This window comes from Rousettus aegyptiacus, unplaced genomic scaffold (assembly GCF_014176215.1).
Source record: "Rousettus aegyptiacus isolate mRouAeg1 unplaced genomic scaffold, mRouAeg1.p scaffold_m13_p_7, whole genome shotgun sequence".
In the NCBI taxonomy this organism is placed as follows: domain Eukaryota; kingdom Metazoa; phylum Chordata; class Mammalia; order Chiroptera; family Pteropodidae; genus Rousettus; species Rousettus aegyptiacus.
The window spans coordinates 45,376,604-45,448,692 of record NW_023416310.1 but is presented as its reverse complement, the minus strand read 5'-3'; the positions used below and the strand labels follow the sequence as shown (position 1 = coordinate 45,448,692).

General features: G+C 40.0%; 3 protein-coding genes across 3 annotated transcripts; 2 read left to right on the top strand and 1 right to left on the bottom strand.

The window, feature by feature from the left end:
• The first annotated feature begins 40,021 nt into the window (after positions 1 to 40,021).
• On the top strand, positions 40,022 to 44,702 carry FAM136A (family with sequence similarity 136 member A). Its single transcript, XM_016161384.2, has 3 exons — positions 40,022 to 40,172; positions 41,102 to 41,242; positions 43,218 to 44,702. The coding sequence occupies exons 1-3, from the start codon at positions 40,086 to 40,088 to the stop codon at positions 43,404 to 43,406; spliced, it is 417 nt and encodes a 138-aa protein (XP_016016870.2). The 5' UTR covers positions 40,022 to 40,085; the 3' UTR covers positions 43,407 to 44,702.
• A 1,118-nt stretch (positions 44,703 to 45,820) lies between these two features.
• On the top strand, positions 45,821 to 54,274 carry SNRPG (small nuclear ribonucleoprotein polypeptide G). Its single transcript, XM_016161386.2, has 4 exons — positions 45,821 to 45,959; positions 48,568 to 48,590; positions 49,253 to 49,377; positions 54,079 to 54,274. The coding sequence occupies exons 1-4, from the start codon at positions 45,928 to 45,930 to the stop codon at positions 54,127 to 54,129; spliced, it is 231 nt and encodes a 76-aa protein (XP_016016872.1). The 5' UTR covers positions 45,821 to 45,927; the 3' UTR covers positions 54,130 to 54,274.
• A 310-nt stretch (positions 54,275 to 54,584) lies between these two features.
• Positions 54,585 to 69,684, bottom strand: PCYOX1 (prenylcysteine oxidase 1). Its single transcript, XM_016161383.2, has 6 exons — positions 69,515 to 69,684; positions 68,266 to 68,472; positions 67,061 to 67,235; positions 58,540 to 58,751; positions 58,059 to 58,211; positions 54,585 to 57,644 (listed from the first exon to the last, which is right to left on the bottom strand). The coding sequence occupies exons 1-6, from the start codon at positions 69,624 to 69,626 to the stop codon at positions 56,989 to 56,991; spliced, it is 1,515 nt and encodes a 504-aa protein (XP_016016869.1). The 5' UTR covers positions 69,627 to 69,684; the 3' UTR covers positions 54,585 to 56,988.
• Positions 69,685 to 72,089: the final 2,405 nt, after the last annotated feature.

The window sequence follows — 72,089 nt, the reverse complement described above, 5'->3', positions numbered from 1 at the left end:
TAAATCATTAATGAAAGAGGGAATCGGTAAGATGCTGCGATTGGTTCAAAGAGGAATTTCCCTTTTGCCCCATGAATACTCTCACCTGCAGTGCTTGCAGCCGTAGCATTTACCCCAAGATAACTCACAAATTACAGTCCTAACCTTACCCACAAAGATTGCCATGAAATAGCTCGCTTTTATTATTATTTTTGCATCGTTTTAGTATAGCAATAGTCTTTGGAAACAAACGACATCATTCTATTTATAGCATTCTGGTTTCAGTAGTGGTGTTTCCGTTTACAAAATATAGTGATTCTCAATCGTCTAAAATGTCAAATTCTAGAAAACGTAAGATTTCTATGCAAGATGTTAAATTAATACTGGCAGTGAGCAGGACTTTTTTTTCTAAATTGGAAAAGGGTTAAAGAACTACACATATATAGGCAATAAAGAACGCTAAAATACATTTACAAAGAGATACTAACTGGACTATCCAGAGGGCAATAATCAATTGCATTACACTAGACACAATTTCTTTGTATTTTTATGGATACAAGGAATTTGCATTTTTATCAGTTTCTGCAACTTACTCAAAGATAATGAAAGGCACTTACAATCTAGTAATCTTTTTTAGCTATTTGAAAATCTTTTACAATTCTTCCTGGCAAGATGTAATATGATTTTACTTAGCTATTAGGACTGTGTGTGTAGTGTGTGCACATGAACATGTATGTCACAGGAGGACTGGCTTTCTTTCTGTCTGAAAAAGACGCAAGTTGCTGAACTTCCAAGGGTTCACAGGTCCTTATCTATAGAGTGAGGATAGCTGGGATGGTTTCTCTAAGTCTTTCCCAAAGCTCCAATGAGCACAACCTCCCTAATTACCTTGAGGCAAAGCTCCACATGGAACACATGACTGTCTATCTCTCATTTCTTTTAGCAAGATCATATAGGTAGGGATTTGATTCTAACTCCTCTAGAATTAAGATCAAATTTCATTGATTCCAAGATTAAAAAAAATATTTATCGACTCTGATTTGTTTCAATTCCTGATGATTCTGCTCCTAGAAAGGTCAGGGTGTAGCCTACCTAGCTGGTACAGAAGGGTTAAGAACTAAGAGAAAGCCTATGGAATTACCTAAACATTTGCTAAACTTGTTCGATCGATTGATTACTAACAATGCTTGTCTGAGATTTTTCCTTCAGGCCCAGAAAGCAAAGATAAGAAAATTGTTTAAAACCAACCAACCAACCAACCAACCACCCACCCCAGACCAGTTGAAACTGAGCAAAGGACACTTCCATGGCCTCCGCAAACTTTTCTCATTATGCCCTCATTAAAACACTAAACTCTCTGCTGTTTTCTATACATGCGACACATGTATAGCCATGTTTGCTTACTGCGCATGCTCACCCCAAACATACCTCACCATGCTGTGCTGTAAGCACCTAGCCCTATAATACCATGTGGTCTCTTGTTCTCAAGGAGGCACTGCTCAGGGAATGATCCCCAAGGTACTCCTTAATTACTGGCTTGCAAAAAACGTCCTAAGGAAATCAATTTGGAGTGTTGTTCTGGCTAACACTTGCCAAGTGGCAGTTAGGGTTAATACAAGGACAGCCCTGTGAGCCTCCATTGGCAGGCTTGGAAGATGGGAAGCCCAAGAGCAGAAGAGAGGGCAGTCAAAGGCAGTCGGTGGCCAGCAAAGATTTAGAGAATTCTTACACATCCATTCTCCCTGTGCCCCTGCACATGCACGGGCCCACCCATACCCAACCCACACCCTTCTCACGTACACAGCATCTTCCATTCAGCCCATCTCAAAGAAACTAGCAGTGCCCAGTTGCACTTTCCCTGGGATGTGTAAACTGAGTTTGCATTTCAAGAGAAAGTTAAGTTGTATTCCATGATTTACTTTACATTACCTCTTCCCCTGGCTGGCGCCAAACTGCTGGAGCCCTCTCCACAAGACTCTTTTCTTTAAAGCAGGAAGTACCATTTGGCCCAGTCTAAAAGGAGTGATCCTTCTAGCCCCTGGAGGAGCGCCACCTAGATTGGCTCTGGCGCCTCCCTCTGCCCCCTCTGAGCTGAAGGGACCCTAGGGTGGGATGGGGCCGTCCTGCAGGAAGCAGAGGATGGGGACCCAGGAATAACCCTTACTTAAAGATTGTCTGTACTAGAACTGGCAAAACTGGGTCACGTTTGCTAGGGAAAGACCAATGTCTGGTATTATCACTTTTAGTCTAAAATAGATTAAATGCCCTCTGTGAAGCTGACTGGATAAGTGGCCGTGGGTTCATTGTGACTACAGTTGGCAAGAGAAGAGTAAGGTTTAAGGGGGAGGGGCAAGAAGAATAGCTCTCTCCTTTGCCTTAGTGACACTGGGAATGTTCAGGTCCATATCAGCAGCAGCTTGTTCAGATCTTCACCCACCACTTCCCTCATCACCCAGTCACTACCCAATTGCCAAAATTATAGCCCTGATTAAAGAAAGTTCTGCCCACTTGCTCTTCCAGGTGGTGTGAGGGCAAACCAAGGGCACTTGGTGAAATTCCAGGCTTGTCTTTGACCCTCAGGTCCCCAGTCCTACTCTCCTTTCCTCTAACTCCACAAGACCTGAATTCCCTGATCGAAGATGAAAAATTCAGACACCCCCTAACAATGGTGGACTTTCTGGTGGGAGAAGAGACAATATTGAGCGGCAGGAGGGCCTCCCCTCCTTCCTTCTAGGCCCACCATAATAGAAGCTGCCTACTGCTGTGGAAACACACCTTGTCTATGAAGCCTGAATTGCTCTGGGTTCTAAGCACAGCTCAGTATGGGAAGGGCCCCTTGAGGCTGGACCACAGTGAGGTTAAGCCTGCCACCCTGAGGACAGGCAGGCAGGAAGCACCACAGGGCTTAGGGAAAACACTAGTCCTCTCATTCTGGTCTTCTCTTTCCCACCTTCTCACCTTTTCACCAGAGGCAAAGCTGAGGCAGGAAATTTGGATTTCAAGCAGGCAGTCTGAGATCACTATCAGGTTCAAGTCCCTAAGATTTAACAGCGGTTCCATCCTCAGCCCAGAGACTCCATTTTCTGACCACAGGGCTCACACAAACCTGCTCAGATCTCTATGGTAAATCTTTACACTAAAGGCCCATGCCCTCTTTGCAATGTGATGTTACCATTTCTCCCATCAGGAGGTGGAGTCTATGGCTCCATCCCCTTGCATTTCAGCAATCCTATAATAAGCCTTGATCAATAGAAAGTTGATGAAGTGACACTATGTGAGTTCCAGAGCCTAAGCTTTAAGTGACCTTGCAGCTTCCACCTTTGCTCTCATAGAATGATGTCCTCTAGTCTAGTTTACCCTTGGGTGGGAGGCTACATGGAAAACCAAGACACCCAACAGCCAGAACCCTCTACCAGATGTTTGAATGAGACTAGCTTGGTCATTCCAGCTGTTCCAGCTGTCCTCTGACTATTCACAGCATTAGTTAGCCCTGGCACAATCACAGAAGAACTGCCTTGCAACTCACAAAATCGTCAGAAATAATCAACTGTTGTTGTTTTAAGATACTCAGTCTTGGGATGGTTTATTATGCCACAATAAATAATTGAAATGATCACTTTTGCTGTCAACTAGAGCTCAGATGCTAAGCCCAAATGCCCATCCCCACGCTCCTACCTTACCCCAGTGTGCCCCACTCACCAGGCCTGGCCTGCTTTTCCCAAGACCCTGTTTTGGTCTGGCAAACCTCTCCCCAGAGCCTGATTCCAAACCAACTTACCCATCCCTCGACAAACCCACTACCAATCATTAATCACCAAGAATGTCAAGACTGCCTATGCCAGACTCCTTGCTGTGGGCTCTGCCTGCTTCCCTCCCTGGGGAAATCAACCTGGTGGCCAACTTCTGCCTGAACTGCCTTGGAGTCCACCACCCACCTGCTGGCTATATTTAAAGGTCTCCAGTGTCTGCCCATCCTAGTAGGCCCTTTTCATGCCACATCTGCAATTTTTCTCAGTGTTATTCCTACCTGTCTAGACAGCTATTGACTAGAGCCTGAATATAAGATAATTATAATGTAATTATACATTATCTGTTTCCCAAACTATGAATTTTTCAAGGGCAGGAAACAAGTCTTATTTATCATTGAATCTCCAAGATCTTCTTAGTGCCTGGGAAGATGAATGTATGAAGGGAGACAGGTAGGAAGGGAGGGAGGGAGGAAGGTAGGGAGTGAAAGAGAAAAAAGGAAGGAAAGAAGGAAAGATTCAGTAGGACAATGACCTCCCATTACTGTACTTCCCCTTGATCTATGGGGGATACATTCCAAGACCCTTAGTGGATACCTGAAATCGTGGATAGTACTGAACCCTATATATACTATGATATTTCCCATATATACATACCTTTTCAGGTTCTTTTTGGCATATCTCAATTGCCAGCATCACTACTCTTGTACTTTGGAGCCATTATTAAGTAAAATAAGGGTGACTTGAACACAAACACTACTATACTGAGACTGTCACTCTGATAACCACGATGGCTACTAAATAACTAACAGTGCTGGGAGTGTCTACAGCACTGCACACAAAGGGATGATTCACGTCCCAGGTAGACAGAGCAGGATGGCACGAGATTTCATCACACCACCCAGAACGGCACATGATTTAAAACTTATGAATTGTTTATATCTGGAATTTTCCATTTAATATTTTCAGACCTCAGTTGACCATGGTAGCTGAAACCACGGAAAGCGAAACCATGGATAAGGGAGCACTATTATATCTTCACCTCCATCTACTTCTCTCAATAATTTTATGTTACAATAGATGAAGGGTTAGGCATCCCTCTCTCCAATCCTGGTTTCACAATGACTCGGGACATACATGCAAAGTTGGGTACAAAGTAACTTGGCTAAAGCACAGACTATTTGTATCATTTCTCCAGGGGTGCCCAAGGTGAGTGTGGCACAGAACTGAAACAGAGAAATTGGGAGGGAGACCTCAAAGCTACCAGTCTCTACCCACAGTTTGCTCCCAGGAATCAGTCTGACAAGAAAAGATCCATCAAAAGATCATTTCACAGAAAAAGTCTAATTACATTTTCAATGACCTTTCTATGCCATGTTCAAGCAGCCCAATTTGACATCTCTCTGGAGTGTTGCCTACAGCATAAAATAGTAGTTTTAAGTAACTGTCTTTGAAGTCACACAGACCTTAGGTTCAAGTCCTGGCTTCCCCTGAATTAGTCATGTGACCCCAAGCTATTTAGTTTCTATGAGCTTTAATTTTTTCATCTGTAAAACGACCCCACAGGTGGTAGTGAGCATCAGAGACAATGCATGTAAAGTTTCCAGGAGAGCACCTGGACTAGAGTAACTGCTCAAAATCAGCTACTGTTAATAATAAAAATATAATAAATATTAGCCATCACTAATCACAGCTTATCGCATACAAGAAAGTTAAACTCTCTTGAGGAAGATAAGATGTCTAATTCTTTCTCCCAGACAAGCCAGGGACTGGGTTGCTAAACAGAGTTGTAGCTTTGACTCCCCTCAAGGAATGCACTGCCAGACAGCCTCTCTGAAAGACTCAGCAACCCAGAGGCATTGGGCAGAGAAAGGGGGACTCTGAGTTTGTGGCAGCTGGAGGAATACCATGGGAACCAGATGAACTCAAAAAGCTCCAAGTGTAAAGGGGAATAAGGAGATTAAGGAAATTCGAGAATCCAAAAGGAAAGCTGAAGCTTTGTTTTATTGGGTTCTGGAGGCCTCATGTAACCTGTGGCTGGGAATCTGTAAAGGGCATCACCAAACCCTGGGTCCATTCCTCACCTTTCTGCAACCCAGCATTGTGGTCGTAAATGTTTAACAACCAGCTTGGGCAGAATGGCCTATTTGCACATACAGTTTGCTGATATAAAGGATGTGTGATACACACTTTACAAATAATAAAATATCCACAAAGTTAACCCATCCAAAACCTTGGCTTCATGATCATCAACCTCAGGCAAGTACTTAACTTTGCCATAGACAATTATTTTCTCTGGCCAACTCTCTACTGTGACTATTTCAACTACTCTTCCTTTTCCTCAGACTTTTGATCCTCCCACCTTCTCCCTAGGGTTCAACAGAGGACCCTGCCTCCTACTCAGTAAGACATTGTTAGCGATAAATTGTGTCTGTGTGTGTGTGTTAGTTAGTGTGTGTTTTCACCTGAACTCATGCGCAATTTTGCCTACTTTGCTTAGGTTTTCATTTTTTTAATTCAGATTTAATTCAATAAAAGTAAGCTACCTTTAAGCAAACCTTTACTTACTTAAAAAAAAAATTATGCAGTAATCTTTCTTTACGTTCATTGTCCAAAATAAGTTAGGGCTTTGATATTCAAATTATGTTTTACAATTTAAGATCTCAATCATGACTTTTTTTATTTCAAAAAAGAAAACCTTATGAGATTTTCTTTTTTTTTAGTGGTGACATTGGTTAATGAAATCCAATAAGTTTCAGCTGTACACTTTAACAGTAAGGTATATATATATTGACACTGCATGTTCACCTCCCATAGTTAGATTTCTTTGTCACCACATATTTGACCCCCTTTACTCTGTCTACCTCTCCCTTCCCCCTCCTCCCTACCCTATTGTCCATGTCCATGGGTCTCTGTTTGTTTGTCCTGTTCATTTGGTGCTTTTAGGTTTATAGTCCACATATAAGTGATATTATGTGATCTTCAGCTTTTTCTGCGTGCCTTATTTCGCTTAGCATGATTATCTCGAGGTCCATCCATGTTGTCACAAATGACAGTATTTCCTCTCTTCTTATGGCTGAGTAATATTGCATTTTATATATGTACCACAGCTTCTTTATCCAATCATCTATCATAGGACACTTTGGATGCTTCCATGTGAGATTTTCTTTAGAATTGTGTAGAAACCAGTATTTTGGCCAATATTCCCTTTTCATATACTTATAGGCCATTTGGACATGTGCATTTGTGAAGTGCCTATTCAAGTATTTTGCCCATTTGTGGTTGTCTATCTTTTTCTTACTGGTTTGTATGAAATCTGCATAGATTCTAGATACGACTCCTTTATCAGATTATATGTATATATATTCAACCTGTGTGTGTATTATGTATATATATATGTGTGTGTATATATATATATACACACACACATAGTATATGCATATTTATGTATATATATGTGCGTGTGATTATATGTATGATTCTAATATATATGTATCATATATATCTCATATATATGTATAATAAATATGTATATGATCACAAATATCTTCTCTCACTCTCGGACTTTCTTTTCATTTATAATGAATGAACAGAAGTTCTTCATTTTAGTGTAGTTTTGCTTTAATGGCACCCTCACCAACTATGCACTACTAAAATGCCTCTGAGCCCCAGGCATATTAGCAGCCGCCTAGTGGACCCTTCACTTACATTTCTTACAACCTTTAATTTCAATTTAATTTATCTATAAACGAATTCATTATTTCCTGGTTCCTCTCTGGAGTTTCCCATCTTAGCAAGTGGCACCATCATCCTCTCCACGTAGTAGTCACATTAGAGGCTCATTCTTGACAACTCCTTACTATAAAAAGTCCTACTTATAACCAACAAAGGCATACACAATCTGGCCCCCGGTCCCCTCTCTGACCTTATCTGCAAAAACTCTCACTCTTCCTCACTCTTCTCCAACCACACTGGCCTTCTTGCTGACCCTCAAACGAAAAGTATGCTCCAACCCCAGAATCACTGTATTTGTTTCTTCACTCGGAATGTTCTTTCTTCAAATATCCCAGAGATAGAGCATGAGTGCTCTAGATACAGGCCTTCCAAACTCCAATTTTCGTTGAGGTTTCCTTCATTAATTTTCACAAAATCCCTGGTCATTTTATCCTAGTAAAGGACATCTGTCAGACCAACTGCTTCCAGGGGTGCTGGCCATGGCTTTGTCATGCCCTCATTGTAATTTGGCTTCTTTCTCTGCCCAATCCTGCTTTCTCTCATCCCATCCACAGGAAGGAATACCCTGCCCACCAAACTCCATCCCAGTGTCTGCCCCCGGGAACCCAAATTCCAACAACAATAAACTATTATCTCTTACCTGCTTGGTTTAGTAGTTGTCTAGCCAATCATCCCAATATCATTCTTCCCCCTCTAACTCATGCCCCTACTAGGACAAAATAGATCTTTTCAAAACTAAACTCAATCTCATGCCTAAAACCTTCAGTAGTTTACAGCTGCTCTTAATACAAAACCCAAAACTTTTAACATAAACTAGTTCTTGCACTGAATCAGCCTCTGACTACTTCACCTGCCTCAAGTCCTGCCACTGTCCTTTTAATTTTAAAAGAAGAATGTTCCCATCATCCGAAAACTGAGTCTAGTGGGTTTTAAACATTACTGAGAAGAACCACCAATCACATGGCCTAGAGCTCAAGAGGCCCAAGCTATCTTCTTTCAAATAAAGTTCCTTACGTTTTTTCCTTTACGAAAGCAATGTGTGTTTATTTCATTAAAAAATACAGAAAAATAGAAAAGAAAGAGAAGCACCCATTACAAAACAGACTGCCACATTTATATATATTATATATTTTTTAGAGAGCTGTTTTTATTTATATAACTGTGATCATACTATATGTACAGATATAGTCTATTTTTATACTTACTATTATTGTATCTTATAATATGCATTTTTGTGAACATAACTTTAATTACACACAATATGCCATAGAATGAACATATTTTATTTAGCCATCCTTTGAGTACAAGACATTTTGTTCATTTCAATTTATCAATATTATATAGAGAATATATAGAACCTCTTTGTGCATAAAACTTAACTTAGATTTCCAGAATTAGGTTTTGGGGGTCAAAAGAGGAGGAAGGGAGAATGGAACATTTTTGAGGAGCTCATATCATTCTTACTCATGCTGACATACTTTAGAACACAGCAAGATTCCTCAGATATTAGAAGATCACACCTTTGTAGGAGGCACATATTACTGTCTGACCTGTCCCTGGATTTTCTGGATGAACTGCCACACCCACAGACACCAGAAGAGGCAGGTCCGTCTTCTACCTCAGGCAGACAAGTTGATCGGATTAAGTTCGAACATGTGACCCGAAATCAGACAGTCCATTCATTGGCCAGAAAGCAATCATGTTCTTATCTTCTTAACAACTGAACTAGGGGACCCAGAGATCATAGAAAATAGATGGTGGGTACTTACAGAGAAAATACCTTAAGTTAAGATGGCCATTCTAGGCCACACACAAGATATGTGAGCAGAAGCAGCTGGTGAGGAGGAAAAAGGAAAAAGGGAGAGATATGTCTAGAAAAGGAAAGAGAGAGAGAGAGACCTTTGTTTCTGCCAACGTCCTAGTTCCTACCCCATCCCTGCTCTGTTTCCTGCCCTGTGTTCTGGGAGAGATACCCTCTGCCTTCCCCCACCCCCAAATAAATCCCATTTATCATTTGATCTAGCTCCAGTAGATTCTTTTCAACCAAAAGCTCATTGATTAATACTTATGATAGTCACAGAATATCAGAACTGGGGTCACTGCATAATAAGCAAACACCTTCTCTACTCAGCAGCAGCCATGAGGACTATGGGACTGACCTTGTCCCCTGTCCAGAAGTGGTCTGCAAGCCAGTCAGAGGAATCTCAGTCACCTCTCCACAGTGATAGGTTCTTCTATCTCCTAACAGTGACAGGTTCAGGAATGGCCTGAACCTTGACCTAAGATGGTTCCATCAGAGCAAATAATCCTCACCTACGTGCTTGTGTCTGTTTTAACAACAACAACGAGGAGGAGGAGGAGAAAACTCCTTTTAATGTTATGAAAATAGCACACGTTTCCTGAGGAAAAATTTAAATACAGGAAAGGATGAAGAAATAAATGAAAATAGCCTCACTGGTAACTAGGGAAATGCCAAAGAAAACCAATTAGACATCACTTTTCATTCATCAGACTGGCAATTTTTTTTTCCTTATGATCAAGTGTTGACGAAAGTTGTGAGAAATGGATACTTTACGACTGCAATGGGAATACCTATGATTACAGCCCCTCTGGAGGGCAAATTGCCAGTATCAATTGAAATTTAGCATCTTAGGACCCAGCGTTCCTCTATATCTGCCTTGAAGAAACTCCTGTACCTATGCCCAAGAAGTTGTGTTCAAGAATGTTGACTGAAGCATCGTTTGCAATGATGAAAAATTAGAAGCAACCTAAATGTCTGTAAAAAGGGAATAGATAAATCAGCATGATAAAGCCATGCTATGAACTAGCATGTTGTAGTTAGGAGTGAAGCAGATTAACATGTCATAACACCCAACGAGACATGCTATTGAGTGAAAAATGCAAGTTGCAGAAAAAAACGTACAGTCCAATGTCATTTAATTTTTTTATAAAAGCCGCTCATACAAAACGATCTTATTTTCCTCTGTGTGTTTCTATATATGTGTTGAAAAAAAAAAAAAAAAAGAGAGCCCCAAATGGAGCAATTGCTGAAGGGGACTTATTTTACTGTTACCAGAAAATAGTAATTTTGCTCAAGAAGAATGCAATAACACATTGTGTAATTTTACTTTCATAAAATTAAGATATGTCAAAGTAAGAAATGTCCATACCTGTGGAGAATTTTTATAAGAGTTTATTTTAGCCAAACCAAAGACATAAGCCAGGAAGCAAGATCTCAAAGGCTCCAGAGAATAAGAGTTTTGCAGCTTCTTTTATGTGTTTGAAATGAAGGAGGGAACATAAGAAAGATTACATGGAGGTGAGAAAAAGCAAGGCAAAGATTGGATTACAGGAGAGTTAACGAGATTGTGTGATCTCTTGAGGGTGGTTAGGGTTTATTTCAAAGATGTGTTAACCTAGATGCATGGAAACAAAGGAGAGGGCTTATTTAAAGCAGCTATATGCCTGGGGCGTGACTACCCACCATGACCTGCCTAGTTAGGAATTTATGATCAGATCGTTCTGTAGGGTTACTTTTCATAGAACTCCTTTTTTCATCTACCAGTCCTAAAAATGTATATACATATACATACACATACACACAAAAGAAATTTTGGGAAATACACGAAGAACAAAGCAGTAAATAAAATAATCTCTAATCCCACTTCAAATGCTGACCATCTGATCTTTAGAAAAGGGTCAGGGGTCAGCTCAGGGAAACTCAAAGCACGCCCATCAGGCTATCAGCTGCCCTTCTACCCACAAGAGAGTTTAGCTCCATTCGTCCCAGTAGACTTCCTAATCCAAATGGCACCGTAGGCTGCAAAGGTCATGGTGCCCATCTACCATTTGTGATTCAAAATACTCAACACTAAACAAAGTTCTGAATTTTCCCATGACTACGTCAGTGCCTTTTTCAAGCAGAGAATATCAAAATCTTTTTAAACCAATGTTCTCTCTCCCTCTCTTTGTTTGGGTGTTTATTTTGTTTTGCTTTATTCTGTTGGGGGTTTTTGTGCCCCTGCTTCTTGGTGCCTTAAACTCACACACAATCTGTCTGTTGACGAATCCTGCTCCTTTCCCCACCCCCAAGAAGGCGGGGCCTGCAAAGGCACGCCCAGGTGGCCTGCCTCCACTCGGCTCCACGTCTATCCCTCCTGTTTCAGCCTTGCCATTGTGTCCCAGGCAAGCTGCAGAACAATGAATTCTTAGCAAATGATGGTGTTGCCCCGTCTCCACGTTCTGAGCCAAGCCCAGTTATGCCTGGCATCCGGGAGTCAGCATTTCACAGACTTCTGTGACATTTGAGAGTTCACGTCCCACTTCTTCCAGCATTTGGAGAAGAGAAGGAAGGACACAGGGCTGCTCTTCTTACTACCAATGAGCTCATCCTTTTCAGAGAGGCAATAAGAAAACTAAATTTCAATCCATGAATCAGGAGGCCTGAACTCATGAAAAAGCACACATTCCTCAGCTGCCTAACCCGGCTAGCTGACCTTTCTGGAAAAAGAACTAGACTGAGGCTTCCTCCCTAGAATAAAATAACTGATTAAACAAAGAAATACATTTTTTAGTGAAACAAATCTTTCAGGCCATCCACCTGAATACTTTGATTTCTGTATAGCTTCCAATGTCATGACATTTCTTTTCCAGACCTCTTGCGGCCTAAGTCACACATTTCTGAGAGCCCTTCCCAACTTCAACACTTGGGGCAGTATAACCATGAGCAAGTCACTTAACTGCTCTGGGTTTCTGTTTTTCAATCTGCAAACTGGGAACACTAATTACTATGTTTTCGCATTCTTAAAAAAGATTCGCTTTGTGATTCTAGGGCAAAATGCATTACTAAGCATTACTCACTATCTCAAAATAGCGCCTGCCCAACAAACTGTAAGATAAATGGTTCTATAGGATTTGGTCGACCCCTCATCAATATTCATTCCGGATCCACGCCATTGATTTGTCATCCCATCTTACAGAACAGTGGCCTGGTTCTCCTACCACAGGATCCTCAAAATGCGGAAGGCTCAGTGTTGTGAGCCACCTCGTCCTTCAAACACAACTGATCATAAGCCTGCCGGCCCGTTTTCCTCTAGATTCTTTAACTATGGGCCGGCCTGTCCCAGTTCTCTTTCTAAATTATTGTTTTACATTTATTGTCAAGCATAGCTCTGATTTTCTTTTTACTTGTCTCAGTGGGAATTTTGAAGACTTTGGCATCAGAGACTACAGGGTCTTCTTTCTCCCTTGGCCAGCAGCCATGGTCCTCCACTCTTTGCAAGGCATCTGATTTATCTTTCTACTCTCCAGTCTTTTGTGAGTTTGCCATAAAGATTATGCACTGATTCAAGATCCGAACTTAGTCCAGACTTGGAGTTTGGACCTCTAAGGGAAATCTCCTCTTTATAGCTTTGTAATAAATGGTATCCATTGCTGTAAAGCCTAGCATTGGCACACATTAGTTCTAAATTATCCTTTGGTCTTTCTATGGGCTGGTGATCATTATTCTAGACCTCATCTTTTATGGCACTAAAGTCACTAATGTTTAATAATTTTAGAATAGTTGGGAGTCACAGAAAATAGAAAGAAAGCTGTTGGGTCCTTTCTCTGTGACTGCCTCATCTGTTGATCCAAAACTTCTGGAAGGAAAGGCAGAACTATAGAGATAATAAAAAGATTAGTGGTTGCCCAGAGTGGAAGAGCAAGAATAGATAAATAGGTGAAACACAGAGGATTTTTAGGACAGCAAAAATACCCTATATGATAATATAATGATGGCTATATTGTTATACATTTATCCAAAACCATAGAGTGTGCATCACCAAACATGAACCCTCAGGTAAATTATGGACTTTGGGTAATAATGATGTGTATCAATGCAGGTTCATCCTTGGTAAAAAAAAAAGTACCATTCTGGTGAGTTGGTGAGTGACATTGATAACGAGGGAGGATATGGTCAAGTGAGGGCAGAGAGTATATGGGAAATGTCTACATTCTTCTCTATTTTATTGTAAACCTAAAACTTCTTTTAAAAAAATCTGGAAGGATTATCTGTTGTCTTTTTTGCTTAGCTAAAGAGCTTTCAGGAGGCTACTCAGAGGTAGAAATTCTAGACTTCTAGGAGCCTAAGCCCAAAGACATTCTACTTCATTCACCATAAGGTCCTCATCTCACTTCCTTTTATCCTCCTTTACTCTTTCTTTCCCCCATCTCCTGTTTCCTTCATCAGGGACATACTTTTCTCCATTTCTCTTTTTCCATTTTCTGTCCTTGTTTGTCATGGTCTTTTTTGTCCTCAAGGAGGCTTAAATTGTGTCCTGACTTACATACTAGATTAGGGTGGACCCTAAACCCAATGACTAGTGTCATTATAAAGAGGAGAGGACACACAGAGGCACAAAGAGGAGAAAGACATGTGGAGATGGAGGCAGGGTTTGGAGTGACGCGGCCACAAGCCAAGTAATGCTAAAGACTGTCAGAAGCTACCAGAAGCCAGGAGAGAGGTACGGAAACAGATTCCTCCTCAGGGCTTCCAGAAAGCACCAGCCCCATCAGCACTTTGATTTCTGAATTCTAACCTCCCTGTAAGAGAATAAATTTCTGTTGTTTTAAGCTTAAAAATAAAATAAAGTCAACGGTGATCGATTATGGTGATGGTTGCACAATTCTGTGACTGTACTAAAAAAAAAAAAAAACATTAAATTGTTTACTTCAGGTGGGTGATTTACATGGTACATGAATTATATCTCAATAAAGTTGTTACTTTAAAAACTATGTCCTGACCCACAGTGGCCTCGTTTGCTCCCACTTTCAGGACCAGCTTCAGAGACCTCAGTACACATTCCTCATAGAGCTGTTTCCTTTAATCAAACTTCATAGGCTTCTTGCCTACATGGATCCCAGTCCTGGAGCCTGTCCACCGGGCACATCACCACACCAGATCCATGCGGAAAGGGCAAGAGAGAAGGTGTGGGAGACAGAGACAGACAGAGTGACAGAGAGACAGAGAGATAGAGACAGACAGACAGACAGACAGACAAAGACAGAGAGACAGAGACAGAGATTTTAAGGATTTAGTTCACACAGTTGTGGGGGCTGGCAGCCCAAAATCTGTGGGACATGCTAGCAGGCTGGAAATTCCAGAAGAAGTCTAATGTTGCATTCTTGAGTCCAAAAGCAGCCTGGAAACAGAATCCTTTCTTCTCCTGAGGACCTCAGTCTTTTCTCTTAAGGCCTTCAACCGATTAGATGAGGCCCACCCATATTATGGAGCGTTATCTGCTTTACTCAAAGTCTACTGATCTAAATGTTAATTTCATCTAAAAATACCTTCCCAGCAGCATCTAGACTGCTGTTTAACCAAACAACTGGGTACTATAGTCTAGCCAAGATGACACATAAAATCAACCATTACACTTTGCATGTTTTTAGGTCTTTAACGCTCTTTATAAAAGTGTTGCATATCTGCTTGTTAGCCTTATTTATGGACTTATAGTTTTTGTTACTGTTGGAAATAGCATAGATTATTTTTAACTTTATATCGAAGTACAGCATTCATATGATAAAATGCACAGATCATAAACGTACAACTTGATAAATTTTCACAAACTTAATCCATTCATAAAACTAGCAAACACAAAACACAGAACCTTATCAGCAACCTAGAAGTCCCCTTGTGCCCTCTTCCAAGAGCCATCCAAGAGTAACTACTTCCCAAGAATAACTACTGTCCCAATTCTAAGACCATAAGTAATTTTATCTGATGCAAAACTTTACATAAATCATATCAAGTGTGCTTTTTTGTAACTGATATCTTTCTTAACAATATGTTTATTCTGATTATTGTTCTAAATGGGATCTCAAAATAGACTGGAAAACCTATCTTTACTTTTTTATTCTAGAGTAGATTCCTGGGCTTCTTGAAGCAGACTGTCTAATGGCAGGGTTTTAGAGTCCCTGGTGGAAAATGGGGCGGGGGGGGTGCTACATAATTGCTTATAAAACCTTATTCTTCCACCCTCATGTCCTCCAGGACCCCCAGGAAAGGACTCTGGGGAAGGAATTCTTAGAGAACCCAGCAATACCTGAGGGGCCCTCTAGGACTCCTAAAACTGGACATAACTTTTATAAAACTAGGACTAGGACACAAAGGATTCCAAGGAAGAGTCTCAAGTGAAAAGAGAAGGCCTACCCAGCAACACAATTGAGGAGAGGGGCATAACGAGACCAGTTACAACAATGTGGATGGGATTAAGGGAAAGCAACAGTCCTATGCTATCTCTAGACCTGGTAGGGAACAGGAGGGAGGGAGTGAAACCCAGAAAGACCCACCACTATGAGAGAGAACCGTTAATGAGAGTGTGACCTTCTGTAGAGAGAGGCAGCCATTGCACACACATGGCCCAGTCAGTCCCATGAAGCATTTAGTGTTCTGCTTCTTAGCAGAGGCCCATTGATTGGGGTAAGCGAAGTAGAAATTTCTAAGTGGCCCTCTACCTCTTGTCCCATTCCTTGGCCCTAGCACCAGTTGGGTACCTATTACAGCCAGGGGAATCTGCGGCTTGTGTTTATTGGCCCACATAGTTGTTTCAGATGATGGATGTTCCTGGATCAGATGATGGAGGTCACCAAAATCTCCCACAGCACGTGCACGCACGCATGCACACACACACACACACTCATACACATATTAAGAGCTATAGTATACTCAACAATTGTTAGTAAGTATCAAGGATGCTTTTGGCACAATAAATTGGTATTCAAAATATAGAGAGATAATTTTGATGTTTCTGAAAGCAATCTGGAATGTAAAGCATGAGGAGAAAAGAAAATGAGGGAAATCAAAGAAAGAAGAAATTGTAAAACGGCTTATGACTAGGTAGGACCATTGTGAATAAAGAAACCAACAAGAAATCTCCAGTGGTTGAGCGACAAAAGGATTTTAAGAATAATGTTCAATTTAAGGTTACCTTTGTTACTATGATATAAACTCCTCCTCTGTCCCCTGCCCCAAGTACTTGGTAAAATCTACTACACACACAAACTTCCTTGTTCGGTGGGAGTGTGGACCATGTGGAAATTAAGATCGAGATTGCACTGCACACGTGGAACAAGGCAGAGTCTAGGAGATGATTCTTAAACTGGAGCAGGCGTTCAGAGTCAGTGGAGACTGCAAGCTTCTCTTCCTCTGTTCTTCCATCGCCACTCTGACCCACAGCCCCAAAAATCCACAGAAATTTTAGGGAGACCTCTGGACTTCTCAGATATGAGAAGATGGTTCAAATGAATCTTATCTCATTCTTAAAGAATTAGGTGACTTTGGCTGACACTTGGGCAACACTTTCTCTTCTCACTTTATACACTCTGCCTGGAAAACCTCATCCACTAACACACCTTCAATGTTCTTTCAAATCATCATTTCTAGTCTCTGAGCACTGGAGGCATGGAGCCAGCCATTGGGAATTGCGGGTTCTATGAGGGCATTAGGGGTGGCGCTATCTTACCTAACGCTTAGGTTTCTACCTAGTAACACACAGGCACTTTATGCTTAGCTGTCAAAGTGGATCCATGTGCAAAGCCTGCTTGGGGAGGTGGGAGAGATGTACATAGACTTAAAGCCCTACAAGCTGGTCACCAGCCTTCCTCCTCCTAGTGTCCAACTGTGGGGCAAAGTGTACTGGTCACTGTAATGAGAAGGTATCTTTGAACTGAAGGACAAAGCAGGCGACTCCACAGAATATAACAGAATTTATTATATGGTAATATACTTATGGGAAGATTGGGCTAGAGCAGACAGGCAGTTCTGCAGTTTTACGTAAATTACTCTCCACTAACAGACCCCTATTACAGCACTTTTTTATAGTATAACTCAGGTACTAATGATTGAGAAGACAAAGAGACAAAGAATACAGTAGCACCAGGGTCCAAACCTCCTGGTGGTCTTGTGATAGATGATTGTTTATAACCAATACTATTACCAGTTTGACATTTATCTTGGTTGTCATTCCATTCCAATTATTACTAACAAAAATCTTTATGGCTACATTTTAAGGAACACAGATAATCATCAACTAGAAAGCTTTGATATTGTTGCTAAAAGGAGTGAGGCTCATCAAAGGTCACAGCAGGAACCTTAAAAAATGAAATATGGGACACAGAGATGGAGTCAGCTTTGTTCACATCTATATCTGTACACCTAGAATATCCGCATAACCACACACACCCATCTCTTCCGTCACATGTTTTGTGCAACAGAAAGAAAAATTCAAAAAGAATGAGCTTCTACACCTTTCCCATCACCCAAATCCTCTTTTCCCTCTTTCCAACATCCTACCCGTCACTCCACCCCATCCCCAAAGTGAAATGAATCCAATGTCATGTAATAACAGTGCCCTCTAGAGGAGTATTTTTCAAATTGCAGTGGTGACCTCTAAGGGTGTGGCAGATTGCATTTTCCAGAGATAGCGACAGCAGTATCTCTCATTCCACCTTCTCTTCTTACAATGTGACTTTGTCACTCCTTCCATAAGAGATGGAGTTTATGTTCTCTCTTCTTTGGTTGGGACAAGTTTGTGATTATGGAGGAAGTGCCAAAGCTAGGCTACCTTCTTTCTGATTGTCAGCTTTGCAGCCCTGAGCCCCCAGTAATCATGGCAGCCACCTGAGGAAGCCCAAACTAGCTCACGCAGAGATCTCACATGGACAGCTGATTCAGCCCCACACTATTCTAGGCCCAGCCGCTAGCTGACTATAACCACTTAGAGGCCTAAGTCAGAATAGACTGCTGAGCTCTTCCCAAATTCCTTCACCACAGAAAACAAGGGAGATAATAAAATGATTGCTGCTGTTTTAAGACACTAATTTTGGGGGTGATTTGTTATGCAGCAATAGAGAACTAGAACGATGGGTCATTAATTCAATCTAGCATACCATGACTGATGTTTTTAAAAACGAGAACACAACAGAATAGAATGGAGGATGTAATAACAAAGATATACATATTATTGAGAAACTTTTTTGATAAATGTGTGTTTGTATATGTTGTACTGGATCAAAGAGTAAAATGCATTTTTCCTGTGACTCATATACAAATTTTAAAGTTTTAACAGGCTATTATTGCAATCCTAGAAGTTATAAAAACCAAAGCTCATGGAGGCCAATATCATTCATCACAGTGAGTCAAAAAGGCTGGGAATTCTAGTACTTTGCGAGTACATTGTAGGTGAGCCCGTTTAGCTTTAACATCTAGACTAGAGCGAGAGGCAGAAATGCCTTCTGCTTGTGAGAGCAAGAAAGAAGATGATTCCTAGAGAAGGGATGTTCTAGGTGGTTCAGGTATATTTTTACTATAATGAAATATTCTGTTTCATTAATGGAATTTCTGAGAGAGTTCAATGTTGGGTTTCTCCATGAAACTTCTGCATCAGAATCACGGGGGGCTTATGAAATACAGATTTCTGGGCTGCTCCTTGAACCTACAGTATCAAAGGCATGGGGCCCAATACCCCGCTCCCCAGTCATCGGCACACTAAAGTTTGAGATCTACTGAATCACAAGGAGGACTGTTCGCAGTATATTTAAAAGTTAAATTCCCCTAGAAGATGAAGATTAACTCTATCATACAAAGGCCTGTAAGCTGGTCAGAAAACTGAGCAGTCTCACTGAGTCATGGAAATAACTGGAAACAGCACTAACTGTCAAGAAACTTCATCCAGGACTATTTTAAAGGGCCACAGCTGGAACTCTTCCATTCAAAAAAAAAAAAAGATTGTATTTCTGTGTCTGTGTATCTCTCTCTCTGTGTGTCTGAATGTGTTCTGTAATATATCTATTATACTACATAAAGATATATGTAGCTGTAGTGTATATTATATATATAGTAATATATAGTACTATATCAGACATGCTCAGGTATATTATTATAATAAACATATTATTTTCAGTATATTATGATGTTCAACATCTTAAAAAAAAACTTTTCTGGCCAAATAGAGAGTGCCCCTCCTCGGCAATTCTTAGAGTTAGCAAAGAGCCCAGCCAGGAGCATGCCTGTGATATGCAAACTAAGCAAGCCAGAGCCAGGCCATATAGCCTCTCTCTGGCCCAGAAGCAACATTTCTGTGCCAGAAGCAATAATCCAGGGCCAAGTACAAAAAAAAAATTCCTAACTGGGCCTTGTGAGTTTTATCAGACTGTCCAGCCTGATCAAACTGGAGACTACACCTATAGCTTAGAGCCCATTGAAATTATTCAAACTAGCCAATCCTAAATTGTTCACTCTGCCCTGCCATGCTCTTCCCATAGAAACCCAAAAAAGGCCATGGGCTAAGTGCTCCCCTCACTCCTGCATCCTAGCCACCCTGGTGTCTTTTCTATGCGACGCTGACCCATGCTTCCTGCCTCTAGGACCTGTGAGTAAAATAAACTTTGTTGTCCTGAGCCTCTCATCTGTCTCCTCTTGTGGCTGCACCTGACTGATCTACTCATAAAAGAATACAAAACAGTGTCTATGTGTCTCTCTGTACTTGTCTATGTCTGAGTGTGTCTATGTTTGTGTGCGTCTGTCTGAGAGTGTCCGCGTGTGTCCAGGTGTGTGTGTGGGCATGGAAGGAGTCCTGGGAAAGTCCTTTAGATAAGGTGTTTCCTGAGAAGCTCAAGGAGCAGTTCATATATATTATCACTTTAAACTTGAGTGGTTTTTTTTACACACACACGCTGCACACCACCTGCAGACACACTTATACACACTTTGTCTTGATTGGTAGATCCCTAAGTTCCTACTGGATGGGGCCTCCTACCTTTGTTTTTTCTTTCATTTCCAAAATTCCATTTGTATTAATATAGATTCACTGGCCTAAAAGGACATTTAGAGATCCTGCAATCCAGTGCTTTCTCAAGAAGTCTGACAATAAAAAAATTTTTTAAATCATCATCCATTGACACAATGCGAATAGGGACATTTGGATTTAACTAAACAGCCGGGGAGCTAAATGCTACACAAAAGGATCCATAGTTTATTCATCTTATTTTTTCTCTTACTGGAGTGAAAATATTAGATAAATCGGTCTTATTGTATGAAGAACGAAAAGCACCAACTACGACAAAGTGTATCATAAATACAAGAGGCCTGATACAGTGCAGTGATCATCAAGTAGGTGACAGGCCTCGACCGCACGGTGGCTGGTGATCACTGCCTACCACACAGCACTCCCTGTACCTCGTGTGCCTGGGGCTAGGTCACCACCCCTTAAAGATAGCTTCTAGCATAATAACCACAATAGATGTGTGTTTCTATTTTAGTATATGTTTTTAAATACATTAAGAAAAAATATTCTCTCCTTCATTTTGAGAGTTTGTTTCAGCTGATTTTAGCATTTGTAGGATTACTTCACAGAAGAGAAATTGAGAAACATTGATTTAACCTCATTTTCAGATGGGAAAACTGAGTCCAAGAAGAGGAAAGACCTGCCCAAGATGGGAGGTTCTTCTTTGTTTCATGCTTTTCGAGAGGAAAAACTATTTGCAGAAGATTCTCAGGCGTGCTAAGTTTCTCCTGATCGCAAATCCAAGGGGACTCCGGAGCCTCAGAGGGGACTAATGGGACGCCGGGCGTCGTGGGGCTGTCAGAACTGGAGCTGTTGCTGGAATTTTCAAAATGTTAAATATTCAAAACAGATCTGGTTCTTGGGCCTTATTTAGAGATTTTATTATTTTCTTAATATGCATAACCATCTAGAGAGTTTATAAATCACTTACATAATTAGGTGGGTCTAATTGGTCCGTCCTTAGTCCTAGCGAGACTCGGGGAGCCGGCACACTCCCACTCGCTGGGACAGTGCTGGCCGAAGCCACAATGACGTCAGACGCATTCAGCTCTGCGGTGCACATTGGCATAGTTATACAGACCTCATGGAATAAACAACTGGCTCCAAGGTAACCCGATTTTCCTTGAGTTCACTCCCCGGAAGCTGGTGAAAAGCCGCCACCTGGTTATAACCTTTCGTGCAGCGACCCCTGCTGCCAGGACCTGGAGACTCACATGAAAACTCCGGTGCTGAGCTTGGAAGGCACTCTGGCCCTTCTGTTCTCCCTCTACCCAAAGGTCTCGCCCAAGACCTGCCACGGCAAAGCTCACAGATTGGAGTCAGGTGTTTATGTGGATTCCAGATGTGGATTAGGAGGTGACGCTGCAGAGAAAGTTGGGAAGCGAGGGATGGCCAGAGAGGCACGGCCAGAGAGGCACAGAGGTGGGCACAGGCATTCAAAGTGAGACCTGTGGCAGAGGGAGTGGTCTCAGACGGTGCGATCCACAGCAGTTATGTTCAAACTTGAAAGGCGTGTAGACATCTTTTGAGGAAAAGAAAGTTTTAGGATGAGAACTCTTTTTGCAGACTGGTCTGCTGGCCTATCCAAGACTGGGGGTAGAGAAAACGTTTAAATTTATAAGTTTAAAAAATCACTTTGGGGCATTACTTAGTGCCAATGCGATGCTTAACAGAGATGCAAATGCAAGCCCTGAAACCACACAGGAGACTCTATTTACAGTTTGGTCACCTGGATAATTGGCCATCTGGATAGTCTATGACAAGCTTTTTTTCATAAATCAACAAAATTACAACATAATATTAAAAATTTATATAGAATGCACAATCTCTAAGAATACACTGAGACCTCCAGTGGTTCATAAATTCCAGTTAGAGGAACATTGGGTGGACTGGATTTGAACCTGGATGGATGGTTGTGATCTGAGAATCAAGATGGGCTTGTCAGGTTAAGAGAGCAGTTTGACTGTGGTTTGAAAAAAAAATTGTCCCCACTCAAGTAAGAGCAAGTTTGGGTTGCTAAATCATGTAAGAGTTACTGGGCCTCACCTTTGGACATCTTGTGATTTTTACAAGACTTCCCTCTCTGCTCCCACTAAGCCTGACCCCAAAATAGCTACCTCTCCGTGGCCCCAGAAGTACCTAAAGAGTTCATCCTACTCTAGAATCGGGCCTGTCGAATGACATCAAGCTTAAGCCATTATATTCCAGAGACACTTCTGGGTTGCCTGAAGGAGCAGGCAGCAACTTTATGCTGGTGCCTGGACATCAAGGTGAAGAAGAGAGAGGGCCCCGCTCTGAGCCTCATAAACTGAATACTGGAAGCCTAGGCAGAGTCTGTCCCCAAGACTACAGCCTCCTGGAAAACAGATGCCTTACTTGAGATGTTCTCTAGTTGTGTAGCTCACCACTCACACCTTCTTAGGCACTTATGAATACTCATAGACAGAGGTCTATTATCTTGGATAAGGCAAAGTACAATCAATTTGTTATTCACATAGTTATGCTCTGTAAATTTGCCATTAACACCGTATTAGTGAATACCAAACTGCTATTCCTAGGGGGAAATACAGGATTAGGTTCCTGTGAGGCTCTAGTCACAACATTTTTGTCAAGTGATCAACACATAACCTTTGGTGGATAAATGAATTATTTATTGGCCACCAAAAATGTTCCCAGTTCCAATCACATGGTTACTTCATTTACTCCTCACAACAACCCAGAAAGGCACTGTATTTGAAGAAATGAAACAAGTAACCCAATGTCTTTGAACATACTCATGGGGAACCAACGTGGTTATTAGGGTGCCTGGCACATACCAGGTGCTCCGTAAATGTCACTTCTCTCCCCAGTATGTCAATAGTCTCTAAGGAACAAAGAATATAATGCAGGACCTGCCTCCATCGAGAGGCTTAAGCTCAGGTCACAAATCTCTCAAGAGAAAAAGCTATTCCAGTATCTGTCCTTGATCTTTTTCCGTTTCCATTTCATTGATGTGCTCAGAAGAATCAAAGTGAAAAGTCTACCAAAAGCATCCCTGATAATAAAATAACTAACAATTGTAGAGCGCTTTATACTTCTTAACATATTGGCACACATGTGTGCGTTTGATATATATATATATAATAATTCATATATATATATATATATATATATATATATATATATATAGAGAGAGAGAGAGAGAGAGAGAGAGAGAGAGAGAGAGAGAGAGGTTAAACAAGTTACTAGGGTGTCTCTTCAATCAGAAGTACTTTGCATCCTCTGGCAATCCCATCAGAACAGAAGCCAAAGTTCCAATGTGCCCGAATCTGCCCTCGACACTCCAGCTCAGCTCACCTGCTTCCCCAAAGTTACAGAAGAAAGATAATTGTGTTAAATCTTAGAGTGATTTACATGGGCAGGACAGCAGAAGTGAGTAGGAGGGTGTTTTCTTCAAGCTGAAGGAGGCAAGAAGAAAAAATTCCCGTTGTACCAATCAGATTGTCGGTCCCAAGGATAGTGACTCAGGTCCATGGCAAGCAGGCACTGAGCTAGGATGGGCCCACACCCTGGAGAATCAGAATAGCATTCTGTGACCCAAGTGGGAAGGAATGTATCTGCTCAGGAAGCCAGGTGCAGTGAGGCTGTCATTAAGGCAATCTGCCAGAGTTGTGATTACAGATGGATCAGTCTGTCAGGATGAGAACTGAAATCTGCACAGCCGGCTCCCTGACATGTGGCTGAGTTTTCCCATGCTGCCCATGCTACTCCAACTAGGATATCTGGGCAGTGACATTGCCTTAAAGGCTTTGTGGGGAAAGCACTTGATAGTATAAATAATAATAATTTTAAAGTGTTGTTGAGTGAGCTGCAGTATTACATGAGCTGATCCATCCTCACTCTCTTGTTCATCAATTATGTGATAGAGTGTTCTGACTTGAGAGAATTTTTACACAACCAAGGGAGACATAATTATTGGAGAAAACTTAGAAACTTCATGTAAACTTTCAGAAGAAAATTATTATCATTTATAATCCCATCACCCATATGTAACAAACCTTAACATTTTATTGTGTAACTCTTCAAACTTTCTTCTAAGGATATATACGTTGTTTCTTATTAAAAAAAAATTAAATCAGATGTACAGAACTCTTCCATTATTTGATTTCTTCACTCACTCCAAAGTAATATACATCTTTCCATGTTAATAAAAAAAAATCCTACAGCATCATTCTTTATGTCTACAGGGTACTTCATTGTTTTGTACTTTTATTAGTTATTTAACCAGTTTCTTGTTGTTATACATTTAGTTGCTTATAAACATGGACACTTATAAATGCTGAAATAAACATCCTTGTTCACGTACCTTGCAAAACATGTCTGATTATTCCCCTAGGTTCCTCCTTTAAAAGGAATTGTTGGGCTAAGGAGTTTTTATGTATTTATGGTTTTTGGTATATATTGCCAAATGGTCTTGCCCTACGAATAAGTCATATCATTTACATCTCCACCACCATTGTAAAATGTTCCTTTCTCTTCTCATTTTCACCTGTGATTGGTTTTATCTTGCTATTTAACGAGTTGAACAGTGATACAAAGGATAATGATGATTTTACTTTTGGTTTCTTTAATTTTTAATGAAGCCGAATATTATTTCACATGTGTATTAGTTTCCTAGGGCTACTGTAACAAAGCATGACAACCTGGGTGGCTTAAAACAACAGCAATGGATTGTCTCACAGTTCTAGAGGCTGGAAGTCCAAAGTCAAGGTTTCAGTAGGGCAATGGGCCATGCTCCCTCTGAAGGTTCTAGGAAATGTATAAACTCCTCTAGCCGTCTATCTTCTCTGGTACTTTCATCTACCACCCAAGGATTTTAAAACCTGACTTGGCTTCTTTCTGTTCCCCTTTCCCAAATTTTTCCACTGTACCCACCAGAACTCATTCCGTGCATAATAAATCCCCCAACACTGTCAGTCTTTACACTAAATGTTTCTTTCATCTCTTTACCTTAACTGAAATCTAGACTTCTCCCCTTCGGTCTCCTCTTCTAAAATATTTTTCAATTCTACAATTCCTATCTCATTTCAAAGTAGTTTTTCCTCTTTTCTCCTGCTTTCCTTTTTATTGATGTACTCAATTATGTGAGTACAGCTTTATTTTTATTTGTCTATGATCCCATTATCTCACCTTTTTTTCAATTTCCTCGAAGCCACTTTTTCTTGCATTTACCTAAAGAACGAAGCAGAAGTTATCTGAAATCTTTTGTTTCCTGCCATAAATCTTTTTCAAAGGTATTTTTTTCTCCACTTATTCTATGTTCTAGTCTCTTTCTTGCAGAGCACTGAATTTTTTATAGATCTTCTGGGTTATTTTTTTTTCCATCAGTTTACTCATTTCTAAAATGTTAGGGTTTTATTTGAGTCTGGCATTTCTCCTAGAAACTGGGTGGGTTCTTTCTAGTTTCCTTCGCTCTTTATTTGTAGGCAAAATCTCTTGCCCCTCAGGTTGAAGGATGCAGCCGGTTCAGTGATCTGGGTGTCCAACGGGAACGAAGGCCATGGGAATCACAAAAGAGGAATTCTTTGCAAGCGTCTTCTACATTTTTAGTGAGGTTGCTGTACTATGTGACACCTGGTAGCTACTTAACATCTACAACAAATCTTTCAAATTCCAGTGTGGCTTCTGCCACAGCCAGATAATAGGCAGGCCCCTGGCAGCCCACCAGGTCTGCCTTTCCCTCTTCCTCTTACATCCAGCCCAATTTTACCAGGCCAACACCTCTTGTATCCACAAAGGACTTTGTTGTTACACTAAATGGCTTGCTCCTCAAAAACCACTAAAGGCTTGCTGCCTTGATACAGCCTCCTGAGTCTCAGTGCCCAACTGCCACCACTGCCTTGAACCCCACTAATCCACAGGGACCACACAAATCCCTCTCAAGAAGCATGAAGTTGTGGTAGTTAAGGGTGTAGCCTCCAGAGCCAGATAGCTTGGATGTGAATCCTAGCTTTGCTGCTTGCAAACATGTGAACTTGCACAAGTACTTAACTTCCCTGTTTCCTCATCTGTAAAATGGAATAAAAATATTTACCCTATAGGATTAGAATGCAGGTTAAATGAATAGATATTTGCAAAGTGCCTAGAATAATGTCTGGCATATAGTAAGCTAGGTGTTTGTGAATAAATAAACTTTGCCCATCACCAGACCTATTTCCTCTGTGCCCCAGGCTGATCATGGGGCCCATAGTCTTCTCCATTTATTTTCTTTTTACTTTTTTTATTTGAACTATTTCAAGCACACAGGGAAGGGGTGGAGAAAAGAGGAAACAAACTTCATGGCAGGTGGGATGTTGTACTTCTCCATGAAACAGAGTGGCTGAAGACTTACAAACCACACACTATCCTATGTTCAAGTTTAAGTTGTTTGTTGCAATGTGATGCAACATAACTTCTCTTGCGGCTTCAAACTTTTGGTCAACAACTGCCACCCACACACGCTCCACTGTGTCCATGGTACTGAGAGGGATTGTAGGAACCAGGGTGGATTCTCATGCAGTATAACAGGGATCAGAAATGAGACAGCCCACATAGAGGAGGACAGAACGCCACAGAGCAAGGAATTCCAACCAGGATTAAATAAAAGAAATGTAAGCCTTTTGAAATCCCCATAGAAACTGGGAGGATACTTAGCTTCCCAGCATCTGTGAATGAGGGTTCAAGATAATTTTATTTAAATTTTAAAGAACAGGTGACCCCAGCAGGGAGAAAGACCTTGCAGACATTCAGCGGCCAATAATGACATTGTACACATTTACATGCCTATGCCAAAGTGGTAACAAATCATAGCATCAGCCCCAATACAGAGTCCCTCATCAGAAAATGAAAGATACCTTCATGTGTCTTCCTAAACCTCTTCTGAATGAATCATCTTAGTTCAAGCAACAGAGTCTGGTAACTGTCAGTGCAATGCATTTATTATGCTCTGAATTCTTCATACACTAACTGAACCATCTTTTTCTTACAGGACTACTACTGCCTCATGCAGTTGGCAAGCCTACTATGTGCAGGACATTCCTGGGTTCTACAGGAATTTAGAGCAAAAGTAAGATGTAATTTCTGTAGTGTGGATTCACAGTCAGGTGACCATGTAAACTGAGTGGGATGAAGAGCTGGGAAAAATCATTCCCACGAATGTTACAGAAATTCAAAGGAGTGAGATAGGTCATCGTGAGTGGGAATATTCCAGGAAGGCCTCTCTCTGGAGAGGTGGGACTGAACCTAGGACTCAGGGCACAGGTAGGTTTGAGCAGGAGGGAAGATGTTTCATGTTGAATTGCGCCACTGCCTCCTTGGCACAGTCACTCATTAGCTCAGAATCTCACTTCCAGGAGCAAGAGTTTGGAATTCTCATTTGAAGTCACCAAGTGTTCATCAGAACAAGAAAGTCCTTACCACTTTCAGGTCTGAAGACCTTCAAAGAATGGATAAAATTCCTTCTCCTTTAAAAAGTTTGAAAAGGGCTTATTTTGCCATGCTAATTTCTTTCAAGCAACCTTCTCAGTCTCCTTCCTCACACCATACAAGCTGAGAAAAGGAGAATATTGCCACAGGCCCCCAAAAAATCAATCACTCTGTTCTCCAGAGGGAAAAACTGACCAGGGGAAGGAGGCCAGCCCTGCGGCTTCCTTCTATGCCCTATCAAAGTTCTGAGAGACTGAACATGCACACAGACAATGGCCAGACCATATGTAAAAACAGAACTCTGGCCCACAACCTGCAGCAAACTGTCCGAGAAACCCAGTCCCTTATCTATAATAAATCCAGGAAGCTAACCTGCTATAAGTCAGACTGGCAGTGAGCTGGACTGCTATCTCTAATGACAATTCAAGAACCTAAACAATAACTCCTATAACAATTAGCCCAAAATGGCCAAGATTTGACCAATAACTGACAGCTTCCCTAATTTTTGTCCCTGCTTCAATCTTGGGACCAACCGGAGAAAGACAAATATGCACCCCTAATCAATCACATAGGGTGTCCCGCTTCTAGTTAGCCCATTTACAGCTTCCCCATGCCAGTAGCCTCCAATCAGGGCAGATCTAAGCCTTCCCTTTTTTCCATTACAAAGCTTTCCCACTCCTCCCCCCACCCCGCCCTCCTCTGAGTCTCTGTCCAATGCAAATGATGGTGGCGACTCCCTTACTATATCAAGTTCAGAATAGCCTTTGCTTTTCTTATTCAGTTTGTCTTCATTTATCTTTATAGTCCCAAGGGATGACAATTCCATATAATGTCCAGGTTACAGGGACCCCAAGGTGCCACCAGGATATGGCAGCTCCAAGGGAGTGGTAATGGGGTAAGGGATGGGATGGAGAATGTACGAGAAATCTGGTATTAAAATACACTCGAGGCTCACATACATACAACATGGCTATACTCCAGCCAACTCTTCAAATGCCTACTGTCTAGTTTCTTCCTTTTTCCGTACCCACCACACACCACCCATACACAGCCCACTCTTTTGTGGTTGTCCAAATGTAATACCTTAATCCTTCATGCCTGCCCATCAAATACATTTTAGCTTTATTATTTCTGTGTACAAATGATGGAGAAAACCAGCCTTGGCCACTCCCCGTATCTTACTCCTGTGAGGTTATGCACAGTTCTACTCTGGGTAGCTTGAGATCCTCTCAGGCTAACACAAGTGAGCCAACTGTGCCAGCATTTACTTTCCATCTCTTGCCCCTTCATTAAGAATGTGCTCATGTGGCCCCTGCTAAACAACTCTCCATGCTTCTATTGAGGAGGAAAGAAAGTTGTGCTGATTATCTTTCTTATTAGCACCAACGCAGCCTCAAGTCAGAAGAAGAAATGCATCCCATCCTCTCTGGTGTTCAGATGAAGCCACCTGGAAAGTCTACAAAGAGTTGAAACCTAATGGTCCTGCCTCCTGACCTTAAGGTTTTGACCAGGAGCCACAGTCTGCAGCTGGAGTCCCCAAAGTCCAGTGGGGCTGCTGGCAGGATGACAGCCCCTCATTCCCTTCCTTCGGCACCTCTCACTTACCTCAGCACTGACCTTCTGAATGGCAACTCCCCCTTCCCAGCCTGCAGTCACTCCCCCTATTCCCCCCTAACTTACATTAATTTCATTACACACGTAAGCATACAGATCTTGTTTTTAAAAGTTGAAGGTAACCTTTTCATTTCTCTAGGATTAAACAACTCACAGTGATGAGGGTCAGATGAGAAATGAGCTGCTTGTGCTTGCCCTGTTAGATCTGAGATGTCTAGACTTTATGTGACTGATATTCTAATATCACCAAGAGTAACCACATCGAGCCTACTAGCATCACTCTTCTTGTTGAACTCAGGTATATTTTTATTATTTGCACTGCATGATGTTTAAAATGCATAATGTATTCAGTGTTTACCATCGGTCTTTGGTAACTCCCCATATTCCCTCTTAGAACTTCTCTCTGAATCCCTGGTTTTCTCAGGAGCCCAGGATCCTCATTCTGCCCTCTAACCACCCACTACTTTCATCATTTATCTTCTAAACCCTCACCCAGTCTAGACAAAACCTCAGAATGGATCTCTCCTCCACTCTTACCCTTCAAAATTTGGTGGTCTGTTTTCCAATTACCAAGAGACTCTAGGTCTCTTTGGTAAAGGGTGTCATAGGGAGTAAAGTTGATGAGAACCATAGAGATGGTCTACTATAATCTCACTCAGTTTACGGATAAAGAAATTGAGTCCTAGAGAAAGGAAGGCCTAAAAGGAGCACAGATCCAAAGACTTCAACCAAAGTTCCCCAAATGGGCCTTCACTATATGAGAAACAGAGCCCTCTGGGTTAAGAACACATGTGACAGGCCTCAGGTCCCCTCCTCTAGGCTGAATTGAACATTACCCTACAAAAAACCTTCTTAATGGGGTATCCTCAACACTACTCCCAAAGCCTGGCCCACAGCAGGCTCTGCAAATTATTATTATTGTCATTATCATTGTTGTTTTCACTATGACAACCAAAGTAACAAGAGTAGAAGAGAGAAATACAGGATTCCCAACAACAATAATTATTCACCTAGTATCTCAGAGATGCTAACTCATGGCCTGCCACCACACCCTTGAGAGTTAATAACATAGTCCACCATTTATACAAGGAAGAAGGAAGAGGAAGGGGGAGCTGCTCTGTCAGTGATTTAGCCAAAAGATAGATTGTCAGTGGCAGGATGAGAGCAAGAAGAGTTTGATGCTCAGCCCATGTTTGAATCTGTAAACCTGTGTTTAACAAAACCTAGACCTGTGACTTACACAATAATTCAGCACAGGGCTTTCCGAACTCTTTCGACCATTACCAACAGTAAGAAATATGATTTTACATATATTCATACATAGAGAATAGAATAAAGCTTTTACAAAACAGTCCTTAACACTTACCATGTTCCATGCATTCCAATATTTTCTCTTTCACTCTAATCTATTCTGTTTTGTTCTTTAAAGTGTCAGTTGCAATCCCCTAAAAGTATTTCGCTGCACACTGAGCTATGACCCACAGTTGGAAAAATATATCTTTAGAGGGAAGAAGAAAGAGCTATCCCAAAGGAGAGGGGCTGCATTGGATTCTTCTTCAAGAAAGCAGGAAGAAATCCAGTTACAGATGAAAAGAGAAGAAAATTTGTGAAATTAAGATATAATAGCAGAAGTACACCTGCAATAGCATCTCACCTATATAGAACTTTTGCCCAAAATATTTAACCTGAATCTAAGCAAGCAGGCATAATCAGACAAATCCTGATTGTGAAACATTCTACAAAACAAGAAGCCTGGAAGTCTTCAAAATCTCATTGTCATAAAAGACATGAAAAGATGAGAGATTGCCCTAGATTAAGGGATACCAGAGAGACATGACAACTAAATATAATATGTGATCTTTAATTGGATTCTGGCTGGAGAAAGGGGAAAAAGCCCAACTACAAAGTACATTCAAAGGACAATGAGGGAAATTTGAATTTGATCTCATATTAGATGATATTATTGAATCGTGTTAAGTATTTTGGATGTGATAATGATATTGTGTTATGTAAGACAAGGCCCTTGTTCTTGGAGGTACGTACTGAAGTATTTGCGAAAGAAGACTCATAATGTCTGAAACTTACTTCAAATGGTTCAGAAAAGAGAATATGTGTATAGAAAGAGGAAGCAAATGTAGTGGAATATTAACAAAAAGTAAATCTAGGAGAAAGTTATATAGGTGGTGTTCATTGTTCTATTCTTTCAACTTATTTGTCAGTTTGAAACCTTTCAAAATAAAATGAAAGGGGTGAGTGGAAAGAAATATAGATTTTAATAAAAGGATTTACTCTCTTTAAACTCTGATGTTGCAATGAACATTAAAATGGTGTTTTGTAAACATTTCTTAAAAGACGTAATAGCAGTGACTCCACCCACTTACCTGCATCCCCTCACCACAGACCTACAATCCCCCAGAAAAATGGGACGATTCAATTCAATAAGTATTTACCAGGTACACCTAACCAGTGCTATGAGAAATATTCCATTGACCAAAGCCATTTGTATCATTTCAGACTAGTGAACAGGGTAGAACACATGGGTTTTGGAGTCTATCAGGTCTCAGTTGAGTCCCATTTCCACTGTTTTAACTGCGTCACCTCAGACAATTTCTTTCACCTCTAAAACTGCTTCCTGGACTATGTAAAATTTAACCAGAGCCCAGCAATCCTGGAAAACAATGAAGATTAAAAATCCCCCCACTCTTAATATTTCAGAAAGCGTATAGCAAGGAACCACCCTTCCCCATGAGACTTTTATAAGAGTCACAGATGTCTTCCTTGTTTACTTATGACAAGGGAGAAACAGAGCCTCCAAATTCTCATTCTTTACCTTAGAAATGATTAGCTGAACGGCTTATCCCTGTCAATCAATCAATCAGAACAAGATGCCCTTTAATCGAACTTTTTGTTAAGCTTTTCTTGTTTCTCCAGAACCCCAAACTTTGGTCTGCCCTCAGCCTGAGTCAGCACACAGCATCCTTAAAGGGTTCCTCTCAGAAAATCGGCCGGCCTCTCAGGGTAAAACGATTTTTGATCTACTCTCTGATCTCACCATCCTTTAATCCCACTTCCCTACACTGGTTCTTTATATTGGAGTTTCCCCTGGTTGTTAAGTTTGAAAAAAAAAAAATTCTTCTAAATATTTTGTAAATGTAAAATGATCTCTAGGAGTGCTTTAAATTCTAGGATTCTTAATCAAAGACAGATGATTATTAATCTGGAGAAGAGAATCTTCCCATGAGACTTCACTCTTTAAATATCAATCAGTCTATTACAAGAAGGACTCCACTTATTCTGTGTGGCCTCAATGGACACAGCCATCACTCAAGGGTAAAAGTCACAGAACCATGCTACGAGGTAGGCACTTTAATAAAGAAACTTCACAGATAGAGATTATTAAATAACTTGTCTAAGGTGACATCACTGGTAAGAGGCAAAGCAGAACTTAAATTCAGATCTTCCCCGAGTTCCAAACCATTATGCTGAATTTCTACCATTCTAGCATCTGCAGGTGCATTGTATAACAGAGAAAATATATGAGGGGAACTTTCAAAAGCTACGTGCTTGCTGGTTTGCATGATCTTCCTGGAACTGGGCTCCAAGCCTCTCTAAAGAAGATGTGTTCTCTGACCCACCAGGGTTGCTGGCAAGTGAGAATTAGGAAAAGAGCTGCTTCCGGTGAAAATCTTCAATCTCTCGGCTTGTCATAAGTGAGTCATAAAATTTCCCATGTCTCACCTGGATGTTCTCTCCGGTGAGCAGTGGCTCATATGTTCAATGATTTGACTCATAATTATAATTCTTTGTATTGAAAAGACTTTCCTTTGAGACCTAACAGTACTCTTTTCTACTTACTTTCCTGAAGCCAGCTAATGGCCATAAACTGCCTCTCTTCTTTTTTTTTTTTTTTTTCTGATTAGGGAACTGAGGGCCAGAGGGAGGAAAGGTCTTAGCCGTTGGCATCTAGCTTGGGAGTCAGCAGGTTTGGGAACAACTTTCAGCCAGGTCCCAACAAGAAAATCTCTATCCACATAGGTCTCTTCCTCCTCAATGATTCTAGTTCAAGTTATTTGTACACAAAGAGGTTGGTTTTGCTCCATCTTTTCCAAAAGCCAAGTTACCCAGAGCCATCCCAAGTATATAGAGGAGGCTGAAGACCACTCCATCCCCAAGGCGAACTTGGAAGGGGAGGAAATTTATGGAAAGGCAAGACATCGCCTTCTCGTTCATTAATTTCTTCAGCAAACATTTCTCGATTGTGTGTATCTCATACTGTAATTGATTCTAAGGAAGATGCAAAGAATAATATAATATTCTCAAGAGGCTCATCATCTAGTGGGGAGGGTGACTAAAAAGGTAACAAATAATTACCGAAGAGTCTCAAGAGTCAGGTTTACCGTATTTTGTATAGGCCCATGGTGTTTGAGGGAAAAAAAGTGAAAATGTTGTTCTTCAATCTACACAGTTTCCATCACTCTGCATACATAGGAATGTACACACCAGCCCAATTTCACTCATTGGTGCTGCCCCCAGGACCCAAAAGGCAGGTGAGTCTGAGACCCTTACTTTCCCATGGAATAAAAGGATATTGTGACAAAAGATGGATGGCAGAAAACACAAAATGTTATAGTAGGAGGCACCAATTGTGTAGTATCTGAGCTAAATCTTAAGTAGGAACTCAGAGGTGGAGAAAATAGTTGAGGAAGGATATCCTGGACAAAGAGTACAGCAAGTACAGTGGCCCAGAGGCCTAGAAAAGGTGATAACACATTTAGGGGACTGTGAGCAGTTGGGCACAACTGGCCTGTGGTAAGGGGTAAAGAAATGGTATTGGAAAGATGGGTTACAAGCAGACCGATGGGCCTGGTAGTTAATCCAAAGGTGTTAGAGCTTTCCTATGGGTAGCGGGGGGCGGGGGGAGGGGGGAAGGTGGACATGGGAGAAGGGACTTTGAACAGACAATAAATAATAAAAAACTATAAATAATTCCAGACTGATAGTGTAGAAAGATCACTAAAGTTTAGAGGGCAGACTCTATAGCAGGGAGGTCTGGACAAAGGACTATTTATTACCACGTAGAGAAGAAACAAACTTTCCTCTACCCTCAAGGTTCTTCTGGCTGGTCTAATAATCAAATGGACATGAGACAGATTAGCAAGAGAAAATAACCAAATTTAATATATACATATGTATGGGAACCCCACACACATGAGAGAGTCAGAAACGTTAAATGCATGCACAAGAGGATCAGGGATAGAAAGGGAAAGTGGATATATCAGACATTCTGAGCTAGAGATGAGCTGAGGTGCCTTGGGGGTTACAAAGGGGCACTGCAGGATGCTGTAAAAAGTAGATGCTTGGTAAATAGAAGTTTGTCCTGCCTTGCCCTATCTCCGATAATTGCTTATTATGGGCAAGGCCCTTAATTTAAGTTATTCCAGGTAGTTAAGGGAGGGGCAGAAGTTCCTCTTGAGCCTGTGGCTAAAGTTGTCTTTAGTTAAAAACCATCTGCATTCCAATAGGCACATCTTGGGGTGACTCGTTCTGAACCCCACAACTACAATAGTCTTGGAAAGATGAGGGGTACTGAACCAAGATAGTGGCTAACGTCTTTCAGATGACATAGCTGGTACTGGTGCCCTGCAACAGAGGACTAGAACTCCCAACTTCTTAGTCACTGCAGCAATCCACATGACTAGTTTGTTGTTCTTTTTGTTATTAAAAATTATTTGTATGACATCAATTAATTAAATCAAGTAAGTTTCAAGTGCACAATTCAACAGTATGTCATATATATATATGTATACTGCATTGTGTTCACCACCCAAAGTTAGATTTCCTTCTGTCACCAAATATTTGACCCCTTTTACCCCTATCAACCTCCCCACTTGTTCTTTTTAATGGATTCTTCATCTAAGGAACACACATATAGCTAGTACGAATCTCAACTCACAAACTCAGGTATAAAATAAATGAAACTTTATTTATCTAAGACTAAAGAATTTCTTATGTGGCCTCCTTTCTTCTGGGTGGCAGAGACACAATCTCAATCTTTATGGGGCCCATCCCTTAGCTGCATCTATCAAGATGTCTGATGGCAGGGGAGTTGTATCATCTGCCCACACTGGCACCTGCAGGGGACAAAGTCTCAATTTGTGGCTATGCCAGCTATTGCCTAGTTATATCCCTCTTCCCAACCACAAGATCTATCCAGGTCCAGCTTTGTCTCTCCACTTCTTCTAGGCTCTGTGCTTCTCTCCGCTGCACAGAGTTCATTAGGAAGCTCCCACTCTGGGCATGGGTCCTATGCACAGAGACTTGGGGAACCTGTGGGGTGTCCTAGGGCCCACCATGCAGCCATCACTTCTCTGGAATCTGGTCACCTCCCTGGGGCTCTAGGAAGGCAGAAGCGCTCCTCTGCTCTTGGATGGCTCAACTGTCTGGGGGTTCTCCCCTCCTAGTACTTCCTCAAATCTCTACATTTGTATTATAATTTCAGTCTTCTTCTACTTACTATTGATCACTGGCCACACTCTATGTTTCCTTTTATTTGTACGTAATCACATGCAAGTACTTATAATTGTAAAAGCAAGATACTGAGTATATGCAGTTTATTACTGCAATGTTAAAAACAAAAACAAAAACACCTACATAGGAAAAAAGACTGGAAAGAAATAAATCAAGACCACATGGATAAGGGTGTGGCCCCTGTGGAGAGCAGAGCAACTAGAACCAAACTAGGGTCTTGGAGCTTGCACATGAGCCCTTGATGGCGTACCTTCAGAGGATTAATGAGAAATAAACATATATTATGTTTAAACCAAGTACACACACACACAAACAATGGTATTTAAAATAGTATAGTGGTATTGTGAAATATCACTCATTTATTTGTTATCACTTTTCTCTGGTTTCCAAATATTTATGGTTAATTACTTTCATACTGCAATAAATTTATTCATTCATTAAATAAACCTTTACTGAGGGATTAGATATGCCAGACGCTAAGCAAAGAATTGAAGAAGAGCAATATAAAAGGCAGACATGGTCTCTGTCCTTGTAGAGGTTTTAATCTATCAGAAGTAAACAAATATGAGACAAGTAATGAGCAGTCATGAGCATTGTCCCAGAAAAGTACAAAATGCTATGACAGGAATATATGGGGTTGGGGAAGGGACAGTCAGAAAAGTCTCTTTTGAGGCCATAAAGCAAGTTTCAACAAATTTCAATAGACGAATTACACAGAGTATGTTTGCTGACTATAATGCAGTCACATCTGCAATTGATAACAAAAAGTTACCTAAAAAATACTCATATATTTGGAAATTGAGATACATTCCTAAATAACCTATAGGTCAAAGAATTCATAAAGGAAATTATAAAATGTTTGAATGAAAATACTACAAAACTTGTAGGAATAGCTAAAGCAGTATAAGAGGGACATTTGTAGCCTTAATGTTGAATAGAAATAAAAATAATTTTCAAAATCTTAAAAATCTTTTCATGAACTTACAGTTGAAAAAGATTTTTTAAACAAGATACAAAAAGAATTAACTATAAATGGAAAAACATTATAAATAGGACTGTATTTAAAATAAGACTTCTTTCGATAGATACTATTTTGAAAGTGAAAAGGCAAGTCACTCAGAAAGAGAAAAGATTTGTAAAACATATAACTGACAAAGAGCTCACTGTAAGACTATATAAATATATTCTACAAACAAATAAGTAAAAGACCATTCATGTACAAAAGATTTAAACAAAGCCAATTGTAATAGCCCAAGAGAATCATAATTATTAATATTGTATATAAATATAAAGATTATTATTTGTGGTGGTTTTATCTAGGGTAATAACAATAAGTTAAAGATATGTGAATACACTGAATATTTACATGGTGGGCTAATTATAGTCATAAAATATTTGCTTTATTTTATATTTAATGATATAAATATATACAAAATAACCATTCAATCAAAGCTTCAAATGTATTTTAATTTTAGTTTTTATGACTTCCAGAAAGTTGAATTTTTCATTCTGTAGAAGACGATATTCTTTGGTTGGGAGTTTTCTTTCCCCCAGCGAGTCTTCCTAATCTACCAAGGAATATCATGACTAGAAAGCAATAACATAAAAACTATTTTAAATGATGAATTTGTTCCATAAACATTCACATAGAGCTCTTCAAACGAGGTTGGTGTAGCTCCATTTCTGGCTGTCATCCAATGCTAACATGAAGTTTAGACATGGTGGCAGCAATGAGCAAACTTCTCTTCCTCCTATCATCCTGGCCTCCAGGACCCATTTATCCTGCCCATATATGAATATAAGTAAATACCAAAGAGTCCTGATCTATCTAGTGCCACAGTGTGTGCCTTGTAGAGTAGCTAGGAGTATTTCAGCCACCATTGGGCCACCACCAGATCCTGAGTGCACAGCATGGTGTACAGAAGAGGTGAGGAAGAAATCCAGACTACCTAACTGACCTCCTGACTTGTTTCATACTCCCAAAGCACCAGGATACGAGTACACAAATAGGTATCTGAGCATCCCAAAATGATATTAAACTCTGCTTCCACCATTACTCTTATTTGGCTTCCAAAGCCAACTACAGTCAGGACTCATTTTTCATTAATAATAATAAAAAAAAAAATTCACTTCACATACACAAACTAGCAATGCTGCATTTCTCAAGGACTTTTAAATTCATTTTAGTGCCCTTAACTGGGCTCCTGCAAGTACGACTTGGAGAGATTCAGTCTGCTTTTGGGAATAAGGGGGAAAAGTGAGGAGTTTCAGATTGTGCTATAAAGAAGAAAGAACGAACTCTCCAGAGACTATGGAGATATAAGTATAAACATTGAGTCAGTCATGACAGAATTTCTACTTCTCAAGTCTGGAGTCGGTTTATCCGGGTTGGAAGTCTAGCTCCACCAATTCAGGTTTCTAAATGTGCAACCTTTAACAAGTGGCTTTGCTTCCCTAGGCCTCAGTTTTCTGCCCTGTGTGGGAGAAAAGCGGATAACAGAGTACTCAGCTCATTGGATTGTTGTAGGAATTAAATGAGATAATCCATGTAAAGCGCTTAAAACAATACCAAGCACATTGTAATAATAGCTGGTGTCCCCCTAAATCCAGCGGCTACTGGGAGTCTCCTCTAGTCTGGCTTGAGGTGGAAAAGATGTCTCAAACTCTGAGGAGTAGTGTCCAGGGAGCTACCAGCACTTTGGGCTACATGTTTGAAGAAGGCAGCTTTCTTGACAGTGCGTTAGGTTGAGTCAAACCTTCCCCCCGACCCCCCTCAAACCAGAGTTCTCCTGCCATCTAGTGCCCAATGGCAGCAAATGCCTAAATTTCAATGTCAAGGTCCCTGTCCCTGTATCCCCCCCTACTTACTGTCTCCTTTTCTAATACAGGCTCCAAGTCAGCAGAATCACTTGGCTTTCCCAAAGCTTCAAGCTCTTTCATCCTGTTTGTTCACAGCAGCTCCCCATGCTTGATATAACATTTTCCTCACATCTCATGTCAGGCAAACACCTACTCATCTCCAAGAAGCCTTTCCTGAGGCACCTGAACAGTTCACCTCCTTCTTGCCAGTCCCTGCCACTCACTATAGCACATCCTTTCCAGCATTACCTGTGTCTGCCTCCTTCACTTTCACTGATGCTCCCCTGTGGACTCTCATCCCTAGCACAGTACCCTGTGTCTAGCAGATGCCGGATATGTGCTTAGTAAATGAATGCACAGAAGAGTAAAATTGGGAGTGGAAAGTGAAGCATTCCAGATAGAACTGTTCCAGGAGCTCTGGCACAAAAATGCTTCATTATGTATTGAATATCTGTAGCCTCTTCATTGTCTTTGAGGCTAATAATTTTTTTTATTGGAAATAAATGCGTAAACATACATCTACCAACAATCCAACATTTTCACTTCGAGATGTTTACCCAAGGGTAAAATGGATAAATACCCACAAGTATGGAAATCCATGCCTACAAATGACTTTCACAGTCATTTTATTCATAACAGCTAATAACGGGTAAAGACCTAAATGTCAACAGGGGAATAGAAAAACAAATAGTGATACGTCCATTCAATGGAATAAATGGACTACCATTCGGCAGCAAACAGGAAACAACCTGTTTATGCTAGGAGAAAAAGTCAGATATGAAAAGAGTACATATTGAATGATTATAAATATATATGTATATACATAATATATAAACATATGTGTGTTGTGTGTGTGTGTGTGAAATTCTAAAAAGGAAAAACGTAATCTTTAGTGATAGAAAGTAGAACAGAGGTGGCCTGGAGTCAGAGGGAGAACGGGGAGAAACTGGAAAAGGTCAGGTTTGTTAAAATTCATCAAGCTGTACATCTAATATTTGAACATTTTTCTGTATGTTAATTATTCGTATTAAAAGTGTTAAGAATTTGAGGGCGGAGAAGGAAGAGAGGGGAGAAAGGCAGTAGCAGTGCGAGCTCGGTCGCCGTGCGGAGATCAAGTGAAGCAGCCCTCCGCTGCCCAAGGCGAGGTGAGCACCGAGGACAGCCCGGCGGGGAGCTGGAGCCAGCGGCAGTCTGGAGCGCGGCCATCTGGCGTGCAGTTGCTCCTCTCGGACGCCAGGCGGCGGCGTGGGCCGGGGAAGGACCCGCCGCTTTGACCCAGGAAGCGGCGGCGAGGGGGCGGGCCCGTGTGAGGAGTCCATGTGGGCGCCGGCGCGACCCGCTGCAGCGCGGGGTCACCATGGCGGAGCTGCAGCAGCTCCGGGTGCAGGAGGCGGTGGACTCCATGGTGAAGAGTCTGGAGAGAGAGAACATCCGAAAGATGCAGGTAGCGGGGCGGGGACCGATTTGAGGGGACCCCGGTGGTGCGGAATTCGCGGCATCTTCCCACAGCCGCTGCGTCGCCCCGCGCCGTCGCCCCCTTCTCCGCAGATCCCGGTCGAGGTGTCCCTGGGGTCGCTGCGGCTCCCCTGGAAACAGGTGTTGCCCTCAAACGGACAACTGGAGCTTCGGCCGAGCAGATGAAATCTGTGCGCCCTCGCCACGCGCAAGGCCGTTTTCCACCCAGGCCAGCCAGAGGAGGAGAGGGGTAGAGGAGGAGAGGGGCGGGTCCCCGGACGAGGGTTAGAAAGCCCCGAGTGAGACATTGGCCTCCCCCATCTTCCCCTCTTGCGCGGCCCCTTCAGCAGCTGAGCAGCCCAAGGCTCAGAAGGAGCATGGCCAAGGTGAAAGACCAGAAAGGCGAAAGTGCTTCACCTCTTAAGTGGCCAGGTCATGCCCGGTTCTTCGCTCCACGCAGTACTGGTTTATATACTGTACTGCTTTGAACCCCCTAACTGTTTTGTTGGTGGTGGTTTTGCCTTCTTAACTCGATTATGGGTTTCCTTTATAGTGCCCCTTGAGTCATTGACAAATGGATGGGCTGCCCCCTGGTGAAATACAGCTTACTCGGTTGCTGACCTCTGAACCCCTGTGGTATAGGCGCCCGGTTTTCAGAATTTGGCTTTAGCTGACCCATCGCCACCTTCCGGTCCACCCAGCCTTTGAGGCAACAAGTGCCACTGAGCTAGCAGCAAGAAGGCCGTGAAATACTCTGCTGTGAGGCACTGAGGATAATTTTCCCCTTCGTGCTCTTAAGGTCCTGATGTCTATTCTGAGGTGCAAATATAGACGCTCCTCTTAACCTCTGTTGCACTCCGTGGTCATCTCTGTCCCAAGGGTTTTCCTGCCTAACCTCTCCCTGCCATCCTTCCCCAGGGCCTCATGTTCCGGTGCAGCGCCGGCTGTTGTGAGGACAGCCAAGCCACCATGCAGCAGGTGCACCAGTGCATTGAGCGCTGCCACGCACCTCTGGCTCAAGCTCAAGCCCTGGTGACCAGCGAGTTGGAGAAGTTCCAGGTGAGGAATATCCCAGACAGGACTGTATTGCTTGTTGTTGCTCTTTAGCAAGAAATGACAAGCATTGGCCACAAAACTCTTGGCTTTAGTGTCTTGGTTTTGTTAACATTGATGACAGTGGAATAGCCAACCAGTCTTGGGACAAAGTCCTGAAGATTGAGTGCTGTCTTTATTTCCCATAGAAACAATGAGTGACCAAGAGAGGTCATGACCAAGTAGAGCCTTATGTTTTTCTTTTCTGTAGACACCAGATATAATATGTATACTGTATAGTACAAAACTTTCTAAAACATATTAATTCATTCTTACAAGAGCAGAATCCCCAGGAAAGTGAGAATAGGCTAGTCTTAAAAAAGTGCAGATTAGAGCAAGATCCTGTCATCATTTTGTGGACCTACCTACCCAGAATTGCCCCTACTTGCTACACCCAGAAGGCATGTCACTAAAGAGCAGTCATTTATATGAAGCATTGTTATTGTTGACTCCCGGATACCTGCCTCAAAAACCCTTCTGAGGTCACTAAGAACCCTGCCCACCCCCTTCCCTCTCTGAAGCGAAGAGTAGCCACAACTTCACTTAACTCCCTTCCTCTGAATATATTTTTCTGGAACTTGGGAAGTAGGGCCCACTTCTGAACTAGTTGTTCATAGCCTGGAATTCTGTTCACATGGAAAAGTTATATCTAATGTGATACATTTTTACATTCTGCTGTATAAAATTCTTTAAAATTACTAACACTGTAAAGGAATAACATCGCCAAGATCATAAAACTCTTAAAGGTTTCTGTGTGTTTATTTTGACCTATTTTTATAAATAGAGTCTTTGAAATTTTGATTCTAGAATTGCTGTATAACTTCCATGGTGATGCTTCCATTACTTGAAGCATCACCAAACCATTTTTCAATCCTCTCCAATCAGATTCACTCTCCCACTGTGCCAGAACTGCCCTTGCCATTCCCCACCATGAGGCTAAATCCAGTGGGCTTTTCTCATTCCTCATCTTACTCAACCTAACTGCATCTTTGACACAGTGGATCATTCTCCTTGAAACACTTTATTCAGTTGGCCACCAGGACAGCTCACTCTCCTGGTATCCCACCTCTCTCCCTGGCTTTCTTTTCAGTGGCCGCCCTTGCTGGCTTTTCCCCCATCTAACCTCTGAACGTTGGAATGCCCTGGGCTGTTCTCGGACCTTTTCTCTTTTCTATCTAGTTCTCTAGTCTCATAGGTATGAATATCATCTATATGCTGACAACTCCTACATTCATATCTGTAGACCAGCTTCACTCCTGATATCCAAATGCACATATTTAGCTGTTTCCTCAACACATCCACTTATGTATTTTGTTGGTCTTTCTGCCCTCACTGAAATATAAGTTCTTTGAGGGCAAGAATTTCATCTGTTTTACTCATTGCTGTATTCCCCAACACTGGAAGAATACCTGGCATGTGGTAAATACTCAAGAATTGTTGAATTGAATGTTTTTCTGTAGCAAGGACAGATATTAAAGAATAAAAATGTTTGTCTTTCTGTAATTAAGTAACCGGCCTCTAATTACTCCTCACTTTCTGGAAGGGGCTCCTGTACAATTTATTCTGTCATTCACCTGCTTTCTTGTGCTTGGTCTGGGCCCTCCTGGTGCCATCCTCTGTTTCAATCAGGGTAACCTTGGTTAATTGCCCTATAATGTCCCTTTACTTCGTCAAGGTAATACATGTCAAACCAAAACACAGGAAGTCCTTAAATAATGCCATTGTGTTATAACATTGGTGAGATACCATAGGAACTTAACTCTTTTTTATTTTATTTAGCCTGTTGTAAATTTGGTTTTGTTATATGTTGTTTTGCCACAGTTCCAAGAACCTATAGACAACATTAAATGAGGACTTATGTAGCACAGTGCCTGGCACATGATAAGCGCTCGGTAAATGAAGGCCAGCTTCTTAGCCTTCTCTGCTATCTTTCTTGCCACAGGACCGCCTGGCCCGGTGTACCATGCATTGCAATGACAAAGCCAAAGATTCGATAGATGCTGGGAGTAAAGAGCTTCAGGTGAAGCGGCAGCTGGAGACTTGTGTGACCAAGTGTGTGGATGACCACATGAACCTCATTCCAAGCATGACCAAGAAGATGAAGGAGTCTCTCTCATCTATTCAGAAATAGAAGTCTTTGCCATTGGCCATTGGGGCTGAGGGCAGGAGTCTATTTAAAAAGAAGGATGAGAATTTTGGTCTTTTAAACAATTTATGAATGAAGAAATTAAGGATGGCAGCAAGTTTAAGGCATATATCACTTGCCTCTGGACACTGGTTCTTATATGTTTTAATCCTAGAAAATGAAATGGAAAAAAACTGGTGCTAAAATTTGGGTCAGAGAGTTTTGAGAGCCTAAATTTCTTGTGGCAAGTGCTTATCCTAGCAGAGGCATCTCCCTCATACCAAGCCAGAGCCCTCCGAGGTACCAGATTCTTCTTAGTACCCAGGTACCAAGAAGTTGACATGTTTTTCTAACCTGCCAATGATCTGGTAGAATGTGAGGAGAGGTGTTTCTGTTTGTTGCCAACCTGTTTACCAGAGGCATCACCACACCATTTTCCATAAGCTGTAAAACAAAATGCATCAGGTCATTAATTTAGAAGGGGAAAAATTTTCTGGGTCTTTTGTTTTGCTTGATTTTGTTTTATATACAAGGACATGAAGTTGATTTAAGATGCGGAGTTGGGAGAGGTAGTTTGGATAAGACTTTTGAGAGGTTCCTTTGGGTATCTGTTTCTGGCCATCAAGATGTGGATGTGCATTTCTTAAAATTCTCACACGTTATATCTTTCAGCCTAGAGACCCTCTAAAAACATGAGAGGCGATGTCACATTGGGTATGGGAAGCAGACCTCCCCTCTCACTGGTTGCTATGATGGGCCTGAGGCTGTTTGCAGCAGTGATAGGACAATCTTGCAGGGATGCTCTTCCTTGAAGGGAAAGAGGGTTTGATTGTGCTGTATCTAGGTATCCAGGAATGAACAATGAAAGAGGAACTTTTCACTGTTGGCTGCTTAATTTAGAGTTTGAAAGTACCAGATCTGGAAAAAAACTAGTTTTCAGGAATGAAACCTAAAACCCATTGTTGGTTACTTAGTCCCCTGAAATAAGAGCCTCGCTGAGACAATTCCTTGGTAACAGGAAAGTCAAGGGGCAAAAAGTAAGTAACTCAGGCATGAGCTGTTGCTCCTTTAGGGCAAAAGAGGGGCAGCCCCCATTACCAAATACTACTTTTGCCTGGGGCCTTTGCAGAATGCAATGTTCCTGCCCCAGCTCTGGCACCTTACCGTTTTGATAAAGACTTTGTTGTCTTTTTACCAGCTTATTACTTGAAATGATAATATAATCTGTCTGCTGTTTTAGGACTGTGATATATTTTCCTAGTGGTCTGGTTTTAAAAAATAAAGTTTAATTTTTTTGTCCACTATTGTGTTTCTTTTCATATATCTGGGCAGTGGATATATAACTTCCTAAGGATTTCTCTCTTTGTAATGTGTAAAGTACGTTTCTTAAGTGGTTCAGAAAAGTGAAAATTATGTGTTATGGTTTGGATGCATGCACGACCTGTTCATTGTAAATAAACTGAGGGCAGGCTCGAGCACTATTACTTGAAGTCCATTAATGTAAAATAAACTATAAGGCTTTAAAAAATGCAGTATCGTCAGCTTTCTAGCTTCAACTAAACACAAACAACAAGAGGAGGAAAAGATTAGTTATGACTAGAGAATATGCAATGCCTGGGATTTTGAGTACCAAGAGAGTACAAAATATATGAGGAGCTTAGCTAAGTCTTTATTATCATTGGTATTTAAATAGAGCCATTCCTGAACATTAGGAATTAATTGAATTTTGGAGAACTATCCCCTACTTAGAATCACCAAGGCTTTTCTATTTTGGCCCAAGTCTTCTATAATTTCTAATGGGGATTCGCCTATTTTGGGTCACAACTGGGAACAAGTCGGAGACTACTTTTTACACTTACGCTTTTCACTTGAAAATCAGTACCTTGTATCAGATCATTTGTGTGCTGCACTTCACGTTTTATGTATGGGGTCAAAGAACATTTGGTGGGGTTCTGGAAGCTATGTTAAAAGAATTGCGAGACCGTCAGTCTGAAACATACTTCCAGGCGCTAGATTCAAATTCTTGGAAACTGAGGCCCAGGCACTTTACCCTTTGGTGCAGAGGTCACTGATTGAAATGTTAATGCAGCCCTAGGTTTAGCGTGACAATATCCTGTGGGTCTGTATTCCAAAGAAACATGAAGGGCCCACTCCTCCAGAGCTTATTTTCATTTTTCATACATGAAAAAGACAAACGATGTGATCTACTAAAATTAGGAATTAACAGCCATCCGGGAGAAGCTACTCAGACATTTAACTCAATTTCACAGACGAGAACGTGGAATTAAGAAGAACGCCTAGAGGCCCCACCCTCTGTCCTGGCCAATCGCTGGCGACGCAACCGGAAGCTTGGGACTAATCGACGCGCTCGGGTTTCCTCTAAGTATCGCGAGGTGAAATAAGAAAGCTGCCGACAATCGATTGGCTAACGGGATCAGAGACGTCAGACGCAAAACGCCGTGTCTACCGCCGGAGCGAGGCCAGGAATTCCGTTTGGAGGCGTCTTTGAGCTCGCTGAGTAGGCACCATGAGCAAAGCTCACCCTCCCGAGTTGAAAAAGTAAGTATGTGTGAAGGCTACGCGCGATTGGCAGCTTCTTAGTATGCCTCGAGTTCCTTAGGTCCCATAGATCCCCCTTAATTTCCGCGCTCCTGCCATGCGTATTCCGGTCAGAGGCCCCGGAGATCTCAGGCGGGGTCTCGCGCTTGCGTGCCTGAAGCCCGCGCAGAGGTCGCATTTCTGCTTGGTCGGCATGGTTACCAAAGGCATCCAAGGCGCCTCTATTCCGCAGATTCGCTGTGGCCAGAGCTTTCGGCCCTACGTTTCCCCCTACTTAGTTGAAGATCTCGGAGGCCACTCTTTGTTGACCAACTTAAATTGCATCCTGTTTTAAATCAGGAGGCTGGGGAGTAATTCTATAAGAAACTAAGAATATGGATAAAATCGAATTGTTCGACAGTATATGAGGAATCAAAAGCCACTTTACCCTTAAGAATATTTGTAGCTGTTTCTTTGAACTTTAACTTAGAAATCCCATTCTTTTTTCTTGCTTTCCTATACTTGAATGTCGCATGGTAGCTTGCTCTGTCAACAGAGCTGTGTGAGAACATTCATTTTTTTTTCTAATCAAAGAAGGCTGAGTAGTTTTTTTTTTCCCCCCTGCACCCAGTAAAATCAACTTGAAGTAGGATATTTCTACTTTGGAAAGGACCCAATATGTTTCTTGTCTCCTAAGTACGTGCTTCTTTATCTTGTTTATACCATGTAATGCAGGAATTCTGCGAGTGGTAGTTGGATAGCACAAAGGATGCAAAATTCCTGGGAATCAACTTGTGAGCCATTCATTTGGTCAGCCTTGCCGATAATTAATTTATTACTAGCCCCATAAAGAAGTCAGATTGAAGGAAGAGTTCATACTTAATAATTTTGCATTTAAGTACCCATTTGTAGCAAAGCCATCTTTTGTGCAAAAACTATATTTTAGTTGGATCTGTTAAAGCCTTAGTTATTAAATTATAATTCTGACATTAAGAAAAATAGAAATTATCTTCGTGAAAATGCTTATCTGAAAGTTATGCTTTTATTCACTCTCCCAAGCCTATAAAATCTTGTAAGTATCCTCTGGGTTGCTCAGGGCCTAGTGAAATGTTAATTATTTTCTAATAAAAGGACCATTCACTACTTGTAATTTTAGATTTCCTTTTCGATTCTTAATAAATAATAATTGAAATTTTCAGAGGATGAAACTAGTTTTAACCTTTTTTTCTCATCTCTAGAATTTATGTGAGACCCTGTCAAATTTACCTCTCAAATCACTTTCAAATTTTTCTTCCTTTAATTTCTCACAAATACCATCTTCTTTTATACTTTTATATGCTTCTCCTGGTTTAGCATAACTCAGAGGTTCTTAACTGGGGGGTAGGGAGTTTGGTCGTACTGGCATCTAGTGGATAGAGGCCAGGAATACTGCTAAACATTCTACAATGCACTGGACATTCCTCAACAACAAATTATCTGGTCCCAAATGTCAATATGCTGAGGTTGAGATACCCTGGTTTAACCAAATTCCCCCTCCTACCACTTAAAAATCGCTGCTATAGTATTTTGGCCAATGACTGAGTGCTTTAATAGCTTACCACTCTGTGTAATAAAATCCAGACTTCTTGACTGAGCACTCAAGTTCCTCTGTGTGAAATCCAAGCACCAGATATTACACATTAATAATTGCGTGCCCTGTTCTCCAGCCAATAGAACCATTTGTGTTTGCTCAGACTTTCTTATTTGCTGTGTAACTTTGGACAATTCACTTAACCTTTCTGAGCCTCAGTTTCTCATCTATAAAATGGTAGTACATAACTTACAAAGTTGTAAGGATTAATTAAGCCCATGTGTTATTATATTGGGTATGTTTTACATAATCTATTAAAATAGATCATTTTATACATCATACTATATCTTATTTGTGAAGTCTCTTGTTGCACCTTCTGTCTTATTTATCTTTGGATTCTCCCATGCTATCTTATGCATTAAAATTGAGTGAAATTTTCTATTTTCTAGATTTGCCTTAACAGCTTAATAGTTTTCATACTACCTTGCTGATATGAGATTGTCTTGTTTCATTCAAATCGTTATACTTATGTGTTGAAGAATAATGCTTAATATTGAATAAAACACTACTTATTATCTCAAGTATAAAAGAGCTATTGGATTGGACAAGCTTGATTACAACTTCTAGTTTCTTCACAATTTGGTTTGGGAAATAACCAAAATGTAATTAAATCTTTGGTTTTTTGTTATGGCTATAAAATTTAGCCATTGAAAATTAGGTTAGTATTGAACAACAATGTTTTTTCTAAGTCACATCAGTATACACTGTATGTCCATTAATATATTACAGACCCGTTACATTTTTATTGATTATCTTGCCCCTTCCCAAAATACATTGCTTTGTGTAAGTACTAACTGAGGTGGGCCATCACTCCCTCATCCTTTACAGCAGTACAAGGTTTCTACCATTTTAAATTTAATTATTCTTATTGTGTAAATTTTAACAAGTTGCGTTGTCTAGGAAATTATTATACAGTTGAGCATATACCTACTTTTGTGCTTATTTATGCTTAAGTTTTTTTAATCAGTTGTTCAATCTTTATCCCTTTTGCTTTTTCAGATTTATGGACAAGAAGTTATCATGTAAGTTTTATTTAATCAGTTGCTTTTTATGTGTATCTTGATGATATATAACATTTGGAGCAACTTTATAAAAATTCAGAGCACACAGAGCCTCTAATTCACAATCATTAATTAAGCAGGTTTATCAAAATCCTAACTAAACAGTTTTATATATCTGCTGTTTAATAAATTTTACAGTTCTTCAGACTTTTCAGTATTTCACATAAGCCTGCCCTCAACTGTCACAAAATTAACAGTATTTTCCTATTTCGTGATATTTGAAATTTTATCAACCCTTTTCCTTTAAACAACGGACTTAGACAAGGACTAAAAATCTAACCCATTCAGTACTCGAAGTACATAGGGGTTGAGTATGTGACTTTAGAGGTAAGCAACCTTCAGTTTGAATCCCAACTCTATCACACAGTAGTTGTATAACCTTGAACTATTTACTTAAAAGCTTTATACTTCAGTTCCCTCATAAAAAGGTGGGATAATTCTACTTTATAGGATTCTTTTAAGTTTAAACATGGAGGTAAATGTGGAATGTTTAACATATTTCTTGGCATATAGTAAGGATAGTGGATTGTACTTCTCATATCTGGGTTTTCCCCACCTAATTTTTTAATGAATATTTGATAGATAATGGTCAGTTTTATTAAAACTTTTTTCCATTTTTGTAGTGAAATTAAATGGTGGCAGACATGTTCAAGGAATATTGCGGGGATTTGATCCCTTTATGAATCTTGTGATAGATGAATGTGTGGAGATGGCAACTAGTGGGCAACAGAACAATATTGGAATGGTGGTAAGTAAAGATGTAAGATTTCTCTCAGATTTTAGTTTTCATTTGGAATAAGCATTAACATTCCTTCTATCAAAGGCTTGGATTAAACTGAAGTTAGACAGGTTACAAGCAAGATTATTAGACTTTCCATCTTCTTTTAACATTTGGCAGTCATCAACTGTGATAATATCCCAGTTACCTTAGGTTAGATCTGGATCTTATATAGAATTCTCTGAGGTCCTAGGGCTTGAAACACCTTTTGGAAATCATTTTGAGCTTTATCCTATAATAGAAGCCATAGTCAGTCTTTATTGGAACAGTAGTTCTCCATCTCAGTTGCATCTGAGAATCAGTCTGGAATGTAGCACGTGGAGGTTTTTTAAGTCTCCTAGGTGATTCTAATGTAAGGCAAAGACTAACTGCTGGTCTAAAGCATTTACAGTCACCAAAAGAGTTTTCAAAAAAAAAAAATTCCCTAGATACCACCTCAAAGCAATTGAAACAATCTCTAGTGGTGCTGTCTTTGTTGTTGTTGTTGTTAAAAGATTTGGGTGGTTTTATGTGTAGTGAAGATTAAGAACATGCTTATGAATTCTCAGATGATCTTGTAAAAACGTAGATCCTAATTCAATAGCTGTGGGGTGAAACCTGAGATTTTGCATTTCTAAGAATTGCCCTTTATTTATTTATTTGCGGATCTGCCCATCCACAGATCACACTTTTTATTTTACCTGTGGATATTATTAACCTAGATTTCTAATTTATCACACCCAAATTAAAAAGTGGTCAAAGTAAGTTATAAGGGATGGTAATGCTAACAGCCATTCACAGTGGAAGAAAACAGAAATACTGAGTTGTTAATTATAGGAGTAAACATTTTTACATTTATTAGACCATAATAGTATAACTGCTGAAGAAGAGTTTTTGAGGTTTGTCAACAAGAGCCAGACTTTGAATCTCTCTCTTTGCCCAGCCCAGAACAATATACCCAGTAAGTGGGAAGTCTAAGTTTCTTGGGAAAGGTAAATCAAAAATGACAACTTAGCTTTAGCAAATTATAGAGCATAAAGACCTCTAAGAGGTAGTAAGAGTTCCTAATTGTTAGCATTGATATTTTTTTTTGGCCTTATTTGTTTGAGCAGTAGAGAGGTGTAATTATTTTTTATCACTTGTTCTAAGATTTGTGTTATTATTTCAAATGTGTTACCATTAATGCATTTTGAAAAGCAAATCCATGGTCAAGACTAGAAAAAAATGGCTTATAGTCTCTTGTAAGACTGACCCTTTCCTCTGCCCCCCACCAAGTTTCATGTAAATCAACCTTCTTTTCAGGTACATTCTTCTTGAGCGTCTGTTGAAAATTAATAAAACTATGACTAAATCATCAACAGCCAGTTTCTTAAAAAAAAAAAAAAAAAAAAAAAAGGTTTTCAAATACCCTAAGTTTTCCTTTTACAAATTAGAAAATCTTTGTTCCAGTAGAGGGTAGATTAGGTTTTTAGTTCATATATCAACAGATTTGCTAAAGGATTCAAGAAGAGCTTGTCATCTATAAGTCAATTCCAATTTGGGAAGATAACTTTTGAGAGAATTATGTGACATTTCTCGGAATGTCATAGAGGGGATTGAGCCTAAATCATAGATCTTTCAGTTTTCCCCATGAATTTTGATGGGGAAATTTACACAGAAATTGGTTAAAAGCAGTGCTATCCTAAGTCATTCAAATAACAAGCACCTACTTAATATTAGCCAGTCTGCTATTCCACTTCTGATGCTTGTCATGTGACCAAAAAAAGTTTGTATTAGAAGGCATTGATTCTTGCGACTGAGTTAAACACTTCAAAATAATGATGATGATGATGATGATGTATCAATTGTCTTTAAAAAGTCTAAAAAAATGCAAGAACGGCTTTTCTGAGCTTAAAAGAAGGGATACAAACAGGTTACGGTTTTGTTTTTCACAAATTGTTTGACAAAGGAGACCATTACATTGGCTTCATTATTCTCTTGTCCAAGTCAGTACCCATGGCAGACATTGAAATTACTTAATACTATTATACTAAGAATGTGTGTTCTAAGGGGGAGGTGATTTGTTTTAGGATTCTGTCAGCTGGATAGTTACCTAATGATGTAACATCCCCAGAGTTCTCCGTGGCCTCACCTCTGGCTCATTTCCTTAAGATTCCACTCCATTCCAGGATTCTTCTAAGAATATAATAAAAATCCTGTTTTATTATGCTACCTAGTTCAGGAGTTCTTACTACCTTCGTGCTTCTATAGCTCTGTTTTAGGTTTGTATGCTTTATTAGACAACTGTGCTCTTTCAAGAGGCTGAAAGCCTGAGTAACACTTTGCAAAAACTAGTATTTAAGCACAAAACAAGGAGCAATTTGGAGTTATGGACCCAGTGTTTCCAGTTTGATTTGGAGACTAGAGCCTCAAACATAAGGCAAAGGTGTTCACCAACTAGCCTTACTTTCTATATATTATGTAAAAAGATAAATTGTGATACCACTTTAAGCCCTCAGATCTGAAAATCTTAATTATCTGAAACAACTTTTCTCCACCTACAATGAAGGTGTCAGAAATTGAAAAATTTAGGCGGGAACTAGGAAAGTCTAGTTTTTCATGCTTTGATCAGTGAAATGTGATATTCATCATCTATTGCAAATAAGCTAGGAACTTAAAACTAAGAATTAGGTAAGCATGTTTTTTACCTTTCTTCATTTCTGTTCCTAACTTATAAAACAAATACAAGTATGTAGGCTCCCTCAGTCCCCACTGTCATTTTGAGAGCGTTGTTCTTTTTTAATGCTGCTCTAATTCTTTGCGACCTTCTCACCATACTCATTGCTGTTAGTCTCTGCCAGGCTCCAAGACACACTCCCTGTCATGTTCCTTTCCAATCTTTCAGTAATTACATGTGATTTCACTCGTTTATTTAATAGGTACTTATTAAGCCTTTGTACCTGTCACTACTTTAGGCACTGGGGATATTGCCGCAAGCAAAGTCCCTGCCCTCATAGAAATGACATTTGAGTGAGGAAGACAGTAAATAGTGTATGTGATAAATGAAGCAAGCAGAATTAAAGGAGAAAAGAACAGGTTATAGCTGTTTTTATTCCAGCTGTATAGGAGCCTAGCTCTACTTTGAATCTTATTCAGAATGTCTCCTATTTTTAATAAATGTTACATTTCCTCTCAGCCCCCTCCTGTCCTTTCACCTTACCCAGCTCTACTTGACCTGATCTGTTATTGCATTGTAACCTACAGTTCATCAGGCTTCTTATATTCACAGACCCTTGCCTTCAAGTTTGACTTATTTTTTCTGTCCCTTTCAAACTCATACCAGCCATTTCACCTGTGCTTATAAGTATCATGGCTTATCTTCATTTATAGATTGGTTGCTATGTCCAAGATACTGTGCTCCTAGGGCCTTTTCTTTATAACATTTCTTCCTGCTTCTAAGCTCTCTCCCATTCTCTTATACAGTTAACCTTTGAACAACATGGGTTTGAACTGCACAGACCCACCCATACACAGATTTTATCAATACAGTATCCCTAGGTTTTACATCCATGGATTCAACCAACCGCAGATCAAAAACAATATTTTCAGTCCACACTTGGGAATCCATGGATGCAGAGGGTCAACTGTATGCATTGTTCTCTGCCATATTACATAAGGGACTTGAGCATCAGAGGTTTTTGTTATCCTCATTGGGTCCTGGAACCAATCACCTTCAAGGGACACCTGGGAAGTCAAAAGCTATAAACAGATTTTTGACTGCAGAGGGGTCAGTGCTACTAATCCCATATTATTTGAGGCTCAATTGTGTGTGTTATTGCTGAAACAGTGGTCATTCCCCCAGTGGAAACTTTTCACTAGCCCATTCATTGTTGGTTTCATGATGTCCTCCAAACACTTTTAAGATTGGTTTTTGAGGCGTTCTAAGATTGGGTGCAAACTTTGTTTTCAACTTCCTTGCATAACCTTTCACTGCATCCAAATTAGTTTCTTTCCTTATCTCCCAGGTAAGAGATAGTTTCCTATCTTCCTGTCAAAATTCTACGTAATTTTTAAAACTCAGCTAAAATGCCATCTTCATAAAGCCTGCTTTTCCCAACTTCCAGCCTCCTTTGTTCTCTAAATGGTTTTTTTGTTTTGTTGTTTTGTTTTTGCGAGGCAACCATTGGTTGACCTCATGGATTGCAAAGACCTTGTCATCTTACAATCCCTTATTTTTTACTTTTTTATGCCTACAGCACCTAGGTAGTCTCCCATCCAAGTACTAACCAGGCCCAACCCTGCTTAGCTTCCAAGATCAGACTGGATCAAGCTTGTTCAGGGTGGCATGGCTGTAGCCTCTAATGATCTTATACCCCAGAACTGACCTTCTGTTTTACTTATTTTTCCCGTTAATATATGGATCCCTTAAGGGCCAAGAGTCCTGCCTTTTAGAAGGAGAAATGAGTCGTTGGAGACTTGGTATCTCAAGTAGTTGTTAGCCTTTACTGTAGATGTGCATCTCATTAAAAAGGGCTTTATGTAATGACTTAAAGACTTGAGTTATTTGATATTCCTATGGCTTAAAAAGAAAAGCCCCACAAACTAACATTTAATAATGAAAAACCATTACTGATTTGGTAAAAATTCTTTAATAATAATTAATATGTCTGTTAAATGAATTGTTCTTTTCAGATTTACTTTTCTCTTTCTTAGGTAATACGAGGAAATAGTATCATCATGTTAGAAGCCTTGGAACGAGTATAAAGAATGGGGGTGTTCGCCAGAGAAATCAACTGCTTCCACATGTCCCCTACTCCACAGTACTTATTATACTACAATATAAAAATCGGGTCGTGTACATTTTCATATTGAACTTTTTTGTTAAATAAACTTTTTTAATAGTCAAAAATGCTTTTCCAGATGTTCTGAACTTGAAAATAGGATATTCTAATTTTTTCTTACATGAACTATCCCGGGTTAAGACTGCTTTTTTCCAAAGGTTTTTATGCATTAATATAGAAGAATCTGATTAAATGTGAAACATGGCAAGGATTTTTTTCCCCATCTCTTAACACTCAACAGAGATACAGAACCTGCAAACTTGAGTGGGTTTCTTCTAAAATAACTAATTTCAAAACTCTTAGGGCAACTTTGAAATACTCTGACTTTTTCAAGTACATCTACATTCCAAGTATAATACAACGGAAATAAAACAGGAATTAATGATGTAGTTGTTTATTTCAAACATAAGTGGGAAAAAGTTTTTAATACAAGAGTAGAAATAGAATTCCAGAGAAAAACATTCCAGTGTATTGTTCTTTGTAAAGTATAGAGAATAATGATAATGCTGCCATAATACATTCATGTAGTTCATACATATGAGGGCACACCAGCTGATGAAAGCTATATTACAGATGGTTGTGTCATAAGCCTAACCTTAAGAAACCTACCAAGTAAATGCCTATTCTTTTTGTGATCTGGTAGTAAGACTACAAATCTTGAGTCACTTTAAAACTGCAGAGAATGGGGTATACAGTGAGTATATAAGGTAACTGTAAAACAGCACACCGGATGTAGCTCTAAAATAATATTTCCTATTTATGGCAAAAGAACAGCTAGAGGGATCAAACCAACTTAATCACAATAAGGAGAGCTGGTGTATAATCCAACAATTTTATTGTAACATTCTTCTCTAGTAATTCTTTTTAAATCTTCATTGAAGCTGACAGGCTTTCAATTTTTCAACCACATAGAGCTGAATTATAGAACTAGTTCTCTTGTAAGTGTGGTTCCTAAACCAGGAACATCACCTGGGACCTTAATAGAAATGCAAATTTTTGTATGCCACCTCAAACCTATTGAAACAGACTCTGGGGGTGAGCCCAGAAATGTTTTAACAAGCCTTTCAGGTAAGTCTGATGCATACCTAAGTTGGAGAACCACTAGAATGGAGCTGGCTTTCATTAAGCCCTTTACCATTCTCTTCTGTAAAAAAACGAATGGTCTTCTGTAGTTAACAAGCTCTGATGGTATTTTTTGTCCAATAAAAAACATACATCCTTTAATACTATGATTGCATTAAAACGAATATGCTTGACATCCCATTGCAAAACAAGTTATAAGATTAAGTTAACTATTAGTATTTACCAGTCTAGTATGTACATAGCACAGTATGTTACATTCTCTGCATACTGTCTTCATTAAAACAAGAGGAAAAAAAAATTTGAATGCCTCAACATTCTTTTTAAAAATAAAATTAGAGAAAAAATGCTTTGACAAATTTTTTTAACAGTACACGTTAACTTTGTTGCTGTTACTGTTAAATTCACAAGCTTTTACTTGTTCTGTCCTAACAGTTACTATAAGACAGTCATTAATGATCTTCATACAGTAGATGTAGAACTGATTCTCAAGCTTGGCTGCATATTAAAATCATTTGGGAAGCTTTAAAGTCCGACAAAAGATTCCAATGTGCAGCCAAGGTTGAGAACTTACGCATTAAAAGATTTCAGCAACCAGTTTCTCACCCAAAATGGTACAGTAGCTTTAGAAGCATTTAACTCTTTAGACATGCTGGATTTGATCAAGCATGGTGTCATTCCGAATATCCTACTTGTGTCAACTCTGTAGTAATCCAAGTTACCTCTGCTGTTAGGCTGTCAATGCTGCTTACTATCAAGGTTACTGCTAAAGTTCTCACTGAGAAATTCTTCACAAAATCCATCTGCTTTGATAATGAATTGGATTTCTTGGGACTTTCAAGGCACTAAAAAACCCTTTGGAAACATTTTAGACTCTAAATCCATGATTCTCGACCCAGGCTGCACATTAGGAACTTTTAACAAGCTACAATGCTGAGGTCCCATCCTTAGTCCGTTAAATTAGAATCTATAAGGGTATATCAATATTTTCTAGATATTGGGTGAGGATTCGATAATTGAATGTCAGTTTCTTCAGTGAGCCTATATTTGCTTTTCATTTTACTAGAGACTTGTATGACATCTTAAGGTTATACTACTAAGACTTATGAATTTCACCCTTAAAAAATGAGACAAGAAATCAAAAAAACATTAAAGTCAAGCCTTCAGTGAGGCATTTACTTTGAAAAAGTATAAATTACTAAAGCCAGGCATAAGATACCAACTCCCACAGCAGTTTTAACAATCTGACTCAAGATCACATCCAGCTGTGAAGTACAAATAAACTAGTCCCCAACTAAAACGTGTTTTAAGTTCTAATTCAAGTGTTCAGCTTAAAATGTTCTAAGATTTTATTCAAAATCCAGGGCCTCATCTCCAGACCTACTGAATCAATCTCCAGAAGAGATAGAGAATTTTATGTTTATCAAACCTCAAATGATTCTTATGATCAAACGAGTTCGGGAAACACTGCTGATGGATATTTAAAGAAGAGTTAAGAAATTCTGGAGATGGGATAAGTGCAGTAGGTACACTTTCACGCTTATTTATGAGATCCTTATATTGTCTCATGACTCACTGGGATTACTCATGTTAAACAATGGCAAAACATGTGATTTGAAATCATCTCTGCTCAGATTGTGTTCTTTTTTTGCCAGTGATATTCCACTGGGAACCAAGAGGGGGGAAAAGTGAAAGTGTTATTTCATAGTTCAGTTTTAAGTTTCTCATATAAATCCTCTTGGTCAATCATGTCTGTATGTCCATTCCAGCGGTGATAGGCAAGGAGAGCGGCATTGTGGGCTGCAATGGCACTCATCTCCATGGCACTTGCTGCACACTCTATGCCATTGAGGTAATAAAGTCGATCATGAAGTATGATAGAGGGGCATTTCTCTGGAGGCTTATAGTGAGGATATGCAAGCCACTGCTGCTTCACAGCATAATCATAGGACAAAAAGAGCTTTAAAATTTGTTTTTTAGTAAGAGTTTCTTGGGAAAAGATCTTCCAAACATATGTACCATCTTCTGATGGTTGAGGATTATTTTCTCTTACAGAGGACACAATCCCAATGCTGTTAATGAACAAATCTGAATTATCAGTGGTTAAGATTGTACTGAGATCAAATTTACCTAAGGCTCTGGAGTTAAAAATAGTGGAATTCAAGTTCCCCTTAATTAAAGTTGTCACAATATATTGGTAGTATTGATGGAATTCCTCAATTGGAGGATCAAAGTTGAGAAAAGTTATATTGGACATTTTTCGATTCAATGGAGTGGCCACCAAGACGATGTCATAAAAGTCTGAATGGGTCTCAGATCCAGTTTGGTAGGCCACTTCGTACATCTTTGTGGGGGTTCCTAGAGGAAATAAGGAAGCATACATTTCTTTAGTGTTTCTAACATACTGTATTTTACACCTTCTAAAAATAATTCTATGCCTTCTTAAGAGTTTATAATTCTAAGGAATTGAAGGAATTTATCCATTAAGATAACTGTCCATAATTGAGGCCAATTTCCTACTTGAAATAGAAATAATGCTTTGTCAATAAGAACAAAATATGGAGTTTTTGCTTTTGAGGATGAGATTATTTTTTAAATCCAAAGAGTCATGCCACTGTACTTAAGCACATTTGGGACTATTTCTACATGGCACAACATATACAATGTTAAATTCCATCATTTGGAACTGAGAGAGATGGAGAAGTTTTTCTCCCCGAGCAATTATTTTCTACAGGGGAAATTAGGAACAATAAAATAGAAGTTCAAGCTTACCTGTCTGCTTGGTCCGTGTTTTCTCCTCTATGTACATTACTGAACCAGATATAAGGTTGCTTTTGGAAGCCTGAAGGAGCCCTGAGCAAATAAGTTTATTGCCACCTTTTACTGCCCAAAGGCCAGAATCAGCACAAGCTAGTGACACTGCCCCTGTCAGTGGTAGGAAAAAAATGTGTTTTAATTCCGACTCTGTAAGAGACCTGCCACCTCACCCACTTTCCCTTCCTAATTAGGTGACTTCTGCTCCAAATGTCTCCACACATTGCCAAATGGCCTCTGGGGACAAAATCTCACCCAGTAGAGAACCATTCAACTAATAAAAGCCCCATAAAAATGCACATCTACATTTACACAATTTTGCCAACAATGTCAGGTTTCACAGTGGAAGTTAGTCTTGGCCTACAGTCAGAAGATACCACAATATCAGGTAAGCCCCACTATGAACTAATGCCCAGAATGGATCCAAGTCTTGGCTTACCCACAAAACCATTGATGTTTGTGCTTTGGCCGTAATTGACCCTCATGACAGGAGCAACAATTTCATCAAGGAATTTCTCAGAGAAGCCTGCTTTCTGCAAGGTTTCAAGAAGTGTTCGGTTAAGCATTCTAAGGAAGTCATCCCCTCCTAGAGAATGCAGTAAATTTTCTACAGTACTGAAGGCATAATCATGAGACTGGTAGCGGTAGATCCTTTTGAAAAGAAAAATGGCCATTAAACACCAAATGAGATAGCTGGAAGGGGGTGCATAAATAAGTGAAATAGCATCATTAAAACTCAAACTGACTTTCATGTTTTCTTCTAATTAGTTCCTACCCATCATGTGAGACACACTTCAGTCACCATCTTCCCCAGGTATCCCAGAAGCTCTTGGCCCTCCCTCTTTCTCTGTCTCCTCTGGAAGTCCACTGTCCTTTGCTTACAGTCTTCTGCATTTATATGGTCACTGGGAGTACCTTTAAAGAAGTGGGTACATCTTGTTCTCATTTATCTTTTTATCTTACAGTAACACTTAAGACATGTCTAAAATTAAACTACATCTTTCCACCAGGCTTGATCTTCTCCATTCACCCACTATCCCAACCAAAAATAACAGGTCATTCCTACATGTCATTCTCAGTTCATTTAGTTTCAAACTTAAACATTTTCACTTTTGCTTTCTGCCTCTCCCACCCATGAAGGAAACCTTATTAATCTTTCTAACCTCTCCAGTTACTTATTCTCATTTCCCTGATCTTGAGTCAGGATTTATATTCAAACTAATAAAATGAATAATCTAACTGCTTCTAGCTGTTCAATTAATCTCCCAAAGCCCTAAAATATCTTTTATTTTGTCATCTATTCACTTACTCAAAAACATCTTGCTTACTGCTTACTAAATAGAGTCCTGACATTTTTTTAAAAATCATAAATTTTAGAGCCAAACTCATCAATTCTAACTCCTTTGCTCTAACCGCAGGCAAAGAAACTAAGTAGAAGTACTAAAAGTAGTCTAAAAGTCACATGGAAAGTCGAAGGCTCAAGCACAACTAGCCTTCTCTGTCCTCAACCCTACGCCTCCCGCACGTGTGTGTGCGCACACACACCATCATCCTCTCCACTTGAGCAACCTGACTCACTCACTGATCTCTAAATATGCTCTCTATATTGCTCCCCAACACTGCACTAGATCTCCCCTCTAACTGGAATACACTTCCCATTCTGAACCCCAAAGCAGCTACACTTCCTTTAAAGCTTGTATCCTACCTCCTCTGCAAAGTCTTGCCCAACTTCTCAGTCCACAGTGATGTCATCGTCTCTAAAAGTCCCATAAAACCGCACATGTGCCACTCATTCAGCACTTAGATATTACTTTGTAGTATTATTTTTAGGAAATAGCACCTGACATTTTCCTTCATTTTATGGACTTAAAGGAACATCCATATAAATTAGTTTATGTAGTAATACATAATTTTTCAGACTGCAAGTGATACAGAAATGAGAAAAACATTGTTCTTTTCCCTCAAGAAGCTTAGGGACAGGTAATAAGGTACATGCACAGACAAGCATATGAAAAATGGAAGAAATAAGTGCTAAAGAAAGATTAGTGATCAACTTCTACATCAACTTTCTTCTCCAAAATAAACTGTAAATTTTTATAGAGCAAGGGACAATGTCATATCCATTTCAATATTACCTACTGCCTTAACAGTGTAGTATACAAAATGTTGAATAAATTTTTGTGGGGAAAACTGATACCAGTGCCAAAACTGAAAAACTAAACTAACTCTTTCCAACGTATTTGGCTTCTAATTCATAGGAAATAGAAAAAAAAACAGTATGAAAACACCGAATTCTTTAGAAAAATAACAGCCTGAATATCTCATAAAATGAAGAGTGGATAATGAAGAGTGACTGTTGGCTAACAGCATGACAAAATAGAAGCCAATTAAATAACTTAAATAAATCATAAAAAAAAAATTATTCCCCACCTTCTCCCACCTGAGCCCAAACCCCACTCAAGCAAGCCTTCTTAAGTAAAGGCTAGAGGGTGTCATGAGACAACATACACCATATAAACACCAAGCATTGTAACTGTTTTATAATACTAGTTGCATTAGAATAAATATTTACTAAAAAATTAGATATGTAACTAGTAATTTCTGCTAATCAGATTGTTTATACAGCTTTTTTCTTTTTAAACTACTATTGTATAACCCTTAACATTTACTCATTCATTTATTCTTTCCATAAATAATTATGGAGCATCAACTTTGAGCCAGGCACTGTTCTAGGTGCTAAGGATAGAGTCAACACAACAAAGAGAAAAAAAATTCCTGCCCCAGTGGAGCTCGTGTTCTAGTTGGGAAACAGGTTAAAAATAAATAAACGTGAATAAATTATATAACAGGTTAGAAGACAATAAGTATTAAAAAGAAAAGTAAATCAAAAAGACAGATTAGGAATGCTTAGACCTGGTGGGGTTGCAACTCTAAATCAGATGGCCCAAAAAAATTAGTAAAGGAAAGCCTCACTGAGAATGTGACACCTAAGCAAAGACCTGAAGGAGGTAAGGATGTAAGCCTGGTAGTATCTGGGGAAGGTGAATAAGTTCTGGAGATCTGATGCACAGTACAGTAATTATAGCCAACAATATCGTATTATATACTTCAAAGTTGCTAAGAGACTAGATCTTAAATGTTCTCACCAAATAAACATGACATGACAGAGGGGTTAACTAGCTGTGGTGGTAATCACATTGCAATATATAAATGTATCAAATCAACATGCTATATGCCTTAAATTTATCTATCGAAATAATGTTATATGTCAATTATATCTCAATTTATTTTAAATATGCTCTATATACTAATGATAAACAATATGAAAAGGAAATTAAGACAATCCCACTACAATAGCATCAAAAAGAATAAAACATTTAGGAATAAACTTAGTTAACCAAGGAGACGAAAAGGCCTGCACACTGAAAACTACAAAACATTGCTGAAAGCCATTAAAGACATCCTGTGTTCATGGACTGAAAGACTTGATATTGTTAAAATGTCCATATTACTTTAAGTCATTTCCAGATCAATGAAAGCCCTATCAAATTCTCAATGGCATTTTCTACAGTAACAGAAAAAAATCTACAATTCATATGAAATCTCAAAAGACCCCAAGTGGCCAAAATAATCTGAAGAGAGGAAAAAACAAACAAACAAAAAAAAACTGGAGGCCTCACACTTTCTGATTTCAAAGCATATTACAAAACTACAGTAATCAAAATAGTATGATACTAGCAAAATGACAGACATATAAACCAAGGGAACAAAATACAAAACGCAGAAATAAACTCACACATATATGGTCAAATAATCTTTGATAAAAGTAGCAAGCTATGAAATGGGGTGAAGGATAGTGCAAGGAAACTGGATATCCACATGCAAAAAGACATAAACATAAGACCTGAAACTATAAAACTCCTAGAAGAAAACATTAGGGGAAAAGTTTCATGACACTGAATTTGGCAATGATTATCTGGATATACCAAAAGTTCAGGCGACAAAAGCAAAAACAGATAATTGAGACTACATCAAACTTTAAAACCTCTGTGCAACAAACAATCAACAGTGAAAAGGCAACCTATGGAATGAGATAAAATATGTGCAAACCTGGTAAGGGTTTAATATCCAAAGTAAATAAAGAATCCTACAACTCAACAACAACAATAAAATTCAATTAAAAAATAGGCAAAAAACTTAAATAGACATTTCTCCAAAGAAGATATACCAATGGTCAATGGGCATATGAAAAGATGCTCAACATCACTAATCATTGGGGAAATGCAAATCAAAACCAAAGAGAACACTGCCTCATGCCTTTTAGGATGGTCATTATCTAAAAATCAGAAAACAAGTGTCAACAAGGATGTGGAGAAATTGGAACTCTTGTGTATTGTTGGTGAAAATGTAAAATGGTATAACTGTATAGAAAACAGTATAAAGATTCCTCAAAATATTGAAAGTAGAATTACCATATGATCCAGCTATCCCACTTCTGGGTAACATATCCAAAAGAACTGAAAACAGGATCAGAGATATATGAACATCCATATTTACTACAATATTATTCACAATAGTCAAGAGGTAGAAGTGACCTAAATGTCCATCAGCAAATGAATAGATAAAACAAAAGAAACCAGTAATGGAGGACTAGAGAAATAAAAACACCATAAAACATACAAAATACAAATAGCAAAATAACAGACATAAATCCTACCTTAACAGTAATTATATTAAACATAAATGGACCAAACGCTCCAATCATAAGGCAGTGACTGACAGAATGGATTTTAAAACGTGATCCGCCTATATGCTATCTACAAGAAATACACATTAGATGCAAAGACACGAATAGATTGAAAGTAAAAAGATGGAAAAAGGTATACCATGCAAACAGTAACCAAGAGGCCTGGAGTAGTACACTAATATCAGAGGAAATAGACTTTAAGACAAAAATGGTTACTAGAGACAAAGGAAGACATTTTATAATTATAAAAGGGTTAGTTCATCAGTAAGACATAACAATTATAAACCTACATACATCTAACAACGGAGCTCTAAAATACATGAAACAAAACCGACAGAATTGAAGGGAGGAACACACAATCCAACAACAATAGTTGGAGACTTCGATATCTCACTTTCAACAAAGGGTAGAACAATATTAGTTCACTAGACTTGCCATAACAAAGTATCACAGACTAGGTGGCTTAAACAACAAAAATTTATTTCTCACAGTTCTGGAGGTTAGAAGTCCGAGATAATGGGACTGGCAGGTTTGGTTTCTTCTGAGGCCTGTCTCCTTGGCTTGTGGATGGCCACCTTCTCGCTGTCTCCTCACATGGTCTTTCTCTGTGCGTGCACATCCCTGGTGTCTCTTCTGTGTGTGTTCTAAACTCCTCTTCTTATATGAACACTGGTCAGATTAGATAGGGCCCACCCTAACATACTCATTTTAAATTACTTACTTCATTAAAAAGCTCTATCTACAAATACAGTCACATAGCAAGTTAGGACTTCAACGATTGAATTTGAGGCAGACAAAATTCTGCCCATAAAACAGGAAATAAAGACGTAAGGAATAGGATTATCTATGTCAGGTCTTCCAAGCCATAGTACAGATTTTGGCTATTACTCTGCACGAAATAGCTACTAAAAGTTTCTGAGCAGAGATGTAATGTGATGACTCTTAGAGTTAAAAAACAAAACAAACAAACAAATGAAAAAAATACTTTGGCTGCTATGCTGAAAACAAATTGTGGTGATACAAAAGCAAAAACATGGAGATGAGTTAGGAGGTATACTGTTTTCTACCATTGCAGTAACAAATTATCACAGACTTAGAAGCTAAAAACAACACAAAATTATTATCTTATGATTCTGAAGGTTAGAAATCCAAAGTCAATCACACTGAGCTAAAGTTAAGGTGTCCACAAGGCTGGTTCCTTCTGGAAGCTCTGAGGGAAAAAATCCATTCTTGCTTTTTTCAGCTTCTATAAGCCGCCTGCATTTCTTGGCTCATGGCCCATTCCCAGCATCACTCCAAGCTATTGCTTCCATCATCACATCTCCTACTACTCACTCTGATCCTCCTGCCTCTCTCTTATAAGGACTTTTGTGATTACACTGGGTCCATCTAATTTGAGAATAATCTTCCCATTTTAAAATAATCTGCAAAACCCCTTTTCTCATGGAAGGTAATACATTCACAGGTTTCAGGGATTAGGATGTAGACATCTTGCATTATTCAGCCTACTAGCAATATAGATAAGAGATAATAGTGGCTCAGATCAAAGTAGTACCAGTGGTGGTGATGAAAAGTGGTGGAATCCTGGATATATTTTAAAACTGATAGGATTCAAGAGAGACTGGATTTGGGAAATGAGAAAGAGAAAAGAATTTTTTAAATGACTCAAAATATTTGTTAGAAATAACAAACAATATTTTTTGGAAGGAAATGGGGGAGTTTATGAAGTCTTTCATTTTGAATCCTATGAGTCTCAGATCAATAAGTGTTAAGAATAAAACAAGTCCCCAGAAATGAAATAAGTATTAAGAGATAAGAATAAGAACTAACTTAGCCTAGAAACCAAGACATCTCAACAGGAAGTCATCAATGGACCAGAGGATTCATTCGACAAACATCTGAGTGAATATCGACTACATTCTAATTATGCATACTATAGAATACAAGTGTGGTGTGTGGTGTGCACCACATAATAGTCAACAGATGTTTGAAAAAAGAGATGAATGGTGACTAGAGTATCAGGAGAAGGCTTTGTTATTTCCAGTTTTGAGCATTTTTTTGTGCACAGTTCTTCTGGTTGAATGATATTCCTTCCTTACGGCACCCAACTGAAGAAATAAATGCTCAGAACTGGAAAGTAACCTGGAAAAATGTGAATATCAGGGGCTGTAGGATTTCTGCCCAAGGAAAGTCCAGCAATAGTTCCCCACTTAACAACTGACACATGCTGGCTCAATACCAGCCTTCTCTCCAACTATCTCATAGGATATAATAAAATTATCAAAATAAGATTTCTACGTTCTTAATTTATTGAAATAGAAATGTATGAAGCATGGCCCTTTAAATAACATACAGATCAGTGCTGAATAATCAAATATCAAAAATAGACTGGAGGAAGCAGTAATTCCATAATGTCTGGGAATCGTTTTTTAAAATGCAAAAATAGTATAATCTGTATATTCCCCTAACTTCATCTTTTTCACCATTCTACAATACCCCAAATTCACTTCAAAAGTGATTCCTTAAATTTCTCAAAGGGCAATTCTCTACATGTCAAGCAAGTCACAGGTAAGAAAATGACACACACAGGTGGAGCTGCATCTAATGCCATGTGAACTGGATTCTCGAGTGTGCAGCAACATGCCACCTATCTTCTTTAAAAAGTGACTGCCTGTCTCCTCACAAATTCTACATATTTTCTTAGTTATTAGTTTATTGTTGGTCTTTCTGCTAGAATATATATTCTTTGAGGGCAGGGACATGGTCTAAGTTGTATATCCTCAAGACCTAGAATAGTGCTTGGCACATAACAGGCACTCAATATTTGGTGAATGAGTACTTTAAAACAATTTACACTGTAGCTAAACTTAATGTACCCACTGGAAAGGTATTCAAGGAATTTACCCAAGAATGATGTATAGAAAGAAATCCCTAATTACCTTCAGTTATAGAAACTAGAACATATTTATCCTACTCAATTCTTATATTTGTCTGGTTAATACTTGGTCATGTAATGTGTAATTTTACCTTTTTAACGATTATTTTATCACAGCGGAACAATCATAGTAATGAAATATTAATAACATTTACAATTTGAATTTCTCCAGCATCTAAAATAGTAAACCAGCAAAAAATTTAACACAGCCTTAAAAAAAGAAGGTTGCATCTTTAAAAGTTAGACTGGTTATTTTATGTTATTTTCCTTAATTACGAAAGCAATGCACGTGACACACACAGAATAATTTGAAAATACAGAAAAACATAAAGAGAAAAAGAGGCACTTGTATTTGTCACTCCCCAGGACAGTGCTAGAACGTAACATCCTAATTAAATTCTTAGGGCCTACAACTGATACTCTATCTCAGGCTGCTGGCTCACTAAAGCATCATGTCACGATTAAAGCTTACTTTTCTAATCCTTTCTACAAGCTCTTGCACACATGATCTCATTCACCTATACAATACCAGCACAGTGAAGAGATTAAGAGTGAGGACTCTGCCAGATGAAAGCGGGGTTGGAGGGCTGAGTGAAAAAGGTGAAGGGAGTAAGTAAAATTGATAGTTACAAAATAGTCAGGGAGATGTAAAGTACAGCATAGGAAATATTGTCAGTAATATTGTAATAAGTATATATGGTGCTAAATATATATACATTTGTTGGGGGATCACTTAGTAAATTATATGAATGTCTAACCTCCATGCTATACACCTAAAACTAATAAAATAATATTGAATGTCAACTGTAATTGAAAAACATTTTTTTAAATACTGTAAAAAACAAAAACAGTGAGGGCTCTGGAGCCAGCCTGCCTGTGTAAGACGCTTGAGTCTGCCACTTATTAGGAGGTGTATACTTGCATACTTGAGACCTCCCCACGCCTCCACCTTCCACATCTGTAATAAGAAGCTAATATTACTACCTACCTACCTAGAGAGTTGTCATGAGAATTCAAGAAGTTAATATTTGCAGAGCATAAGAGTGTCTGGCAACACTAAATAAACGTTTGCAAAATACATTTCAGAAGCAATAATAAACTATCCTTTCAATTTCCAAGTGGATAAACGGTCTGCATATTTTATATAAAACATTTTGTCTAACAGTCTTACAAACAGGCTTTGCAGTTAGGTAGAGAACTGACTATTCTAAGAAACTTAATTCTTAAAGATCATCTAACTAAAAGATCTTAGTTTAAATGAAAGGGGGAAAAAATTACCTCATAAACTTGTCTAATATATCCTCTACCCACATGTGCATTCGAAGGGACTGAAATCCATACTGCCAGATTAGTTTAATTATGTTAATTATAAACCAGCTGCTCTCTTCGAACACCAGACTCTCGCCATTATACACCCCCATTAGGCCACCAGAACTCTGGACAGCAGAGAGACCTGCAAAAACAGAGAAAGGGTAAGCAAATTCAGTGGTTCCTATGCTGAGCAAAAGATAGTAAGTAATCTGATCTATTGGGAACACTCTGAGGTAAATGAATTCCGGGCTTCCCCCAGTTCTCAGGAGACATAATAAAGAAGCTCTATCTTTAGAATAGTGGAATACTATAATTCACTACACTGTCCAAAAGTAGATTCTGTAAAAGATGGATCAGGGGATCAGGCAGCAATATCAAAACTAGACTGGCTATTTTTTGGCCTAAAAAGACTAAAAAGTGAGAGGGAAAAAACAGATTACTAACCAAATGTAACTTAAAAACAGAAATGTCACAGACATGAATCTCTGCAGCATTACTGCTCCTGGAATACATTTGCCCTCATGGAAGAGAGGCCCAGGAAGTATGCACAGGAGATGTGGACAGCAGCTAAGGGAAAGGTGACATCCCATTTCTGTGCAAAAACTATTTTGCATAACTGGAAGGCAGCCAAAATTACCCAATAGCCCAATATTCCCTGAGAAAAGGGCCTGCAGAGATCTGCCACATATCCCTCACAACCTGTCCAGCTACTCTGCTGGTAGGAAGTAGTCAGTCAAATGTCTCAGCTTCTAAGCACATGTCTGCACCCATAGCTGTGTGAGTGACATTAAGCCAGACACTTCAAACTTCTGGGCTCCATTCCCCCAGCTGTAAAATGAGCACACTAGGTTTCTAACTCAAACCATTTTTTGATTCTTCAACAGGAACTCAGAAGTTTAAGAACTGACAACAGCAAGCATCCCCACCCCCAACCCTATGGCTGTAATTCCAGATAACTGAAGATAACTGATAACGAGTGTCCCATTACAGGAGTAGCTCCTAACCAAGGCAGTACCAACTGCTAGCAGGAAAGTGAGGAAAACAGTTTTACCACCTTCTCCAATAAAAGGCAATTAATTAACAAGATGGAAAAGTTTCAGTTACCTATCTGACAAAAACATTCATGGACGGTCACACAGAAAGCTGCTTAGCTCTAAAACCAAATTACATACCCAGGTCTTTGACAAAGCGTTTCATGTGTAGATTTAAAGGATGGATGACAGAACCTCCTGTCTCATATTCTTGCCCCTCCACAGTCATGGTGGCGAGCCGGCCCCCAACTTCTCCTCTTTCAAACAGGTCAATCTTCACATCTTTTCCAAATTTCTGCCGCAGATAATAGGCTGCCGAAGTGCCACCAATTCCAGCTCCAATAATCGCTATGGAGGTTTAAAAAAAAAAAAAGGAAATTTCTTTCCTTCTTACCAGCTGTGTGCGTTTTATTGCTTTTGAAAAGCCCTTACACAATAACAAATGTTACGTAAGGCTATTTTTAAGAATTTAGGGAAGTCTGGGTAGGGGGTATGCCAATGACAGCTGCAGTGAAGACAGAACTCTTAATCTGGACAGACGTTGCCCCCAGACAAAAGTGGTAGTAGATTAATTTACAAATTGACATTAATTAGAATGTTTTTGCCGGATTTCCAAAGATTCTCAGTTCTTTGTGGAAGCACCAATGGGCCAGCAAACCCTTCTTTGTGCCCAACGCATGAGAACAGAGGAGATGGATCTTTTCAACACGCATTTCAAGTGGCCGCCATTTTTGCCTAGATTGGCTCGGTCTCATTAATCTAGACAGGTCAATGATCCCAAAAAGAGTTTTATGCGGAAGAAGAAACAAACAAACAAGGAGCAAAAAAGCAAAATGACTGAAACTAGGCAGAGAAATTGTGCAAGCCAGGGGCCTCTGAGAGGACGACCTCAGCAAAGCGGAGGGAAGGGATTCCACCCTATCAAGGGAACCAAACGGGTCAGCTTGTTTGCACTACTCAATGTGCTGAGCCCGCGTGCGCCTGTCATCATCTGCAGAGCGGAGGCGGCTCTTCGCTCAGGACAAACCAGAAGACTGGCCTCCCACAGGCGTAGCAGGGAAAGGTAGCGAGAGGACTTGGGTCTCCTCCGAGCCCCAGAGCTCCGGAGACAGGGACTGCAGGCACGCTTGGAGGCCGCCCGTCCGCCTGTCTGCATGGGTCCCCTTTCCATGGCCAGTTCTTCAAGTGGGCATGTCTCCTTGCCCAGGAAGACATGGTCTCTGGGGCACCGAAAGCGGCACTGAGACGTGATCAGGGAAGATCGCAACCTGCGCTCTTCCCGGTTCGGCCCGCGCGGCCTGACGGACGTCGCGGCTGCGGGGCCTGGTGCACCACACACCGAGCGCCCGGCGCGGGGCGCGCTCCCGCACCCCTTTCCCTTCTCGCCTACCGATCTTATCCGGCGGAGCACGCAGCTCGGCGCTCCCGAGGCCACTCCAGCTGCACAGTAGCAGCCACAGCCCCAGAAGCGCCCAGACAAAATCCCGGACGGCGTGTCCCATAGCTCCTAGAGACCAGCGCTCCGCGTGGAGGTCCCCACCATCAGCTGGCTGACGCGCGTCTGCGCACTCCGCCCTCCCCGCCCCGCCCGCGTCCCTCCGAGACCCGCCTCGGTCCGCCCCCGCGCGCCCGCGCCCCTGACACCCCAGGTCCACTGGTCCTTCCAGGAGCTCCGAACCCTGGTCCACTCGGTCTACCAAGCCCACCCTGCTTCAGAGAGACACCAAAGGCATCGGAGGAGGACTACCCAGCACTCCTCTTTCCTTCCTATCTATTCGGGTGAAACGCCTTATTACTTCCCTAGTAGTCTCTTCTGTCCCTTCAGTAGCTCCCTCTCAAAGAATGCACACAGCTAATAACTGTCTAAAACAGTCAGGTGGAGTTCCAAATATTTATTGAGCGATCACTCTGTTCCAGGGAGTGTCGGGTACGAAATGAGTGAATAAATGGTGCCAGGTGAAAGGAAACATGAAGACCTGGGATGAGCTGGTCCAAGGTGAAGGCAGCAGAAAAGTAGTGACAGACATGAGCAAAAGTAGTGTACCCGTGTCATACGGTGGACCATTATGCAAGCATGAAAGCGAATGTAGGATCTATAACTATTGTCCTGGTATTGTTAGGCGAGAAAAATGATGCGTATTAACCACCATCACCACCACTACCACCACCACCACCACCACCCCCACAAATGCATGAACATGCAGAACAGCATGGGTGGCAGGAAAATAAGTTGGGTGAAAAGAAGATTGAACTTGGGGAAATAGAGTAGAAAATTCAGTGCAAAAAAATATTCATTAATTGTATAAATATATATAGAGTCCCTTATAAGTGACAGGCAATTTCTAGGCGATTGAGAAAGATCAGTGAACAAAATGGATTTTTAAAAAATATATATTCTAAGCGCCTGGGCAGAGAGAGACGTGACCTGGAATCACCTTAGCCCTGCTTGGGCTGAAAGTGCTGGGTTTCCTGGGAGGCTTTTAGGTGGCCGGATCCTAAAAGCGAGCTCTGGTATACGGCATGAAGAGGGTGCACCTCGCAGATTTCACTTCTCTCCCCAAATCCAAACAGACCACTGGAGGCCACAATTCCCTCCCACCTTCTCTCCTAGTTGTAAAAGGGAGGGGCCGAGTCCTAGGAGAAATCGGTGTCTGGCAGAGGGAGAGCGACTTAAGGCGGAAGAAAGGGTAGACCCCTTCTAAGGGAGAGGGCCACCGAGCCGCGGTCGCGGGGAATCGCGGCCCCAGACTACAACGCACGCATGCACAGCCCAGAGAACAAGGATGTGATGGAGCTTCAGTGAGACTGTAACAACAGTTTTAGGGGGTTATAGAAGTAACCTGAGACGGAATGCGCTGTACGGTTTACAGCGAGTTTTCAATTGCGCTGTTTTCCTTAGTTCTGTGTGTAGCCATTTGGGATCCCATCCTTGTTGCTGAACCAATGATATATCTGCGCAGAAAAGTTTCAATGTGTATTAGAAACCAAGGCATTTGCTAATTAAAGAGTTTTCGAAACACGCGCACAGAAAAATAGAATATTTATTCTAATGAAACTAATATTCTAGCTAAGCAAGACATGATAATTAGAATAAATAAGTAAATGGTGTAATATAGAGAGCAGGGTAAGAAGAATGGGAATGGGTTGCAATTTTAAGTATGATAGTGTAGGCTTCATTGAATAAGGTGGCATTTGACAAAAGCTTGGAGGAAATGAGGGAGTAGGCCAGGCAAATATCTGGGGAAAGAGCTTTCTAGGCAGGGAGAATGCCTTGTACGTTGAGGAAGAGCAAAGAGGCCAGTGAAGTAGAGTAAGAAAGAGTGAGTAGAGGTGTTAATGGAACAAGATACAAGTCATGCAGGAAATAAACATGTCTGCTTAAGAACATAAAAATATGAAGATTAAGTCTCCTTTTGTACTATAACTAAAAATTACCACGAAAGAACTAAATTCTGTGTCTTTTACTTTCCTTTTTCCAAATTACATTATGCCCGCACCTCAGTGCATATTTGTTGGTTTATTAGAATCGACCATGTTAGTGACCTTGGCACAAGAGTCATGTATGGAAACTTTCGTTTCTGCTACTGAAACCTTGGAAAAGAGTTACTGAACTTAGTGAAGAGACAGTGTAAAAGACTTGCAAAGTGAGAGGTGGATGGAAGGCTGTCTTACTCTGCACTCTTGCCCTTTTAAAATAATACCGCCATTGAAACTCAAAAAGATTTTTTAAAAATCATGGGGGAAAAATGTTACCACATATATGAAGTGTAACAATAAGGACAAAACTCTAGCTGGGCTCCTCTGAGCACTATTTTCCCATTAGGTTTCAACTTTGGCCTATAAACACTTGAATAAAATGCTAACATAGTTTCTAATAGCTCAAAGCTGCATCCTTAGGATAACCCTAGCTCCCCTTCAATTGCCTGTCTGAAAAAACTCAAGGATCCCAAAGAAATTTACTGTTT

Excerpts from the sequence above, each read along its gene's own strand:
- SNRPG (XM_016161386.2), top strand. The coding sequence starts at position 45,928 with ATGAGCAAAGCTCACCCTCCCGAGTTGAAAAA. Across the intron at positions 45,960-48,567 it reads CACCCTCCCGAGTTGAAAAA|ATTTATGGACAAGAAGTTAT; the intron begins GTAAGTATGTGT and ends TTGCTTTTTCAG. Across the intron at positions 49,378-54,078 it reads AGAACAATATTGGAATGGTG|GTAATACGAGGAAATAGTAT; the intron begins GTAAGTAAAGAT and ends TCTCTTTCTTAG.
- FAM136A (XM_016161384.2), top strand. The coding sequence starts at position 40,086 with ATGGCGGAGCTGCAGCAGCTCCGGGTGCAGGAGGCGGTGGACTCCATG. Across the intron at positions 40,173-41,101 it reads AGAACATCCGAAAGATGCAG|GGCCTCATGTTCCGGTGCAG; the intron begins GTAGCGGGGCGG and ends ATCCTTCCCCAG. Across the intron at positions 41,243-43,217 it reads GCGAGTTGGAGAAGTTCCAG|GACCGCCTGGCCCGGTGTAC; the intron begins GTGAGGAATATC and ends TTCTTGCCACAG.
- PCYOX1 (XM_016161383.2), bottom strand. The coding sequence starts at position 69,626 with ATGGGACACGCCGTCCGGGATTTTGTCTGGGCGCTTCTGGGGCTGTGG. Across the intron at positions 58,212-58,539 it reads AAACATCAATGGTTTTGTGG|GGGCAGTGTCACTAGCTTGT; the intron begins GTAAGCCAAGAC and ends TACCACTGACAG. Across the intron at positions 57,645-58,058 it reads AACACGGACCAAGCAGACAG|GAACCCCCACAAAGATGTAC; the intron begins GTAAGCTTGAAC and ends TATTTCCTCTAG.